The 72,089-nt window shown below is 35.8% G+C and overlaps 1 protein-coding gene and 1 long non-coding RNA gene across 6 annotated transcripts; one reads left to right on the plus strand and one right to left on the minus strand.

Moving 5' to 3' along the window:
• Positions 1-16,657: 16,657 nt before the first annotated feature.
• Positions 16,658-26,553, minus strand: LOC149773581 (uncharacterized). 4 transcript variants are annotated; one of them, XR_016417346.1, is made up of 3 exons: positions 22,586-23,271; positions 22,250-22,406; positions 16,658-16,793 (listed from the first exon to the last, which is right to left on the minus strand). It is a non-coding gene; the product is annotated as an uncharacterized LOC149773581 (long non-coding RNA). The 4 variants fall into 4 exon arrangements; XR_016417348.1 differs by lacking the exon at positions 16,658-16,793 and adding an exon at positions 26,432-26,553 and having other exon boundaries at positions 20,657-22,406; positions 22,586-22,713; XR_016417347.1 differs by lacking the exon at positions 16,658-16,793 and adding an exon at positions 26,311-26,442 and having other exon boundaries at positions 20,657-22,406; positions 22,586-22,713.
• LOC149773582 (baculoviral IAP repeat-containing protein 7-like) lies at positions 16,789-46,413 on the plus strand. 2 transcript variants are annotated; one of them, XM_089946278.1, is made up of 5 exons: positions 16,789-18,239; positions 42,191-42,371; positions 43,222-43,373; positions 45,458-45,533; positions 46,175-46,413. In XM_089946278.1, exons 2-5 carry the CDS (start codon positions 42,206-42,208, stop codon positions 46,276-46,278), a joined length of 498 nt encoding a protein of 165 aa, XP_089802404.1. In that variant the 5' UTR covers positions 16,789-18,239; positions 42,191-42,205; the 3' UTR covers positions 46,279-46,413. The 2 variants fall into 2 exon arrangements, with proteins under 2 accessions (XP_089802404.1, XP_089802405.1); XM_089946279.1 differs by lacking the exon at positions 16,789-18,239 and adding an exon at positions 28,680-28,830.
• The last annotated feature ends 25,676 nt before the right edge of the window (positions 46,414-72,089 follow it).

Consider the following 72,089-nt stretch of genomic DNA (forward strand, 5'->3'; position numbering starts at 1 on the left):
TCGCAACATGGTCAACGCAGAATAAAACTATTAAATATACCGCAACAACCACTGGCGTGTACAGGCTGTCTGTGTTTAGTGCTGCAAAATTTGAAATATTTACAACGTTTCCATGGCGTCATTCCACAGACAGGTTTTCCGGGGTTGTATCTGTTGTATTAAATATCGGAGCCGAGGAAATATTTATGCTGGAAGCAGCTGATAAGAAATTAACCGCAACATCTTACTGGTGGTGTTTGGAATTTGTAGCTGAAACACCTCAATTGGTTACTGTATAAAAATATATATGGACGGTGCACAATACAGATACAATCAAGCGCGTGAATGGCAGGCTGCGCTAAAAGATCAAGTCGATCAATATACAGTAAAAGTAAAAAAATATCGACGACGATTGGTTATCGTTGATGTGATTGTTTATTCAGTATCCGCTGTTGTTGCTGGAACCGGTGTAATATTATCAGCGTTGACAACGATGGCACCAGTAGCTGTAACTGTTTGTATTTCAGCAGCAACAACTATTGCAGGTGTGCTTGGTATCATCACAAAAAAAATATGTACTTGTACGAACGAAAAGTTATCCGATTACAAAATAAAATTACATACAGCGACGGTAGCATACTCGAAATTATCCTCGTTGTTATCAGCGAGTCTCAGTGATGGAATTATATCTGATTTCGAATTTTCAATGATGACCAAAATATACGATGAAGGTATTAAAGATACAAGTATTAATAATGACAGAATTACTCCAGCAGATCGTGACCAACACAACTCCACCAAAGATAACGATGATCTCGGTAAGTTCAATTAATCCTGAATTTAGTGTTAATTTTCCTACTGCAATTCCAGTACAAGAAATAGCACTAGCTCAATTACGGGTATATTACAGCTGGCCCAATATCAGATCAAAATCGTTTCATGGTACACCAGCAAATAATTCGCTTGTATTTACTAACAAGAACAAATCCGATGGAACACCTGACTGGGTTGTTGTTGAAATACCAACTGGCAGTTACCAGATTGAAGAGATCAGTGAGGAATTTGCGCGTAGAATAAAATCAATAACGGGAAAGGAATCAAAAATATCAATTAATGTTCATGAGCCGACGTTGTCCTCGACGGTTGAAATAAACTCGCCTGATTATGCCGTTGATATTTATCAATCTTCAATCAGATCCGTGCTAGGATGGCCGGATGTTCCCCCGGTGCATGAAAGACCACCAGAACCGAAAAAGTCTGATTATGTCACGGATAGACAATCATATCATGAAATTTATCCATCATACGGGGAAAAACTACGTGATTTTAAAAATAAATTAATATTTAGCCATTTTATCTTTCATACCCCCGTGGAGGCATGGACTTTTCTAAGTCGGGAGGGGGAAACAGGACATGTTTTGGGTTTTGATCGGAGTGATATTATTATATATTTTCAGGAAATCAATCAAAAATGTAAAAAACAACTAGATCAACTGAATCAATATTTTAACGAACAAATGTTTGACATATCAGCGTCATCGCGTGAAAAAATCATCACGCGTGTGGAAATATTAAATCAGCTTATATCAGATATGGAATATTTTAATAACCGAATAGTTCAAGCGATGGTTAGTTTAGGGCCATCATTTAAAAAATTTGAAGCATATAAATGGTTAGAAAAATATAGATTAACAGAAGCCGATGTACCGAATTATAAATTCCCCGGGTATAGTGTAACCGAGTTAAGAAAATCTGTCAGTGATGTCATTGATGAGTTTTTTCCTAAAATACTCGATGCGTGGAAAAAACTAGCACCATTAGCAGTTGTTCTCAGATATGATAATGATCCACATGGCGGCGGAAGACACGTATCCCCGCGGATCGTTAATATAACATCGACGGTCGCGGTCAATCTGGTTTGTGACGTAATCGATGGCAGCTATCAAATAGATCTCGGAAGATCAAATCAGGCTCAACAAGGATACATCCTATACACGTTCACACCACAAGTTCCCCCTGGAAATTTAATCGTGCAAGAACCAACTAATCCCGTGTATTTGCGGTGTCACAATAATATGTTAACACGAATCAATTTTAAACTCACAGACCACCTTAATCGCTTGATTGACATACGTGAAGAAGAGCTTGTAATAAATCTGTATGTAAAGTCGTAAGGACTTTTGTCGTAAGACTTTATCGTAGATCTTCATGTGGAGGAGGGTTTTACACGCGAGGATTTCTTAACAGTTAGAAGAACATTTGTAACAGAGATCAGAATCAAATTCGATCAACTTAAAAAAAATAATATTTATTAATTTTACTGAAATTGTACAAATTACTTGATTTTGACTACCAACTACCCCGTCAGAAACATAAAAATGCACGAACTACTTGATTTTGACTACCAACTACCCCATCAAAATCAAGAAAGTTCTAACCTTGTCAAATTGTTCCTAACAAATTTTATTTATTATAAATTAATTTTATTTATTAATAATATTATTTTTACTGAGATTTTTATTTTTTTTTAACGAAATTGCTCAATTTTCCTGATTTTGACTACCAACTACCCCGTCAGAAATCAAGTAATTCGTGCATTTTTCTTTGATTTTGACTACCAACTACCCCGTCAGAATCAAGTAATTTGTGCATTTTTCTTGATTTTAGTAAAAAAAAAAAAAATCCTCAGTAAAAATAAAATTTATAATAAATAAAATTTATAATAAATAAAATTTATTAGGAACAATTTGACAAGGTTAGAACTACTTGATTTTGACTACCAATACACGTGGTCAGCGTTGACATGGACCCCAGTTACCAAAACTTTCATTTTCATTAGTAACGAAGTTACCTTGGATCGTTTCATCAGTAACGAAGTTACCTTGGATCGTTTCATCAGTAACGAAGTTACCTTGGATCGTTTCATCAGTAACGAAGTTACCTTGGATCGTTTCATCAGTAACGAAGTTACCTTGGATCGTTTCACGATCTGACATTATTTTTCTTAATAGTCTTATACGGGTACTAATCGTTTTCTTTGCCTCATACTCGTGGGATAATAACGACTTAATTCTTTCTACGGCGGTAGAAAGGGGAACGAACTCCTTCACATGATCATCTTCTACGGTAGCTAGCGACTGAAACATTGCCGATTGAATCCGTTTCATGAGACTGTATTCAGATGATAGTGTGTGTGTCCCCATGGTTTTACGTTCTTGTAAAATCTCAAAGTCAGAAACTATTTTTTCAGGATTAAGTTCATCAGATATATTAATTCCATCTTTTTTTAATTTTTTAATAGCGACAATTACATCATTGATATTTTCATGGTTCATTATATAATATATAAATCTTTAAAATAAAAAAAATATCCCTAGAACACCTATCGAGTGTATTAGCGAGTTCGTCGGGATGTTTCAGGGACAGCACAGCCAAGAACTTGTAGCTTGCCACCGCAATCTACCAAGTTCATTAGGCAAATATTCCCTCTACGAGAGCCCCTAACCCGCCAAACAACGGTCTAGAGGCCCAAGAGGGAGGACAGCACAACCCTCATTAAACTCGTAGCTTGCCACCGCAATCTACAAAGTTTAGAGGATATACACATAACATATAACTAACTAAGGACAGCACAGTCCTCATTAAACTTGTAGCTTGCCACCGCAATCTACCAAGTTTATCGGACATACATACAATGAAATGGTTATATGAGCCCCTATCGAGTGTATTAGCGAGCTCAGATTATGAATGAAACGGCACTAACTAAGGACAGCACAGTCCTCATTAAACTCGTAGCTTGCCACCGCAATCTACCAAGCTTAGAGGACATACATACAATGAAATGGATATATACAATGAAATGGTTATATACAATGAATGAAGAGCCCCTATCGAGTGTATTAGCGAGCTCAGATTATGAATACGGCACTAACTAAGGACAATACAAACATATACGCTCAGCAAAATCACACCCACAATAATTAATCCAGTGGGTGATACGAAAATATGTATCAACCACAAGTCAATATTGTGGTTGTGAATTTGCTGAGCGGAGGGGTTCTTGCGGTTCCCCCCCACTATTATAAAAATCGCAATTATGCGCACCACCGACAAATTGTCAGCCATGGGGATTCGATCCTGGACCGCGAGCGCCACAGTCCAATACCATACTGATCGAGCTATCAAACATTGTTACGAACATATGTTTCGGAAGTTAATATATAGCTAAGGAACCAATATTTACAGTAAACAGCGGTTTCTGAATAATAACAGTTTCTGTATTTGTAGCGGTTTCTGTATTTAACAGTTTCTGTATTTATAACAGTTTCTGTATTTGTAGCGGTTTCTGAATAATAACAGTTTCTGTATTTATAACAGTTTCTGAATAATAGTTTCTGTATTTATAACAGTTTCTGTATTTGTAGCAGACCGAAAATCAATAATAATAGTGGCATTAATGCACCAGTCAAAGAACTTTCCAGAGTGTAAGTTCAGTGAACACACAACTGCAGGTCAATTACAATGAGTAACGGTTTCTGTTTCACACACAGCTTCCTACGGATCATGTGTTGTATGATGGGAAAATATTTAAAAACCATAAATAATACTTATGAGTCTGTTCGTCGGCACTATACGATGTAATTAGTTAAACTGACTAATTACGATCATAAAAAACCAACCATCTACGAAGAAAACTATATATTACAAAGTAATCTCCCCTTAAATCAAAAATTCAGTAGTGTATGGAGGACCTACTGTGACATAAATTAAAAAATTAATTCAATGTGGTGATGATAGTTAATAATGTGGTGATGATAGTTATTGATACTGAAATGTAATTTTCTGCTTATATTTTTTCGAGAAAGTAGATCTGGTTATATTATCTGCGACGTATTTTACCACACGCGAGTCAATATCAAAATATGTCGCAGCAGCGTTCATAGACTGAAACATAATTTCTTCACCGGTTTCTATGTTTGTAGAAATTACCGCCCTCTTTCCGATTGTCTTACATCTTCCTGTATTACCACATGCAGAGTTCACGCTTCGAGTGACAACACGAAGGTTGTGTAGGGAGTTATTTTGAGTGTCCCCGTCAATATGATCAATAACAAGACCGTCTTTGATCAAACCCTTGTGACACTCGTATGTGAAACGATGACAATGATAATTTTTCTTTCCAACTACAAATCTAAGATAGCCAGTATTAGAAACATAACCAACTGGTTTTTTTAACTTGCAGTGTCTGATGATACCATTAATATTTGATTCATAGTTTGTTATGACAGGATGTGGGACAAATATATTTTGCTCCATTATAATAATATTATATGTTTAAATCATTGTTTGTCTGAAATCTTGATATATAATCCTCCACGGATTTTATAGCGTTTTCACCGCTATTATTTTTTTTGTCATAATATCTTTTGAGCTCTCTGAACCGTTTCCCGCCGCACTTTCCACATAATTCTGTCTTTCCACGTACTCCAATACCACACCGTAGACATGGTATTGGTCCTAGACTTCCTCGTCGTATGTTTTGTGAGTGCATCCAACAAAATTCCTTTCTACAGGATTTGTTGCATCGATTTACTGAGCCGATCATCAACCATCTACATTGGGACATTGTATATATATATAATTTTCTTTATTTAAATATTTGTTTTAATTATATGAACGAGTTTGAGAGATTATCCCAAACTAGGCCTGTTAAGTATAAATTCAACCTTGACAGATTATCTTCTGACTTGCCAGTACGAGATCTGGTTGATCCGAAAAATAAAAGTTTGATCTCGAAAATTCATGACGCTAAGAAAGAATTTTACGCGGATGGTGCATCTCATACATGGTCAACGTTCAAGATTATACGCACTGACTCCGTCAAGGACGCCACAATGAATGACAAGCGAGCGGCAACTATCATTAACTACATCGCTGAATACGAGGGCAATCAAAAATATTTCTTCAGAGTAAAATTTATTGTATTAACAGAAACAGATAGTTGGATTATCCGTGACAAATATGATCCTGTCCTTGGTAATAATAAAACTATCATATTAAGTAAAAATTCCAGACCGGGTCTATTGACTGGTATTGATAAACCGTATTATGAACGAGCGTATCCTGTAACAGCGGTTATTTATGGAATTTATGAGATAAATAAAAAACCTAACGTTGATAAACTAGCGCCGATGAAATTATCATCCTTGACCTTGTCAAGGCTAAATTGTGTAGCTGAACGAGTAATAGAACACTTTACAAACGCGATGCGTGGAAATGGATTAACTGATTTAAGGCGTGAAAAAATAAACTCGTGGGCTGATTCAGTTAAGGATACTGGTGCTACAATAAAAGATGTTGCTGAGTTAGGAAAAATATTAAAATTTCCAATAACCGTAGCAACAATAACAGGAGAAGTACTGTACCAGTCGAAATATAAATCGAAAGGAGCTCCAATAAATATTATCGATCATAACGCGCACGCATGGACTAACGCAGTAACAATATTTCCACGTGATCGAACTGTTAGATTTTACCCCACAGACAATTCTGGGGCAGATATGAGTATGTTTGATTTTATCAACGAAATAAGTAAAACCGATCCTGTATCGGTATGGTTATTCAAAAGTAATGAGGAGGGTGAATTTGATCAGTTTGTCAAACCGAACGGTGAAATATATCGCACAGAATCCCTCCATGACGAGATGAAAAATCTTGCGACGTTTTTACAGTGCAAGCACGCGGAAAATACTGACAAATTACTAACTAATTGTTTTACCGTTCCATCTGTTGCGGCTCATTTCGCCAGAGAACGAAATTCATGGAAACCAACACGATTTGATTTACTCTAGGACGTACGTGCAAGTTGCGTCGAATATGGACATGGCGGATTATGGAATACCAAATACAATTACAATGATGTTATTTCGGTTGATATGGTTGCATGTTATCCAGGAAGTTTTCTGGGATACGGAGATTGTTCTACGTACTTTGAAAGATTTGGTCACCCTACAAACGAGATGACGCGAGTGGCAATTAATGGACCATTACCTGATTTTGATCTGACTGGATTCGCCTGTATTGAGTCATTCGAGTTTAACGAAAATCTTCACAAGATTTGTTATGTTTGGTTTGGCAGACATTTTTGTGAAAAACGTTGGGCACCTATAGTTCTGTTGCGATATATGCTAGATTGTATGATACTGACATCGTTGGTGGTCAGTGAGGCAATTATATCATATCATGCACAGACCAAAGTTTGGTTGCCCATGTCAGATTCTGAAGTTATCAGCGAGTTTAAGGATGATATTCCTAATAAACTCAAAACCGCAAAAGATCTCGGTAGAAAAATTATAGGTAAATTTACTCAAGGTGGTGCATATGATTATAAAAGACATCACGCACGATTAATTTTAGATGATGCCGAGTACGATTTTATAATCGCTGATACAACGGCGAAAAATACATTTGTAAATCGAGAGAGTGTTTATTTATCCGACGGAACAAAATTAGGTACGATCGTTAGTTACATAAATGACGTATCCCCGCAATATACTCATCTAAGATCTTCCATGTTGGCTTATGTTTCTATAAATTTATTATCGATGATTAATAGATTTCCTGAGACCGCAGTCAGAGTCGCAACAGATTCGTTTTATATTTCAAGTAAATATTTAGAACCTGTTATGAAATTTACAAGTAATGATGAACGATGGGGTTCGTGGAGAATAAAAAAGGAACTATTACACAATTACACAGAATCAGCAGATGTTCCAGTGAGAGATGTTTATCGTGAGGGTAATAAAATATCAGAAATGTCGAAAGCACCATCGTTGAGTGATCCAATAACCAGATATAAGACAGTATATCTCAATGGACCTGGTGGATGCGGCAAAACAACTCGAACGATTAATGTTTTTAGAAATTCAGATATAATCGTGCTGACACCCACACATAGACTCGCACGTGAGATGAAACAGCGGCAAGTACAATCGTGCACGTATCATAGTTTCTTCCGATGGCGCGGGGATACATGGACTCCTCAACGGATGGGGGAAAAATATATACCTAAAATAATTATTTGGGATGAGATATGCACGGTGTCATTAGATACATTAAAAACGTTTCTTGATTGGTTGTTGACGAAAAATACCGCCATAATAATGTGTGGCGATCATGGTCAACCTCCGCCCTTTGTTGGACCATCTCCACATGATTGGTTAAAAAATTTCGTTGATTATTACGAAGAAATAGATGATGATCATAGAGCTCTTGATGCAAATTTGAAAGAGTTTAAAAAATTAATCAGATTACAATCAAACAAAATTCAGTGTGAAATAATACGTGGAGTGATCTCAGAGACATCAATGAGTGATTTTTTGAACTCATGGAGACCCAACGATTTGATCGTAGCAAGTAGAAAGATAATCAGAGACGCTTTACAACAACAGTTATTTCAGCTACATAAAGAACAATATTCAGAACTACCCGTACCGTTGTGTTATAGACCATCAGATACACGAAAACAGAATATTAATGTTGATATTCCAGGACAGACAGAGTCAAGGAAACAGAATCTCGTATTAAATGATATTGTCGCCGTTGATATCAGTGTGGTCGAAGATGCATTACGCGCTGACAAATCTCCATGGGTGTTAGGATACGCTATGACGATCCACTCGTCTCAGGGATTAACTATTTCTGATACACGAGTCTGGATTGTAGACGATCGAATCGAGTGGTCAAATTTAGTTTATTTAGCGGTATCGAGGGTCAGAAATATATCTCAATTACGTAGAATCATAATTCCTGAAATCGTTGATAAATTTAACATCATCGATGATGATATAATAAGAAAAAAATTAATCGGATACAAACAATCTGACAAAAAAAATAAACGTGACTTTGATCTTGATGTTGAATTTATTACCGAGTTAAAACAGCAGCAGAACAATCATTGCGCATGTTGTAATTGTATAATGTTATGGCGGTATTCGAGTAATGATTCAAGACAATTTACCGTAGATAGAAAAGATAATAGTCGCGGTCATACACGAGAAAATACCATGCTGACCTGTCTCGAATGTAATCGACGTAGAGGCGCTGGCACCCTTAGCGCTAGTGCTAGTTAAGTGATCGAAATCACCGGAGTGATTTTGGTGGTAGCTGTGTATCCGCGGGAATTATTTGTAGTTGTTCACGTGTAAATCCACGTTGAGGAGCAGCAGAGTCTAATCTGTAGATTGCAGGTCTGGAAACGCCTACATTTCTTCCAGTGGATCTTGTCACGGTAGATATTTTGTGTGTGGTAACACTCCAAATAGGATCAGTTGCTCTCGCGCTACCACCTTCAAGTTCACCAGGCTCATATAAATATCTGACTTTGACATCACCTAATATTTTTTGTTTTGCAGCATCTTTTCGTTGTGTTGGTATATTTTTTTTTGTGACCGCGCTAATGGGTTTCATGTTGGTTGTTCGTGTGATCTCATTATTTAATGCAGCTATCACGATTGGTAATCTTGCAACCCATTCGCGAGATCTCTTATCCTGAATAAATTCCCTCGCGTATTGATATCCAAATAACCGTTCAGCAAGTGTTCGATTAAATCGCTCAACAATTGCTTGATCACGGTGAATTGCAGTATGACCTCGTCGTATTTTGGTATTATGTTGTTTCATCAACGATGATACTGGACCAAGAAATTCCTTGCCAGGATCAACCTGTAGTAGCTGTGGCCATCGTAGACCACCTTGTGGTCCACCACCTCGTTGATAAATTCGTTCAAACGAATCAGCTACTTCAGATGATGTTTTCGCCGATAGCGGCTCTGCTTCTTTATATCTACTTGCAACATCAACTACGGTTAGCGCGTACTTGTACGTTTTTCCACGTACAGTATCATGCGGTAAAAACAGAATATCAGCTTGATGAACTTCATTAGGAACACTGACATCGAAATACGAGTACTGAATTTGTTTAGGACGTGGTAGATAAATTTGCCATATTGCTTGTTTAGATAACCACGTTTTAGCAGTAGAATGTTTAACCGATGCTGCATCAGCGAGTTTACCAATTGCTGCTTTGCCTCTCCAGTATCCTCTCGGTGAATAATAAATTGATTCCATTATTAATTACCAGCCCCAATCGCTAATTTACCTTTCATCGAGGATCTTACTAACCAATTAGCTAATGATTCTCTAATATTTTTATTTTTTATAGAATTTAATGAATGAATTAATTTTACATCTGCAATATGCCTATCTTGTAGATTTTGACTTTTATAAGCTACATCATGAGCATGACAAGCTCGATCAATAGCATTTATTGGTTCCTCGCCTGGTTTTGGTTGATCTTGATTATCGAGCCTGATATCAAGTCTGGTACCAGGACCGCAATAATTATATCCTGGTAGATGTTTTTCCCCACTGTATTTAGCCCATGGAGCACCTGGAAACTTTGACATCAGATTAGCAATATCACCACCGCGCTTATTAGGTAAAAACGAAAATTTCTTTCTACAGCATACAGAACATTTTCCACCGTACGCTATTTTTTTATTTTTTGTTGTAACCGTAGCTAAATCAATAGTTGGAGTTTTAACTTTACAGCGTAAACAATATAAATTCATGTTATAATATATATGGATATAATTGATTTCTCAGCAACTCGGCAGCGAGAGCCAGTTAAGCATCATCCTGCGCTACCGAACTCCATCAGAATGATTATCATAGGACCATCTGGATCGGGTAAGACGCAATTATTACTTAATCTGATAATGAGATGGTTGAAATGGGATAAGTTGTATTTAGTAGCACCATCCGTTGATGATCAACGATGTTATGATGTACTTAAAGATTTCAATGAAAACGCGCGATTACTGGATGAAGATAATGATGTTATAGAGTTTATAACCGATATTGATGAAGCACCATCCGTAGATTCCATAGACGGATTTATTAATAATTTAGTTGTATACGACGATGTGATGCTAGATAAACAATCAAATCCAGCCAGAATATTTTCCCGAGGGAGACATAAAAATACAGACGTGATCTATGTTACTCAACGATATACACAAATACCAAAAGTGATCAGAGACAACTGCAACATTTTAGTTGTGTTTAATGGCGTAGACACACACACGTTGCGAAATATTCATCAAACCTGGTGTGGTGGTGACATGGATATAATTAAATTCAAAAATTTCTTCTCACGAGCGCAAGCTACCCCGCATGGATTTATAACAATAAATTTACATGATCCAAGAACAAGATATCGTGTGGGTATTGATGAAATATTTGGGTAACAGGGGGAGCAGCAGAGAGGGTACCTACCAACGTTGGTCGTCAAAAAAATAAACAAGAAATAAATAAACACGTAGAGTACTTTATTTTTTCAGCTACTATTTCGAACTGAGGTTTTATTAGCACAATCGGTCATTGCAAAAATAAACATCTCAAGGAAAGTTCATTTGTAAAATCTGGACCTTTCTACGAGATGATTTATTTGTTTGTTTTATTTGTTTTGTCGGAATTCTATGGTCTGTTCACCCTCTCTGCTGCTGGTGTTTATTCATTGCACCTTAAAGCAATATTGAACATGGACTATCGTTGACCTTAAGATTATAACGCTATTATGTGTGTATTGTCGTTTAAAGGGGAAATACTCTTGATAATTTGCATTAATATTTAGTCGAATCCAAATTCCATCACCGTAATAGTGATACATTTGTAACTAAACACTAGTGCAAGCGCCGACAGCCAAACAAAATATTTATAACAACGTTAGTTCGACGTACAGTTTGACCCTTCCTCCCGCCTCTCTATAATTATCCAGTGCCATAAGTCAGACCTCGATAGCTTAAATGAATGCCAAACTACTCAGAATTACGCAAGTTGTAACTACGAGAACACTTGAACTGGAAATGATTCTCGAATAAAAATAGATGTTGAAATACGTGGGGTTTTCCGATCTCAATACCTGTAAATAGCATCGCAGCTCACCTCGTCACTATGTAAATGGGTATGGGGAGAAAAGCTGTCCGTCTACAAATAAAAGTGCAGAATCTTGTACGATAAACAAAGCGATATCTTTAATAGCCTTTCTTCCTCATTAACATTCAACTAAGTTAATGCATTGATTACTCTAGTTGGTGTCACATTAAAAATATTATCTCTGTATAAACATAAAAATCGAGAAATAAATAAGGAAAGAAAAAAACAAATTAAACACGTTAAAAAAACTTACGTGTAGAAGTCTTAGTATTAATAATGACACTGAGATGATTGATGTTTGACGATTCAACACGCCAAACTGACTGTTGATAAGTGTTTGACGATACTTCTTGTTAAGATCGTATAGTGAAGATGCAAATGGCGTAAGGGTAAGGAGAGATTTTATATATACTTTTGTAATGTTTCTTGATACGGACCCTGTATCTGTTTCCTCTAACCACTCCCGCTAAGTGTTCGATATTTACAGTTATGTAACGTACGTTTATGGGGTGGTAGGTCTGAGAACATCCGCTTTTGCTGTTGTTGTTGTTGTTGTAGGGTTAACGCCATTTTTCAGCACACGATAGGCTATACATGGCGGCCAGTATTAATGGTGGAGGAAGAACCCGGGAAAACCCCGGAAAGAACCACCGACCCACGAGAAACTACTGGCAAGCTTTCTCACATACCCACATTGGCCGAATCAGAGACTTGAACCCACGCAGACAGAGGTGAGATGGCAATGATCCGTAACGGAGAGCGCTTTAGACCACTCGGCCACCCTAGGCCCCTCATCCGCTTTTAAAAAGTTAAACCGCGCAGTGATTTTTCAAATTTTTATAATAGCAGACTTTCAAGTGTTTGCCCAGTTTTTAGAGAACGTAATTTCATTGCGACAGCACTGGAAATACCGGTACGGGCGCGGACAGAAGTTCATTGAGCTTGTAGGTCAAGTAGGTCAGATGTAATTGTATTATTTGGCAGCCAATCAGAAACGTCTGGACGATCTCAAAGATCAAGGCTACACTGTAACCGATGGAGAACGACGTTGAATCTAATTCTCACGCATTTTGCTGACGATTGAACATTTTTCAGTTACATGCAGTAATTAATTTACAGTAGCTGATAATCAAGTTAGTATGCGGCGCATAACACAACGAAAGTCAGCAGCTCTCAATAGGTTTTTCACATCTTATTTTATTGGCATGATAGCAAAATAAAAATTGTCAGCCAGCCATTTTGAAACAAAGTTAGATCCACCCACCCACGTTTGGCCGCTGGTCGACCTTTAATTACTGATAGTATTCGATCGCTTCATCGTCTTTTTCATATCGTTGATTTATTGCTTGAGATTCGGGTCAGACGCCCGTGTGTGTGTGTGTGTGTGAGAGAGAGAGAGAGAGAGAGAGAGAGAGAAAGAGAGAGAACTAAAGTAGTTATGAAGAGAAACGGTCTTTTGGGAGTTGCTTGAGAATAATGTTTCAGGAGGTGTGTTTATAATTGCATAATTTTAATACACGTGTTTATCAAAACAAACCCGGTATGATTGCAAACCAAATTTAATAAAAGTTCTTAGCATATAAATCCGTCCTCGTGTATAAATATGAAAAGTTTAGTCTTATCAATACAACATAACTTTCTATTTCCAAAGTCTATCATGATTTTTTAGTACCCCTCCCCATTTCTCTTCAAGATGATCATTTTTCAGAGCAAATATTTAATGAAATCATGGCCTGTCATCGTGGCCGCACATCATTGTGTATATACCAGTCTAAAGATGATGACAAGATGCCACTGCAACACACTATGGCACCATCTCGAGCTGTATACTGGATAAAGCTTCCATTATTCCGCAGAACAGTCATACTCACATATTTGAGGTACATCGAACCTCTCAAAAATCCATTTGATCATCTTTTCTGATTTCCACTCCACTCTTAAAATTCTTGCAAAGCCTTAAATGGTACAATCTGTTAATACCCAAAATCCTGCTGAAACTCCTAATACTAATAAATTGCTTATATATATATATATATATATATATATATATATATATATATATATATATATATATATATATATATATATATATATATATATATATAAAGGTATCCTGTTCTGTTGGCAGCCAGGTTCTATTGGAATAAATGGTAATGAGAGAGCGGATAAAGCGGATATTGCTGTACTCCAGTCACGGTGACTTTAGATATTGTATAATCGGCACCATGTATGTTCTTTGAAAAATAATTGAATATAAAACTTGAAAAAACATAGTTCGAAATATTAAATCCATAGTGAAGAGCGGTGTCTATCCCCTTACGGAACGAACCATGGAGGTCAGATGGAAATGTGCTGGTCACGTCTGGAGCACATATATCTGACACGTGCACACCTCCTGAAGGGTTGACCTAGACCAGACTGCATATCCCGTCATTGTCCACTGAGAATGGAACACAACTGTGCCGAGTGTATCGACTTTCATCCTGTTCAACAGATGTATTGTGAGGTCTATGAAGCGCCGTAGCGGACAAGAGCTGGTCCAGTGAGAAAGTTGCGGTTGAAATTTCGATGTCGTATGTTGAGAAATCCAAAATCACGTGTTGGATTAAGTTGCATGTCCTTAAAGTTCAATTTTCTAGAACGAGATTTTAGATCTTATATGTTGAATTATACAGTCGTGGCTTAAAGTTCTATTTCCGTTATCGACGTTTCACAGTGTATATTTGAATTACACAGCGGTGGTTAAAATTTCATTATCATACGTCGAGAATCCGAAATGTACATGATGAATGTAGCTGTGTGTGATGAAAGGTCCATTTCATATGGCGAGTATTTAGGTTTAATATGTTGAATTTCACAACAACGAGAAGCAGCTTCCTTGTTTAAAAATAACGCAGTCAGTTCACTAGAGCGACCTCTAGCGAAGAAATTCATAATAATTCTCGAGATGTGAATGGTAACTTTCAAACTGTAAAATGCATGAAATATAATGGCGCCCATAATTGAATACAAGAATGATGTATCTTAATAATCGATATTATTTGGAACTGTTAAAGTGGACATTGCGTAATGTTACTTTTAACACCAACACATCATTTCACCATATAAAATTAGCAATTCTGACAAACACAATATGTCCAACCACCGCTCTATAATTCAACAGATACAATCAAAAATTCAACATACGAAATGGAACTTTCAGCACAATCAATGCGATTCAACATGTTAAATTGAAACTCTCGAACATGACATTAAAATTTCAATAACAACCGTGTATTTCAGAAGATACACTCTAAAAATTCCACATTGGACATCGAATTTTCAGCCAGCGCTGTGTAATTCAACAGATGAAATCTAAATACTCAACATATGAAATGGAACTTGCAACAAGTCTTTGAACCAATACGTAAATTAGGAATTTTTTTGACATATGACATTGAAATTTCAACCACCGCCGTGTAATTCAAACGACACAGTCTTAAACATCGGCATTGAAAATATAACTTTCAACCACTACTGTTTAATTCGACAGATACGATCTAAAATCTCGACCTAAAAAATGGAACTTTAAGGTCAAACATGTTTGATACAATACATGAAAATGGAATTCTGGACATATGACATTAAAATTTCAACTACAACGTTATGACTGGACAAGCTTTTGTCCGCTACGCCGCCTCATATATGTCGACTCAAAGTTTCTTGCTTTTCAGTAGTGTAGTGCTGTATAAAGAAGTGATTGGAAAATCAAGAAGTGCGGGGGACAACTACGAGCGCCAAAAAGTAAGTGAACGCCGTTTCCATGCATTCTCGTAGCACTGCACCCCTGTTGATTATGTACCGTTGGAGATCATTAGTTTCTAAAATAATCAGGCTTGTATAATAAATCTGAACTCAGTATTATAAAGACCTTTCTTTTCGTCTATTTATTTCATTTTGTATATCTTTTAAAATTGCTACCTTGTGTTTGGTTGGACTATCTTATAAAAACTTGTATTTGGAAGGATTTATCTTTCAAGATTGTGCGTTTTTCACCTTCATATTTTTCGAACATTAATTTAATCGTGACTATATAGCTAGGATTGTGCTTAAGTGCAGTTAAATAATATACATACATACTGTTCATCCGTTTGTCAATATACAAGGTGGTTTCAGCAACAGAAGTTTAGCTTCACGTGGGCTTTTTCAGTCAAACCTCACGTGGCTTGCGCACAACCAGGGAAAGAAATTAAAAAGCTTATCGTTTTTGGAATGTGTATATATATATATGTATGTGTGTGTGTGTGTGTGTGTGTGTGTGTGTGTGTGTGTGTGTGCTTACGGTCACTATAGTTGCATATGGGATTTTCCTTTATGTATGATAAATCAAGTTTTATAGGCCTCATTTTAGGTAAATGTCACTTTAATCGACAATTTTGTGGGGGGGGGGGATGATTGGCGGGGGGCTGAGTTAATTATATTTTCTGGATTATATTTTCATGAATCTTCATGAGTAGTCTAAAGTGATGCAGTTACATCTCCCAATCAATTACCAAGCCCAGATATTAAAACTCAATGTAATAGGTGCTAAAATGGTAATTGAGGGTTCCGCATGATAACTCTACTTTCGCATATTTTCCACACCCAATTTTTTATCAACTTCAAAGTCGCAATACGTTTGAGACAAAGCAGCCCCCTTCCCCTCATTGAATCTGCGATCGACAGGTAAAGGAATGGATCACTGGACGTGAAACTTGCCAAACTGTTAAAATTTACATTTGTAATAGCTGCTGTCGATCCAGGGAATCCGTAATTCTTCTGATGGCTATAAACATTACCTGTAAAAGAAAAAAAATGCACAGGGCATAATTTTAGTAACGTTACTGTAAAAAGAGAGAAAAAAAAATAATTTCTGCATATATTGCTGCATGGTTATGCAGGATAAATAAACAGAGCAGAGATTATTACAACAATTACCTCAACCAAGATGATTATGCAAAGAAAAATGAACAGATGGAATTGTAACAAATACTATGACACGACTGGATAAATATTCTGTTTATCTGAGGTTTCAGTCAACTGAATGCAGACACTTCAAACTCTAATGCATTATATAGAACGCCATCACAGTCTCATGTGGAAAAACTGCTGCATATAATAAGCAAACCGTATCACACAACGATAGGTCACCGCATGTAAATAACAATATCCCCCATAAGACCGTCGTGACATTTTGCATTCCACAGCTTTAGATCTGTATAGTACTATATTAGACCCCAAAACCGATACATGTTAAGTGTAAAAATAGATTGGTGGAAACAAGGGGGAATTTACAATGCTTTCATCTATAAATAGCATGCTGGGATTTTTGAACATGAATGACACAAAAATATTGTTTCAAAGTAATCGCGGTCGAATTTACTATATTATAACAAGTTGTAGATCTCAGTAACCCTAGCACTGGAAATAATCAGTGCTCATGCATTAAGAAAAACGGATTTCAGCGTGTAAGTAGGTTCAAATGCTTGCATAAAGTATCGCTTTGCGGATCAATTCTACATTGTTACGCTTATAGCCATCTGTTTGATAAGAGACAAAGTCTAGCGGAATTGTTCACAATACTATGTTTTTGGCTTACACGTAGACAGCATTTAATGTCATTAAGAAAGTCTGGCTACTAATTGCCTGTTCGTGGGGACACATTTTAGTTTTCCTTCTGTACTCTCTTTGGATATAATTAAAGGTTTCCATAGATCTCGCTCATAGGTAAAGGTTGTCGTCTAGGGGGGTTGACATTGAATGGGAAATAGCCAATCGACGACTTAATGAGCCAGCCGTTGCTCTTTATAACTCCGTTTTCAGCCGTAAAATAAACGGACTTAAAAATATATAGTATTTTAAAAGAGAGGAACAAGGGTAGGCACAGCCGAACTTTATTTGTTAGAATTTAAGGAAACTCGTACTTTACTATGGCGCTTGCGTGAATTCATTCGTTTACAGTCTCTCATCCATCAAGCAACTCGAACAATGATTGGCGTGGTTTGACTTATTCAATATGATTGGCTGATAGCTACTCCAATAGTTGACATCTACTCCCGCCAAATACGGAGTTAAACGCAAAGACGACATGAGTCGACACTTAATGCATAATTGTAAACTTTGAGTATTTATTCGATTGTTATTCATCTTCGATTCATTATATAGAATACCAAGGACCGTAAATTATAAATATATGGAATATTATTATTTCATTCCACGAGAATATTAGGCATACTTTATGAAAGGTAGGTTGATGAAACTGTAATTTCTTGTTTACTAATGACTCTAATTTTGAGTATACCTTTATAGCACAAATTCCTTAATTATTCTCATTTCGTTTGTAAAGTAATATTTGTTTTAAAAAAATTACGACGAACTTGGATATATTCTTTATTCACACTTTGTGATGCTTGATCAAAGTATATAATTTCTGGAGTACATTAATGCAATGAAAATTGTACTTGGACTTGCGCAGTCATTACGTGCAATTTTTAGTTCCACAGTCAATACTATCCGCACTTCAAGACCTTTAAAACTTTTACAGTTTAATTCAAGAGTTTATTCTCATAAGCATGTACATACTTACTGAATACATGCTACACATATTGCGCGTTTATCTTATGATATGCATATCACTCGGAAAAGGTAATCAACAATGGCTCGAAGTAGAGGATGGATAAATATAACAAATGCACAACAAAATTACTGCAATAATAATAATAATAATAATAATAATAATAATAATCATCTACCTCTTAGTTACAAGGTTTCTTAAACATGTGAAGCTAACGCACATATCGTTTTCTTATTACTAGGATATAACATGTTAATTGTTATATACATGTAATTTGTATTGCGTGGTTTACCTTTGTTCACGATTGAGGGTGGGAGTTGGGTTTGCCTGACTAATGTCATTTTTAGTGAACATGTTTACTTAGATCTGAGTTCAAAATATTGGTTTTCCACTTCAAAAGTTCTGGTTTAGCTGATGTGTATCATGGTTTTTTATATAATTTTTAAGTAAAAGAGCTGACCTAATAGAGCTTTTCACTGTTCTGGAAATGAATTTTGACCCTCATCCTGGTCTTTTTATTGTGTCTTAGGTTTTATATTAAGATTGTTTACATCATTATTACTCATTTCTATCTTAATATCTGTAGTGGAATCAGTCTTTCAGTTGTGTTCAGTTATAATTTGAGACGATTTATATGAAATATTCATTGAAATTACAAAATTCTCATTTACTTTACGACCAAACAACTATTTTTCTTACTATTGTGAATTCATCCAAGGACATTCTGGATTATGTCATTGTGATACATGAGTATTTTAAGGATATCAGCACATTTAAGACTATTGGCACCTTAGCACATTCAAGATTGAATTTATTCGGCAAACCACTGAAATACATTCGGAACCTCCATGACTTTTGGACTTGTAATAGAGCTTTTAGGACTATTTGATAGTTAACTCACAACACTGTAAGTCCTTTTAAATTTTCACTTTTGTATTCCAGGTAGATAAATTATTTGTTGAATTGTTCTATTTTTGTTGGTTTTCACTTTTTTCTGTTACTTAGTTTAAGACCATTAGTTGTAACATACACATATACTGTATGATTTTTGTTCCCAGAAGTATTTTGTAATTAAGTTTTCACGTAAATTAGTGTATACTGGAAACACTACAAGAAAAAATACAATGGTTGTTCCATTGCATACAGTAAATTTAATTTCTGTCGATTCTATTGCTTTAGCTCGTTTTTCTTTTATGTTCGTTTTCCTGTTGTTGATTAGCCAAAAGTATGTTTCACTATCTTATTATTCCCAAATTATCTTTTTTCAGCATTTTTAAAATTTCAGTTGCAAGTATCTGCACAGGTTATACAAATACCCTTTGATTTACGATCATATCCATTTTACATAAAAAATTATCCGCTAATTACCTTATCGCGCGTTTATTTAGGACGTTTGTTTGAAAGTCTGCCCATGGCTAGAAATATAATTTCATTCACTTCATTCTGTGTTGCAATCGGTCAATGTCGCGCAGCGACAATACCTACCGGAAGTGCTTCTAGAGCAACCTCCATACACTAAAGAGTTCGGAAAGAAAGGGTGATCGAAATGGGATATATCCCAGTTTCAATTCTTAGATTATGACAAGACACTCTGAATTTCGTCAGAGCTTAAATATATTTATGATTACACAAGAATTTCAAAGAATCTTCGAAGCAGAAGTCAATTTCGATATGTTTATATAGACAAGTTTTATGAGAAATGTTTTAATGGATTTTTTCTGTTTGACGGACAAAAACATACCTGTAACCGTTTCGTTCAAAACTTGGAATAAAACTGAAGCAATTTATAGAATCAGGAAACATCCAAACTTCAACCAAACACACATATGTTTAAATTATATTTTAGAGGTGTAACCCATTTAATAATATTATTTGATTCACCTTCCGTAAATGACTGGTAATATGGTGTGCTCAGTATAATATTTTCATAACTTTACCTTCTAAAAAGAAATATTGTAACGTGCCAAGGGTCAAGGTCAAATAAAATGGACTAGATGGACAGCTCACGCCTTTTTCAGTGTCAAGAAATCTGTGTTCACTACAAAAGTTCTTATATAGGTCATAAAAGCACAAAACATAACAAATATAAATAGTCAACACATTTTATTATATGTCTTCTAGGGTTGAATGTGTTTTCTCACAAAATCTAGTGCTCAGAATAGTGAATTATATGAGTTGCCAATTTCCAGAACAGATGTTTCATAAAGCATGTTGAAATGACAACAATAATTTCAGTGTTACATTGCATGTGAAAATCAGCATAAATGTTCCATTTGTCCTAATTCACATCATCTCTAACTCAGATAATCCCAATTCCCAAACGAATCTTATACAGAAAAAGAAGCTAATTATCTCAAAGTTTGTTCATATAACGTACCGAAGTGGTAATGATTTTGTGCACCCAATCAAGGTTCGGAACCAGACCCGGGTTTGTGTTTTAGAGTGCAATGGTAAATATGTTAGAGGCACAGTCTGGAACCGGATGTTAATAGTGTGTCGCGTTTGTTGGCTGAGACACAGTGTGTCGTTTTGAGCGACACAATCTGAAACCGGATGTCGATAGTGTGTCGCTTGAGTTGAATGCAACAATGTGTGTCGTTTTGAGCGACACAGTGTGTCGTTGTGTCGGGTATATTATTTCGACAACTAAATGACACAACCACTACAAAATGGATGGAAATTTGTGATTTCAAAAAGTTACATGAGATTGAATAGGGAATGCGATAATGCTAATCGGAATATTAAATTTCCAATGGCTAGCAGACGGCTGTGTTCATGACGACACAGTGACAATGTCGTCAGCTAAATCCCTCTGTGGGAGTTTTTATCTGATATAACGAGGAAATAAACGTTGAAACAATTTCAGAGAAACTTTATAGTAGTCATTATGAGTACTAAATTTAATGTGTCGGTAGTAACTAGTCTACCTTGCTTTTAAGGCTTGAAATTATCAGTTGAGACTTTTTGCATGGTCTTGAAACCTTTACAGGAATCCAGTAGAACCACAACTGCCAAAACGGCGGATCTCACCCCTATTTATAGGCTTTGGGGATACACTCGGGAAATTCATGACAAAGTTTTCACGAATATGACTAAATATGGAAGAAATCGGAAAGATTAACCTGAGCGCCTCCTAGTGGAAAGCCGAGCGCCCAATACACACAGTAGTAAAAAGGGCGCCCGATTTCAAACGACAAAAATAGCAATTATTTCACAATAAATTATACAAAGATTCAGCATTGATGATGAACGGTTTCATCACACTGGTGACGAAAAATTATGAACTTACATGAGTCTTACCTTAATCCTGGAGAAAAATGGATACAATTGCCTATTTCTCTCGTAAAATAGAAGGTAAGTGATAAAAGTTTACAATCCTGTCATGTACACATTGAGCTTCAAAAATCTTTACCCTGATGATAAATATTTAAACAAATCATTGTTATATGATTTACGTGTTGTATCAAATCACCTTTTCTTTGTCCAAGCGTCATATTACAAAAACTGATACTACAGTTACTATTATTTGCATTGGAAACAGAGGTACGACTTTCTAACATGAAGGGAATGTAAACAATATATGGAGATTATTATCTCCAACATTAATGATATGTGCAAATGCACTTTATAAAAATACAAGTTGACAGGTAGTCAGGATTGTCTCAATATATCTAAACTAACCGTAGCTATTTACGTTGAATTTTTCCAAGTTCACCATTCACAGCGACATTAGAACTAAATCGTTTTACGTGTAGTAAATATTTGTAAAACGTTCCTTGTACACGTTGGACAACATCAGCCTAGAGAAAACCCAGTACCTCTGCCGCGTAATGCAAAACTGAAAAAGAATACACAAAAAGTTCAAAATATTAATTATAATTTAAGTAAAGAAAACTTAAATTCACAAATAATCAAATCATTGCTTTTAAAGACTTGTAGAGCATTACATAACATTATATCTGTCGAGAAAACACAACCAAATAAGTTAAAACTTTCAACCATTTGTGTATTCCATACCTGGTCTTATTTCAATGAACTGCCTTTATAAGAACCATAACGTTCGTTTTATCAGGATTACTATTCGATTCCATTTACTGCACGAATGGTTGAAATTTTCAATGAGTTGACGTAACCCTAGATGTTTCCTGAAAATAAAACTACATGTACATCGTCAGCAAACAGTAAAGAAAATTAAGCCATCTCGTGTAACTTATACAAAAATCTCATGTAGCTTATAACGATAATGCCCGATTTCCAATAAATAACGAAATTAGTATTGATGACACAAACGTCACCTTGCATCAAACCTGCTCATATTCAAAAGGGTACTTTGAGTCTCCCCACTATGAAACACATATTTTAATTACACTGTGCATATAATGAAGAACATTTAACATTTGTGCATCTACACCTTACCTACAATCTATGTATGTACATGGTATGCAATATATTTTAAAATCAACATAAACTACCTAGAACCCTTTACCTTAACTTAAATATGTATTAATTAAAAATGTAAGACAAGAGTAGCGTCAGTGTACCCTGTCTTTTCTTGAATCCAAGTTATGCATTCGACAGTTTGTCATTATTCTTCATTTAACAGCGTCCATTTAAAATGCTGGTAAATAATTCTTTGAAACAACTTAGCTGAATAATACATCTACCATAGTATAAGGACCATCAGATTTAAACATAACTACAGTTACGCCCACCCCGCCCCACCCCCATTGCGTAAGAAAATGTGACCGTTGTTACCTTCAATTAAAAGTGCTTATTAAACAGCTTCTTAACAGTATATGTTCAATAGAATTTTATTTAATTTGACAGGAAGCATTCTGACATAAAGAACTCAATTATTTATAAATTAAACTGATCCACTACCCAATTCCAATAGACTTCTTAATGTTACTATTGATATCTAAGATTACATAAAATGTCTTTTATTGAGTCATTGTATTTCTTCAAGTCCACAAACTTCGCTTCTGCTTAGAAGATCTGCATTTACCTATCTATTCGGAATTAGGTTGTACAAAGCCGATAATTCAGAAAATCATTTTATCAGAGAGGGGAAAAAATACGAAAAAAAACCCACTTAACCTACATGTCGGGTAGTTTTGAATCTGAAAGCACGAACTTACACTCTGAAATCCGTGCGCACATAGTGCATGTTGTTCAATCGCAGCGAGTTGTTTCAAAATACGATTATTTAGAGACCATCGCACTTAGGCTATCTATATGCAATTTTTGCACTGTAACGTATCTTAATTATCTCACTTGGCCTCTTCGTGTCTTATACTTGCCCGTGCTACGTCAGCAGACATTATTGCACCGTGCATGAAGCAAAGTAAAAGGTTTCGCTTTCTATGTTTACGTACATATTCTGCAAGCTAGGATATACATCTGAAGAATTGAGCATGTCTATATATAGGTTCCTATACATAATTTTGTAAAATAATATTTACTGAAGTCGATCGCTGATATGTTCAGAAGACTGAATTTTGGTGACGAGGAATACAGAAAAACTGTCTACAGCCAGCGAAATATTAAGTTGACAATCAGAATTCGACTGGGACTATTCAGTCATTTTGGGGTTTGTTCTATCTATGAATATGATAAGACTACATTCATATCGTTCCTTTTGTATTTTGCCTATGGCTGGATACGACCACCAACTGATATCACATCTGGAAACTTTCTATCAATTAATAATATCCAACCAACTAAATTTTCAGCCACTGAATATAGAAATGTAATGAATCAGCACTTCAATAGTGTGTTAAGGCTTGCTAACCTCGGGCACTTGCAAAAGCTCAGTACATAGAGGGAAAGGGTGAAAGACAGACACTTGTCTTGTAGATGTACGATTCTTTCATAGAAAAAGGCTTAAATATAAACAGCTTACATATTCATGAAATTTTAAAGCACATAAAATCAGAGAGAATCGATACTGAATCCGCAGCATGTTCTGCCAGTAGGAACACAAGGCGAAACTAAATAAGCAGCAACAACACAATCCCCAATTATTATTACGAAATGTAAATCCAACGCTGATACTCAGACCAAACATACTAATATATACAACAACAAGGGGCACAATATACCTTCCAGATTTAATATAGCTAGTAAACAAAGAACCATAGCGATAAAAGACCAGTCGCAAACATCAAGATCCAAGGCAATGGAAGTCGAGTCGAAGCAGAACAGCAAACTCTAGCAAAACAGCAAAACGCTACAACAGCACGAAGAAAGAAAGAGTGTAACACAGAATGAAGAAGGAGTAAAGAAGAAAACGGACATCGACTTTCAAATTGCCAGTTTATATGAGGTTCTTCCTTTGGCTATTGAAGACCTCTTTCGATAAAAGCTCTATCCCCACAACCCTAACTCGATCCTTTGTATACCAAAATCAAAAGTGAAAACCGAAAGTAAACACAGCGTGACCCAAACATGTATAGGATGCCTGATACCCAGCTGATTGACAACATTTCGGAACATCAAAAGTACACCATGTACACCAAATTTCAACTTTAATTAAAAATAGTAATGAAATTACACAACTCAAAGGATTAGGAAAATTACACGAGTGGCTTACATACCATTGGAATAGATTTCTGTCTACTAGTACAACTTGATTTGATCTTACGCGCTTTGCCGTTTCTGGGCCCACAGCTCTCCTGTGGCGTTTCGCGTCCTGCGGGTCCCTTGCCTCCTTACCTCGGCCGGACATCTTCACGAATTAAAAAGTGCTACATTCGCACATAAATGCGGGATTGTAGTGGCTCCTTTTCTACAGTCCCGATCAATTGAAAATCTCGACCTTCGAGACTTAACCAGTCGCGAAAGCAATAGTTGCGTTGGCGACTTAAATCCTTTAATAGATATATAGATAGATAGGAATCTTTCTTCTGAGTCCTCTCCACGCTCATAGTATCTGAATTAGGCAGAAAAGCCCAATATAAATGAACATAACGTCACTCGGGGTATTATCGGTCAACGGGTATTATCGGACAAACCAATAAAAATAATTAAAACTATTTACCGCAAAGTAGAAACCTATAAATATATGATCATACGTAACATCCGACCACCATTTTGAAATACGACGATCATCCGATCAAGGAAAAGGTGCATATTTTAGTTTATACTATAACGAGTGATTCCTGCAGCACTTCCGGTATGCAAATAGTTAATTCCAAAACCGCATTATTGCATTCCCAGATAAATAAAATAAGTATGACACTGTTTATGAATCCGAAATGGCATTGACAAATTCTTGTTCTATTTTGACTGAATGTTAAAACTGTGGCCTGCATTGAACTTAGTTTGATTGGTTGATAAATATTTAGGGGTACACTCAAGGGGTATTATCGGACTGCTGAAATACATGTAGCAGGTTATTATGTACAAAAGATTGGTTAATGTTTCAAATAAATTAAGGATGTAATGAAGGTAATTAATTATAAAATATAGATGGGTAAGATCGGATAATTTGCACGCTTTAAACTTTCATGTGTTTAATATCTCTTCACAGTTAGCACATTTTTGCTTTTAAAAATTCTGTTAAGCCCTGGAAGAAGATAGAAGAGGTATATTTTGGTTAAACCTTTAGAATATTTATTAATCTAAGTGGAATAAATATAATCAATTTAAAATATATCTTAGCTGGAAAATCCACAGGATTGAACAAGGTTTGTTATGAGAGAGAGAGAGAGAGAGAGAGAGAGAGAGAGATGACCAATTACAAATTTTGTCACGATGAAAACCAATTATACGAGAATCAGCTTTATACATCTTGTTACAGAAGGTGCACCTATTCCCTATTCATCCATCGTTTAGGAACATGGCCGCGAAGATCGTATATACCTCTTGCTTTCAACTGGTATTCCATAGTTCTATTGACGCATGTGTTCCTCGTAGTAATATCAGTTCAAACATTTCTACTTCATATTGATTATAATTGAATGGCAGCACCGCACCTTTCGAAAATAATCAGAAGAGTTCAAAATAACATTTTTAAGCAACAAATAAAGAACCTGGGTTTTCCACTATAGCTGTAGCTATAAATAGAACCTTCAATCTAGATCTAACAACGGCCTTCAACTACATGAACATGCTATTGTTGCTTGTTTTGGTTTCACATGCTGTTGCATTTACAACGTAGCACACCATGAATTAAGCAGTGATCTTTCAATGTAAAAGTACAGTCAAACCTGCCATTAAGTAGTTACTGATATAAAAAAAATATATGTTGACGTTTTAACGGGTATATATATATATATATATATATATATATATATATATATATACACACACACACAGTATCATATTCACATTTGTTTGGAAATATTTATCTTAAAACAATTATACAATATGTTTAACTTTATTGTTTTAGAAATTCACTTACCCGGTAGTATATGACGTGCCATTAAGCCCGCCCGTCTATCAATTCATGCACTGACATTGCATACTTCTGTATATAAAGTACAGTTATATATTTGAAACACTTAATTATTTTTTTATACTGCCTTAAGGTCAGTCATTTTAAGTCTCTCTGGGCTGGAAAACGAAATTTCTGTTGAAACTGTATAAAATCAGTCATTTTCTTTTATATTTGTACACAATTCTGGACGAATTAAATACAGTTTTAGCTGCCCAGTAAATTTCGCCTTTTCATAGACAAAGAATGTTTGTTTTCGTGCCCCCAAGGGTACGCTTCATTAAATATGTAATGTTAGAGTGTAAACGGAAGGAAACGGCACGACTGCCATCGAGGACTAATCAACACCACCACCCTCATCAGAGATTTGGCTAGGGATGTAGAATAAGCCTGGTACACGCTATTGCTTGTCGCAAAAGATGACTAATGGAGCTAGGAGCCGCGGTGGCTCAGTGATTAGCATGCTGTACTATCAACCGAACAAATGTAATTTCTAATTCTCCAGTGTCATCCCGCTTCGGTTACTATGATGATTCAGCACTGTATGTGGCCTTACTCTAGACCGATAGGGCCCGAGTTAGTCTGCACTAAATGTGACTGTATTCTAGACCGATAGGGTTTGAGTTAGTCTGCGCTGTATGTGGCCTTACTCTAGACCGATAGGGCCCGAGTTAGTCTGCACTAAATGTGGCCGTATTCTAGACCGAAAGGGTCTGAGTTAGTCTGCACTGTATGTGGCCTTAATCTAGACCGATAGGGCTTGAGTTATTCTGCAGTGTATGTGGCCTTTCTCTAGACCGACAGGGCTTGAGTTAGTTTGCACTGTATGTGGCCTTACTCTAGACCGAAAGGGCTTGAGTTAGTCTGCACTGTATGTGGTCTTACTCTAGACCGAAAGGGCTTGAGTTAGTCTGCACTGTATGTGTCTTACTCTAGACCGATAGGGCCCGAGTTAGTCTGTACTGTATGTGGCCTTACTCTAGACCGACAGGGCCCGAGTTATTCTGCACTGTATGTGGCCTTACTCTAGACTGATAGGGCGCGAGTTAGTCTGCAGTGTGTGTGTGGCCTTAATCTAGACCGAAAGGATCCTAGTTAGTCTGCACTGTATGTGGCCTTACTCAGATGTGGCTAAAATACTACCCGTATGCCAGATCTGGCCTGCTTTATCCGACCTGGCGACCTGGTTTTTCCGACAGTTTACATTATTGGGTGTGGATTTAAAAACACCTATATCGACGGCGCCATTGACGAAGTTGCCTATGCCTAATTTAGATAATTGCAAGCGCTGTCTACAGCTGTATAATATCTAAGGGCACAAAGAAGGGGGGAGGCATGGCTGCCATAGATGGCCTCTACTTTAAAAGGTTTTGGCCGGCTCTATCTGTTTAAAATCAGTCTCCACTGTCCTATGTGAATGTCAGAATGTGGACATCCGATTTTAACTATAGTTGCCATGCAGAGGGTCTAACCGAAATGACAATGTTTTGCATGACTACAGTTTTGTCATGGTGCTATTTCAAGGCATTTGTTGTTTACTGCTTAGTGACGTTCAAGTGACTTGTTTCTATTTTTGACTCATATTTACAGAGAAGAAATTATACTGCAGAGAAGAAATATGTTTGCTATTTTCATCCAGTATATTAGGAAACGTGTACTTTAGGTTACTAGTGCATTAGCTGGGACAGGGAAATATTATCGCATAAGCAATATTAGATGGTTGACCGCTAGTTTCCGCCAGTATAAACAACGTGGTTTGCACGTTCACGAAAGACGTTGTTTGGATATAAAGTAGAACACCAAGACCTGCTTCATTATTATACAAGTATGTTTGTTCCTTTTTAAATGTATATAATCATTTTCTCTTATATTATGTATTATTTTGTATTTTTAACCAACTTAGACTTCTTGTTTGTAATCAGGAATGTTGAATAATCCGGCTTGACTAGTTGTTGAGTCACACTGAATAATCGTTTAAAGCTGTAACATGTAATGGGTTTTATTACACAATGAAATATTTAGTACATAAAGCATCATGCTTGTAACTTTTTATGGCTTTAGACACTTTATTAATTTCATGTAATTTCAAGGCATATATTGCATTCATGACGTCAGATATATAATCTGTTGCATGTTATATGTAGGTATATGATTACAGTTTGCATGTTTTTATTGTCATGCAGTCACAGTGCTCAAGTCTAGGATATTTCATAATGCGGAAGGAAGGTATTACTGATTTATAGCGTATTTAATTGGGATATTTCATAATGCTGAAGGAAAGTATTACTGGTTTATAGCGTATTTAACTGGGATATTTCATAATGCGGAAGGAAAGTATCACTGATTTATAGCGTATTTAATTGGGATATTTATGCACAAGAGATGAAGATAAAGCTATAGTGAATGATGAAATGCAATATGTTTAAAAGTCTGAAAGATGGAATATAGAATATTTGAATACATAAAACAGACGTTTTGATAATCATCGCATTTTGATGATGCGGTGAAGGAACTTATATATAATTTATTTTCTTGCGTTTACTTTTCGTTGCTTAACCCCTAAAAGGAAGACCCAAAAAGCGATGTTTTGACAGCGTGTTTATATTAGGATTAAAACGTCTATTATTATGTACTGGACTGTTATGTAAGGTAGTTGCTTTTCTTTTATTCGTGTACCGAAAATCGTTCTGGAATAAAAATAGACATTGAAATACATGGGAGTTTCCGAATCTTTACTTAAAACTATTTCAGATCATTTCTTCGCTCTATATAAATCTTAATAGGTTGTAAACGGAATATGAAGATAAAAATGTCGGTTAACCAGCAAAACAAAACAAAAAACATAACAAAACAGTCGAGGAATCGTATGTTATACACAGTGGGATTTCTTTAACATTACTTTATCTCTACTAAAATTGAAAAAAATTACGTCATAGTTTGTTTTAGTTGGTATCACGTAAACGCTACTATCTCTGTATAAAAATAAAATCGAGAATTAAATAATGAAAGAAAGGAAGAAAACAAAAGAAATATTACATGCTTATAACCTATTATATTGTTGAGGTGGCAGGAAAGAGTGTGTCCACTAGTGAAAAGGTTAAAAGTGCACAGTGTCGAAATTTTCATATTATCTGATTCTGGGCGTTTTGTCCACTTCTTCGTGAATGTCGTTTGATGGCTACAGTTCTGGAATGTCCCTTAAGTTGAAGATACAAATTCATAGGGCCTCCAAACAGTAGGTTAATTGTAATAATAGTGTTAGGTCGACAAACAGAAACGTCTGGACGATCTCAAAGGTTAAGGCTACACTGGAACAGATAACAGCATTAATTCTAATTCTCACTCGGATTGCTGTTGGCTTAAAACATTTTTCAGCTATAGCCCATTTAATTGAGAGTACTTGATAATCCAATTAGCATGCGGTGTAAGATCAAAGACGTCATTTCATCCTTTTACGGGGGTGAGGGGCAAAACTTGATGGGCTTGTTAAATTTCGTATATAGGCAACAGCAGTTTTACATTTTACAGCACATGCAAATGGGGGTGGGGGTGGGCAAATACCCCCTGCCACCCCACCAAGACATTTCACACCTTATTTTACTGGCATGATAGCAAAATAAAAACTGTCAGCCAATCATTCTGAAGTAAAACGTCCGTCCACCCATATTTTGGGTACTGGGTACGATGCCCATTTGCAACGCTCTTTTCTATAGTTTCTATATCCGGCTATTAGGCTACTTAAAAAAGTTAACACAGCAAAACCTTTCTGTCGGTCAAGAACATATCACAAATCTAAATTTTCAATTGAGGTATGTTTTCGAATGTGATGACAAGTATTCATACTGTGTCATGATGAGTCATATATATATATATATATATATATATATATATATATATATATATATATATATATATATATATATATATCTGATACGTGAGATGGTCAAGAAGTAATCTTACATATACGAGAGAGAGAGAGAGAGAGAAGAAGAAGAAGAAGAAACTGGAAGAACTTAGTTATAAAGTGAAACACTATCTTTAGCAAGTTGTTTGAGAACAATGTGTTCCGGAAAATGTGCTTAGTATTGCAGAATTGTTTAATACATTTGTGTATCACGCATACAAGGGTCCAAATAACGAATAGGATGCGTTTAGCAAAAATCCTTTATGCTACTTTCTGCCAGGTCAATCTTTTGGCACCTCTCTCGTTCCCCAATCTTCAACTGCTGTCTCTCAGCCGATGTATCTCTCGATTCATTATAGCATACACTCTCTGTGCTGTCATTGTTTTCTGACAATTTCTATTTCACTGCATTGGTAATTAAATATCGACACAAAAATATGAGGGTTTTCTTGTGTCTGTTCCTGCTTCTTTCTCCATTTAACAAGTAAACTAGGCAAGGCTCACAAATGTTCTTTATATGTATATAATGCTAAGGCATTTTCTAACTTTAGTCTCCCACCCAAAGTTAAACTTCACCTTCGATATTGGAAATTCTCCTTTGATGAATGGCGATACTATGTTAAGTAGTAGTCTAAACATTAGAGCCGCAATATATACCATTGTTGGTGTAAAAATAGATCAGAGAAAACAAGGGAATTTCCAATGCTTGTATCTGTAAATAGCAACTGGGATTGTCGAACAGGAAGAAAGCAAATAGCTTGTTTTAAGGACACACCATTCGATGTTAGTGTATTCAGAGCAGTTTGTAGATGTCAGTAATCACAACAAGGGAAGTAATAAGTGCGTGTACATAAAAGAAACAGACGTAAACGTTAAAATAGGCATACATGCATAAATAGCGTTACATTTATCGCTTAAGTTATCAATTCTACATTGCTATGCTTATTACTATACCTTCTTGGCAATAAAATTTGTTTAAATAATAATAATAATAATAATAATAATAATAATAATAATAATAAACAAGAAACCAAATTTAGGAGAATTATTCCTATTTACATCAGAGTCGGTTTATATATAGACAGAAATTATTTTCATAAAGAAAAACTGACGATAGAGTTGATTTCCGGTTCATGGTAACATATTTTTCCCTGTTCTTATTTTCTTTAGATATAATTTGACACGTTTGTTGAAAAGTGGTTTCAAAAAAGGTAAAGTATAATGTCTTACAGACCGGGACAATGAGTGGGAAATATCCAGCCGTAGAATCAACGGTTGTTACGTTGTAACGAGCTAGTTATTGCTCTTTAGAGCGTCGTTTTCAGTTGTGAAATAAACACGTGTACTTCAAAAATCTATAGGATATTACAAGAAAGAATCAAGGATGCAAACAGCCGAAATTACATATAGGCGTTTAAAGACACAATTTTAATGGAGAATAGTAACACAATAAATGGAGTGTAATACAAACGTTACACTAGCTCCCTCGATTCATCGTGTAGAAATGAATGCAACTCTTACCGTAGGAGTACGCATGTGTGAACACAATAGTTAACGTTTCTGACCCATAAAACAAACTGAATAATGTGACTGTCCTATCACTGACTCCACCCACTCAGTTGATGCTCTCGCCAAATTCAGCTTAAGACGTTATGACGACGGGAGTCGACACTTAATTTATCATTCTAAATTTTGAGTATTTCCTTATGAAATTTAAATTATTATTCATCTTCGATTCATTATTGGGAATAACAAGGACTGTAAATTCTTAATATATCCAATATTATTATTTAATTCCAGGGGAATATTGGGTATATTTTGTGTAAGGAGTTGATGAAACTGTACTTTCTTGCTTACAAATGCATTGAAATTTGAATTTACTTGTACCGCACAAATTCAATGTTTTACTTATTCCTTCTCATTTCTTGTTTTAAAGCGAATGCGTTTCGTGCGCAAACAGTTAAAAAATTGAGACAGCTCATCGAACTCTTTGCAAATCATGCCATGTAGCTTTTAGTGATATTTAAAGGTCTCCAGTAAATACCGAAAATAATTATAGTAAAAATGAGTTCACATTGCCTCAAAACTACTCATACACATACACAGAGGCATTTTGAGTCCCCCCCATGAACATGTGATTGTACAACAATGTACATAGAACGACTAACAGATCATACATTTTCATTGACCCCGTCTACAAACTGTTAACCACAAACAATTTATGTAAACACCATGAAATATATTTTAAAATCAACACAAACTGCATGCTGCCCTTTACCTTAGCTCCGACATTTACTCATTGAAAATGAAAAAGCACTCTTTTCTTGAAGACAAATTATACATCGGACAATTTGTCTTTCTATTTCGCCAAATTTCGAATGTCTTTTACGTAAAATGCCTGAATTTATTTTTAAGAATAATTTAGTTGAGCAATACCACTATAATATGACAATGACAAACTAACTTAAATACAATAAACACCCTCCCTCACAAATCCTTACCCATTGCGTAAGAAAATGGCAACAAAAACCGTGTTGCTTTCAAATTGGGCGCTGTTTCCTTAGATTAAATAGAAAAATGAACAACTCCGAGGGACGTTTTTTTTTTTTATACATAACCTGTTCGTATGAATTGGATAAAATTCGACAAGTATTTTGGCATAACGAGCTCGACAATTATGCCGATTCGCTGTCCAATTTAGCTACCATTACCGAAAGGAAAAAACTTTCTATTTCCAAACGACTTCTTTTCAGCCTCTACCTAGAGACAAATCATCACATTTGACAGTCAACATCCTGTCATAAAACCGTTAAAATGTATGTAAAGAATATAAATCTGCTGCAAAAAAAGCTGCTGTTAGTATCAACACCATACGACGACAAACACCGCGGAACAGAATTTTAATTAGCAACTAGAAAGGTAATGCAATAATGACAGCTTTCTATTTTCGTACATATCATGCTGATTTGTTTTTCATTAGAGTGACATATTCTAAAATTAACAACAACTTATATACCTTTATTTATAAAAAAAACACGTGACAAACCTTTTACTAAATATAAAGAATCCTACCATATGAAGTATGGCCTATGTCACTTACTGTAGTGGCTGAAAATTGCAACTTGGTACTCAAGGCTGCTAACCTCGAGCGCTTGCAAACGAGAGAGAGAGAGAGAGAGAGAGAGAGAGAGAGAGAGAGAATCCAGTTGCGAATAAAGTATTGAGTAAAGAATATGTTTCTGGAGTCTTTCGTTCGATGAGTCACATCATATCATGAAAAATGCAATATTTTCAGCCTCATGAGCTCATATACTACAGTATGTATTACATTAATCATGACCTTAAAATTATTTTATCTGAAAAGCAACAAAACAACAGAACAAAATGTTTTTTTTAATTAAAAATTAATAAATAAAATGCTCAACAAAATTAAAACTATATTGACTAAAAGCATCATGTCTTACAGACTGGACGCAACCTCAGATTAATACACGCCAATCAAAATCACTATATAATTTCTTTTCTGTCTTTAATTATGATACGACTATTTCATACCGTTCATTTGTATGATGCCCGTGGCTGGATACGACCTCAAATGAATACATCATTTGGAAACTTCCCGTCAATCAATAGTCTTAAATGTTTCTTTTGCGCTGCACCCACCGTCGTAGTGTCTGAATCAGGAAGAAAGGCACAGTAGAAATGCATATAATTATACAATATAGCTTGGTAATATGTAGGTAATCACGAACGGTAAACTGGCATGTGTGAATCATTGATATATTCGTACTTGTTCGCTGTTGTGCTAAAAACACTGGAAGAAAATCGTAAGGGTCATGCAGTTTGATGATTATTTTACGAGAGAGAGAGAGAGAGAGAGTTACGAACACAACCTGTTACGATGGAAATCAGTTGTGTGAGAACCAGTATTATTAAACTTGTTACAGAAGGCGTACCGATTACTATAACATTGTGCATCAATCCAAAACGTTGAGGAATATTTTAGTTGTGAACCCTAATAAGCTTGTCCAATAGCAATATAGACTAACATTCCATCAACCCGTCCATTCATTCACAAAAACATCACGTCCACGTGTGTATAAGGAAGTTAAATATCTGAACCATTTGTGGGTAATTTATAATATTTCAATCTGTATACGAAGGCCGCCTGATTAAAAAATGTCAGTTGTCCAGGTCCGTCTGCGATACAAAAACCTCAAAATGGTTTACTTGCCAGGTATCGAATTTTGTGACATTTTAAACAAATAACAATTTTCCATTTCATATTCGAAGGAAATTTGCAAAGTTCTGGTGGAGAGATTACGTTTCCTTCTGTGCCGTAAATGTATAAACTGACAGTTAAAATTGTAAGTGACGATACGAGCCCTGTGTTCACTACTATTGCATCGGCGCTAAATAACCTTCCAGTGTTTCTGTGCCGTAAAACACCAAACCACCCAAACCAAATAGATCCAAGGTCCTCTGCATTATCTTTAGGAAAACATATCAACATACTAAAATGAAGCGAGATAGTTCTTGATGTTGTAGGGTTAACGCCATTTTGCAGCACAAGATAGGCTATATATGGCGGCCAGTATAATTGGTGGGCGAAGAACCCTGGAAAACCCCGGGAAGAACCACCGAGCTACGAGAAGCTACTGGCAACCAAGTTAGTCTACACTGTATGTGGTCTTACATACGCTAGACCGACATTCTCCCACTTCTTTTACCCTATGGTGCTCCCCAGAATCTCAGACGACCCAGACACATCCAGCAAGCATTCGAAACACTCTAGGTTAATCCCAGTACTGTTCGATAGCTGTACAGAAGCACAGACCAAAAGAAAGAGGCAGGCCGGCTGCCTTCTAGGACCACTATTATAAAACCTGGCCCGCTAGGTTGATCAGTAAGTGGTTTTGTTTGCTTACATACTTTTGGCCCTCTAATTGTTGGAAAGATAAAAATAAAAATAAAACAAATAACACGCATTCTTATAATTGGTTGTAGTACGAATTGAGAGCCCTTTTACTTTTGTCCTTTTTCATGTAATTACGAGACAATATGTGCATGATACGCTAGCGAATGTGTCCCGGTGTCATAATATGCCATTACATGTGTATTTTTTTATTTAAATTTTGGCGCTGTGAACAGAAAGTTGTTCAATCATTTTTGTTCGGATCTGTTTGTATCCTTGATTATGTTGAATCGAAAGGGATTCATCTTTAAAATGCAGCTCAACTAAGGTTATCAAAAGATTGGTGATTTAGTCTATTCTTTATTATACTAGAACTGCTGCCTGTGCACACTACACATATATTTTTGATTGTATACTGCTATTTTATCTTATGTGGCTTAAAAGTTAACACTTAAAAAGGACCTATAAAAATTATTCACGCAACCGGATGTAATATAAGCCTATTCGCTTTCATTGCAAGTATTTTGAAAGTTCCAACCAAAACTGAAATCAATGTTAATATTTGATGTAATTTATCTTTTGAATAAGAACATTCTACCTAAACTAGAGAAAAAGATACTACTAATATTACTACTACTACAACTACTATAAGCATAATAATGAAATAGATGATTGGCATATGCTCTAAATATGACGGCTGTCATTATGCAGCGTGGTTGGCAGAAAGAAAGGTGGGAGATAGTCAAAGCAAGCGTCATACATTTGCTGTTATTTATGTGAAATTTTCGAATTGCCATATGCATGCAACTTTTCTCGCGTTATTTAATTATCAAGAAATTAATCGTTTTGAAAAATTCCTTGTTATTGACTTTCGATATTGATATTCCTGTTTTTCCGTGAATTCACTGCATTACTTTTCTAACCTAGGGCTCTGTAGTTGAACTGGGTTTATAGAACATGATAGATACGTAATTTCCAGAAGAGCAATACTTGATACCTTTAAGGAATAAATATAGAAATGAAAGCACGTGGGGTTTTCCGGTCTCAATCGCTATTCTTAGTATCTCGTTTTGGGGGCAGGGGCCAGTTTTTATGTACAAATTTAATGCGGCAATCAGTCAGCGACATAGTTTTTAAAAAAATCATAAAAAATTAAATACACAAGTAAGGTAAAAAAATGTCCATATTTTTGGATATCTATATTAAAACAAAGCATAGGAATATTATCCACTTGACCAGAGAAGTCAATGGCAGTTCGTAGCAGAAGAAGTTTATGCACCCAACCCCAAATTTATACTTGTTGTTTTTTTTCTTCTTCATGTCAGAAGGTTATTTTTGAGACCATGTGATGCTCACAGTGCAAACACAAACCCTTTTCCTTGATGACAATTCTGCAAAACATTGTGTACTAAACAGGCTGATGGAATTAAAAATAGTTTTCATCCAAGCCGTTTTTGAGATATTCTACCTGCCCCAAACCCATGTGTTTACTGCTATGGGAGGCTAGCTCTTCTTCCTAACCGACTATTGGTATTTCACTATCAACATACGGCATAGTAACTATGAAAGGTGCACATGCCTGACATCAATTTCAAGAACAACACAAGCCCGAAACACCTAGTTCAAAAATATATCCATATCTTTAAATAGTAAACAATAATAGCTGAAAAAGTCGCACCAAAGCCTTAAGTTACGAAACTGGACCCTGCCACCGTAGACCCTCTCAGCAAGTTTGCTATTAATAGAGTCTGCGTTGCTTGTTGATTAACTTAGCTTGTTACTAGATTCCCGTTATTGAATAAATGCATTTGACATGAAAAGAAAAGTAAAAATTGCATTTTATATTTAGCAAATATCAGATTCAGATTCGTTATTCATCGGTATGCATTACATGATTATTGAACACTACACAAAATTTATCGTGAATATGAAAGAAATATATAAATAATATTCTCAATAATGATACTTAAGTTCATACACAACAGTATGAAGACTTCTGGGTTAGGATGGGATCTGATCACATAATTCGCTTTCGGATTTCAAATGCTAAATACACAGATTTTGCTAAACTGCATGCATAATTTTTACTTTCGTATATAAAGTTAAATGGGTTAGCGTGCCTGACAGACAGACAGACAAATTAAGTCGATCATAATCCCCGAGAGTTGTTGTTGTTCTTGTTTGTTAATAGTGTGCGGAATAAATAAAGCTAAGAGGTTAGTAGGATTGCCTTTAATACATGGCGACTTTCATACATTTACATATGGATGTCGATCACACACCTGCGTAATACGATTTGATAAGTTGTCGCTGTGTAACGATTATATATGCATACATAGAAAATAGATATGCATCTAATTGAAATAAAAACTAAAGGAAGGAGTAAATAAATAACTAAAATGACAATATCAACGATTTGAGGCAGGGGAGTAGAGTGTTCCCGTTTAAGGAATGGTTTCTTTCCATCTTGTTTTTCTTGCCTTCTTGCTTTGACGACGGTTTTATTAAATATTTTTTTAAAATAATTTTATAACGTATCCAATAAAATATCGATTATTGTTGTTCCAGTTGCTGGTAACTATTTTTCTTAAGAACAGTTGTAAATTATTGGGGGAGTAAAGGTCAGACAATTATCCGATTTCTGTTCAGTAAATCGTATGCAGGTTAGTGGGATCTGTGGGCGGTTATTCTTAGATTCAAAACATTAGGTCACCGCTTGTTTTATTCTTCAAAGAGGGTCAATCAGACATGACGAGAACGTTTTCTTTTTATGTACCATTAGACGTCTTACTAGCTAAACCTGTGCATTCATTTCATGTTTACAGGTATCAGTTCATGCATTTCGCAAATAGTGTAAACCCCTAACCACTTTGTATAATTTCTCTCTCTCTCTCTCTCTCTCTCTCTCTCTCGGTTTGGGTAGACTTACCACAAGAGCACTTTTTTATATATTGGCCATCCTTATGTTTCTCTGTTTGTCGATTAGTCTGCTGCCTGACCAACAACACAGTGAAAGAGAAAGAGATTGGGATGGGGGAGTGACCTTCGGACACATTAATATTTAATAATATTCTGTTTTAAAACCTTATTATAGGATTTAAAGAAACAACACTCTCCCCCCCCCAAAGAAAATAAAAAAATTAATAAAAAACCCCCAAAAAACAAACAAATACAAACCACAAAAAAACCCACAAAAATCAAAAAGAAAAGGAACCTCCAAACAAAGCATTACAATAGATTATAGTATGCGTGTGCCTCGTAGACAAGAAATTTACCGTAGTCTTGATAGGCTATGGCTATTTTGTATCATGTGAACTCTAGATAGACAGATTCCATGGAAAGTGTACACATACGGTTCTTGTAGGTCACTTGGTACAGGTTCAGTTTCAAGGGTTCCTTTTTCTTCTCTCATTCCGCATATTTCCACGCATTTTGTCCGTTATGCATGAGAGAGAGAGAGAGAGAGAGAGAGAGAGAAGTAAGTTTTCAATTAAATTACGTAATCTGTCTAATTCAGGTAGAAAGAATGGACTACTAATATTTACTCGTTCTTTATGTCGTTAATGATTAATCAGTGGAAATTCATTATTGATATATAGAGTATATAAGTGATAGTCTACTATATGTGTATTAAGGTACAGTGGGCGGATCATAATTTGATATACCTACAGAAACTGGTGTACCAATGTGCTTTAGACCAACGTTAAAATCAATACGGGCCTTACTTTTTATACTGCCATTTATCTTATCAAGAAACATAAGGCTGCACAAATGCTATAATATATATTTATTTCATGGGGGGGGGGGCTGGCGATGCTGTTAATATCCATTCCCTTTTAAATCAGGTTTAATATTTTCACTTGGTTATTGGTCCTTCTCTTGTTTTCACTCATAAGGAGTCAGTCTAATCAACTGTTTTGAATTCTATCATTCCTTTTCGAAAATTCGTAAGACACGAGATACAACAAATAAATGACAGCATCATAAAAAAAGATTTACTTAAAAATACACTGGGTCGAAAAGATTATTGATTAAGGACGGAAACGTCGGTTGATAATATTCTTACATGTTAGAAATCAAAGTTTATATGGAGGCTTTATTTTGAATTCTGATGCAAATAATATTATTTCTAACTGACAAACGATGTGTATGACTTAAATGTGGATATTATTTCATATAACATGCCTCAGTCCATGAACAGTCACTAAAAGAGGTGCACTGGTATCAAATAAAGACGATTCATACAGTTGTCTTTCTGAAGTATGCAGTTCCTTATTTGAAACATACGTATTTTGGCACATAAATACATATATGACACGAGACATACAGTTGTGTATTTGACAGATGAAACACTTTAACTAAACGGGCAATACTTAATTTATTATAAACAGCTATCTTTTGTGTTTTGATTTATCTCTAGAACAGTTGTTCATTTGTTTCATATTCTAGAAATGAATATATGTGGCATTTACATTTTTATGGAATAGGGAATTTGTTGGATAAGTAATATGACTAGAGAAGGTAAAGATCTTAGGCCATGAATACGTTTTAATAGAGAGGTCAGTTGTAATTAAATAATTACCTGATGGATGGATGAATGAATGACATAGACTGAGATTAATTAGTCCCAGTATTGTACTTATTTGGTTATAGTCAACAGATATGCCACAGTCTAATCAGGTTTTGAAACATTCATGGATTAAAAGACAGTTCGTTTAAATGGAATTCTGTTCAAATGATTTGCTAAGTGCAGAAACTTATCTCATTTAGAAAAAGAACGAACGTACAAAACATTTAAACGTGAGAGCAGACCCTCGTAAGGCTATGTTTAATATATCCGTGTAATATTTCCAGATATAAGCAGTTGCTTGCTTCATTTGTTCACATTCATTATTAAAATTATATTTTACCTAACATACATTGTCTGTGCCTTTTGTGTTACTGTTGTATTGACAATAATGTATTGTATTGTAATTTTTTGTGTTACAGTTGTATTGACAATAATGTATTGTATTGTAATTTTTTGTGTTATAGTTGTATTGACAATAATGTATTGTATTGTAATTTTTTGTGTTACAGTTTTATTGACAATAATGTATTGTATTGTATATTTTTTGTCGAAATTTATTATTTGGCTTACTCTTTACAGATTAATTGATACGAAAACTATAAAATGTTGAGAAAAAACACGATTAATAACTTTCAGTGGTACGGTGTAGCATACAACTTCCAAGTAAAATGTTAATGCACTACCAAAAACCACTTATATTGCAGGCTTTGACTATTCAGTAGTCAATATAGTTGTATTCAAGCAGATTGATTTAATTAAATAGTGTCAAAAACAACAAGAGACTATTGATGAAGTAATGTTTAAACCTCATTCGACCACGACTCAGTTCCTCGAAATGCTACACTGAATAACCTTGTGGAGAATATGCTTATGACAGATTTCATAATGAAGAAACACAAGTGGCCATGTACAAGCGCGACGAGCCGTACTGATTAAACACGTACTATTTTTGTCTGTAGTGGTGACTATAATTTTTGGAATAATCACGCGATAATAATGGTTTTTGCTAAATTCCATATATAACTAATCAGACGTGTCATATTATTGCCTGTTTGAATTTACTAACAACGTGGTTTTCACGCTAAGGAAATAAATGGCTTGTCTTTGCACACCAACATGGTTTGTTTCTTGTATGTACGAGTATTTTTGTTAAATGTAGATTATCCGAAATTTGTCTTATTAGGTAGCATTTCATCTTTTGCTCGAATGTTTGTGTGAAAACACATAAAATGGAATATTTTTATGCATTTTTAGAGTAATATTTTATATTTTATTCATGAGTATATTCATGCTATATGTTTAGTCAAACAGTTCACAGAGTATTATGCCTTTTAAACGCTGCTATATTCTGCGTATAAAGTAATACGCTTTGAGCCATTATTACTCTAAACACTAGATGAATTTCACGCATTTTCAAGGGACAGATGACTTTTGTACCATTATAGGTAAGTATATCATGCTGTCGGGAGAAGATAGATGCCTGTAACAGGATTATTTATATTAGCATGCACATGTCTATTAGTATTGAACTGGTAGTTGCCTTTATTAATGCTATTGCTGATAACATGACAATTGTTATTATTAGATATTGTGTTGTTATATTATGTGAGTCTTTCACCTTGTATATTCTTCATATCTGCAAGTTCCACAGTTGCAAAAAGTACTAAGTTTTAGCCTTATCTCTTTTGTATTAGCGACTCCAGTAACGCTTCAAGAGGTTTGTATCTTTAATGTTAACATTCCATTTTGGATTTTATATTAATCGTATGAAATAAATATCATTTTAATCATTCTAGAAAGGAGTGTGAGCCATGCCAAGAATCAAAGAGACCAGACGAAACGCAGACAAAAGACGCAGGTTGGAAGGAACCGGAGATCTGCGTTCCGGTAGCGACAATGAACGTCTAGAGAGCTTCCGATGCTGGACAGGACAGCTTGACCCGAAATGGCTAGTTGATGCTGGATTTTCATACACAGGTATATCAGTTATTAACTTGATGCAAAAGTATGATGATAAAAGGCGTGAAGAAGACTTTTTAAGGCAGAGACTTGTATAAATTTCACTCCGATGATATAAGATTCAACAAGGTCGACTTCGTTGAGTATCATCTTGCGTTTGAATCTTAACTCTAGGTTAAGTTTATGCCCCATTTTACACCTACCTTCGTGTAGTACCTTTTATAAATGGTAGATATCCAGTATTAATGGTACGTTGCATTTTGTCGTTTTATTTTCCTGCAGAATTATTTTTAAATGATCAAATGGTTTAGTATAAAGCATTTCTTATCGTCTCTTAAGCTTCTCGATGGCATAATAGTACGAATTTACCTTTCGAAGTCAATGTTTCTCTGCCACTTCCATTTTTATGCCGAAAGTGAGAATGCAGCAGTGGTATCTTGATTTAAGCCGATCTGTTTAATGTGTACGTTTGCCTGTCCGTCCCAGCTAGCCCATTGCTTAAAAGAAACCCGCTTTCCATGGGCAAAATATTTTTTGTTGTTGTTAGGAATGATTTTATTTTTTATGTTGATAATCTTCTTCGATTTTATTCCTTTATAATAAAAATTTGTTTGCACTTTTTATACTATTAAAGCTCAATTCTACAGAAATCGTAACGAGAGGGAGACAATTTCACTGGGCATACAAAATAAAATAGTATGCGGCGATATATCCGGGTTTAAGTTGTCAATATAATACTTCAGTTTCTTGATCTGTTAGGCAATGCTTTTCTTTTTAGTACTCAAATATTGCTTGAAATTACAAATTGTTCGACAATGTGTATCGAGATAAATTCATCAAATGCTGAGAATGTTTTCTTTTTAATCAGGAGAGGCAGATGCGGTAAGATGCTTTTCTTGTAATGTGGTAATCCATAATTGGACTAAGGACATGGATCCTCTTCTGGTCCACATTGCACGTGCACCCAACTGTAGACATCTGCTTCGTTTGATCCCAGTTGATCTTTTTGCTGAAATAAAGGTGAGAAATATTACAAAGCTCAGTGTCCTCGTTTTAAAAGTTATAACATTAGTTTTAGGTCAGGTGTGCGTACGGCCAAGTGAGATTATGGTATGGTCCTGCAACCGTCATGATTCGTCCATCGTTCGGGGTCCATCGTCTGTCCGTCAACGATTTAGTATTATCACTCTAGATAGCTTACTTTTTTATTAATGAGTTTTTCTTGCATGTTATTGGCTGGTCTTGTTACCACTCTGGAAGCTATAATTATTATCTGATTTTCATCAAACTTAGAATATGGCTTATATCTTTAAAATGGTGGATTATTTCGACAATAAGCAAGATACATGTATGCAAATGAGGTGATCTGATTGACTGAGCAAGTTACACTTTGGAAGCAATATTCTTGATCTGATTTTGATCAAATTTCGAATATAGGTTTATAAGATCGCGCACGGGTTCGGCAATGCACGGGATCTGTGCATATTAATGATGTGGTATTGCGTGTGATTGTTGACCTTCTTACCCTTCTAAATATTGAATTTCTATTACATTTTTTTGCCAAACTTTGTAAATTGGCTTAAATCATCAAAATATTGGACAAGTACAGTTAAATTCAAGATCCATGCATTTTAATGAGGCAATTTTGTACCTATTTTTTCCAAACTTGGTCAACAGGCTAGGCAAAATATACAGTATGTTGTATTTAAAGCAAGATCTATGTATATTAGTGAGATGATCTTGCATGCGATTGGATTAGCTTCTTACCACTTGATAAATTGCATTTTTCATTTGATTTTAATCAGACTTAATAAATAGGCTAATATCGTCAAGATGTTAGGTTATTTTTAGGATGAGTGGATCTATACATATATATGAGGCGATCTTTAATCCAATCGACCAGAACTTTTTATTACCCTCGAGACCGTATTTTTGATAGGATTTAGGCCAATCTCTGAAATAAACCATATCATCACGATCATGATCGAGTATAATAAAGAATGAAATTCATGCATATTAATTACACAATCTTGCATCAGTTTGGCTGAGTTTCTTAACAATCTAGCAACATATTTCGATCAAACTTGTTAACTAGGCCTATTTTACCTATCAATCTGGATGAATCTGATTATGAGCAAGACTACGCATATTAATTAAGTAGTCTTGTTACCACCCTTCGGCCGAATTTCAAAAGGATATTTCTCCATCTTGCTAAATAAACTTATATAATCATTGTTGTTGAAAGGTTCTATGATAAATGACATATGAACATATTAACAAGATACCATGCATATTACTGCATGGCCTTGTTACCTCCAATGAATGAGCTAGAGAGCATAGTTCGCATCCAATTTCTGTAAAATTTGGTATCACGGGTTTATATCATCAAAACCGTGAACGACTTCAATTATGAGAAAGTCAATGCTTATTAATTACGTCTTTATCATTTGAAAGAATGTTTTTCAGGATATGGTAAAATAAGTAAACTCGATATGGTATAAATGTGGAGAGATAGTTTACTTAGGTTGTGTTCTTGCAATACTACGCGAATTTGCTTAGTAAAATAGTAAACTGTTAGGTTAAATGTAAGAAAGGTGAGCATCATCCGACCCACATGAGTCTCTTGTTTTTTGTATTTCATATTAGTTGTCAGTCCGAAATTTCTTGACGAAAACGTAGCCATTAATTCTTGCAGAACTATTGTCTACTTTCTATTTGTACTTCAACTGTTGATACTGATAAGGGTGTTTCATTAAAAAATACAAGAATGTCCTGCCCATTTAATTGTTTTAGCGAAATATTAAATGGCCTGGTTCACTCGAAAATAGGTATTGGTTTTAAGCATGCGTCTTGGATACGTGACACGAAGGTATTATCTTGTTTACATCAATCATGCAGAATGCATGCAGCCACCATTATACCTATTCTCAAGTGGACTAGGCAGTAATAAATATGCTGATGAAAGGTCAACAGACAAGTGATTACATTTACTGGACAAAATTTTTCATAATCAGTTTAATCATGGGCGCAGCGCAATGTTGTTGGATTTTATTCATTCTGCCATAAACATGTATTTGAGTATTTGTTTTCTTTTTTTTTTTAAGGATCAGATTTTTGATAACAAGAAAATGAGAGTTCCATTCGAAGGTGATATCAAATGGCCATGCAATAATTTCACAGGTAAAATGCAGCTGTAGATTTAATATTCGAACTCGACAAAAATCGTTTTTCTTAAGGAAACAGTCTCAAATCAATCGATTAAGTACATAAAAAAGACAGGGCATCTAACAAACCAATCAAATGCTTGTCGATAACAGGGCATCTAACCAACCAATCAAACGTTATGTTCTCTTCTAGTCAGAGATAATTACAAACCTGAACTAATTTTTAAAAAAACAAAAACACAATTCCTTTTACTTGAGGCAGATTTTGATCATTTATTTTTATGGCACTACTACTGTGGTTTTAGGACGATAAATACGTATAATATTTATCAAGTGTATAATTACACCTCCTGACTTCACAGATGACACATTGATATGTAAAGTGAAAGCATAATGTCAGAGGCGCTCAAATATTATTAAAAGTTGGCTAAAAGTTGGTTCACTTGACTATTTTGTAAATTCTTCCTTGATTTATTAATAGGTTAAATGGTTTCTTGCGAATTAATTCGAGATGAAATTATAGGGCATGCGTACACTAACTTATTGCCAAGATCAGTTTTCTAGATGGTGTTATGTACATTTTTTTAAAGTAATTCTTGGTGATGAAGGCAACATGCACGTTAAAAATGTCATTTATTACACGTTTGTTCTCTGTAGGTGAAATAGTTGAAGAGCATGATTCTTTCCATGGCCAACCTCATCACCCATCTGCTGGACAAAATGAGCATCAACCTCATCACCCATCTGCTTGGACAAAATGAGCATCAGCCTCATCACCCATCTGCTGGACAAAATGAGCATCATCCTGGCCATGGAGAGTCAAACACAGAAACTATGCAATCAGATGTCTCAGAAGGTCACGAGGTCATAGGAAGAATGGATATTCAAGAAGGGGGAGCAGATGTAAGGACTATATCAGCACGATCAAAAAGTGTTAATCTCCTTTATTTTAATCTAAATGAAATTACTTAATGTACATTATGTTAGAGGCATATTCTTTCTATATCACACTTGCGATCAACCAACAGTCTGTAAGGTCTCATAAGGTCCGTCATGAATTCGATGTATAATTTCTCAGAGCGGAATATGTTTATTTTAGTATTTCATTACAACATACACGCAGATTCATGATATTAACTTCAAACAATAAGTTTTACACATTGAAATTTTAAATCAAGAGAAATAAACGGAGTGATACATTTTATTTGTTAGTAGCTAAAAGTATAATTATAAATGAAGACAAATCAAGACATGAATATATGTTTAGAATATCTGGTTTGTTTAATTTTCTTGAAAGTGAAAATTTAATTTATCATTCTGTAGTACCACTCGAATGCGAGAGTGTTTCCTAATGCTGACTGTAACACTATACATGCATGTATTTACAAAGAGATTTTAAAATCAGTTTCAAATCTGAGAGTAAAGTTAATATCAATTAGACCTTCGATAGAAATTGTATCTCTCTCTCTCTTGACGAAGAATACGTCTAAATATACGGACTTAAGACAACATTAGGTGCTGACATTTTGACCATAAATCACGTACTATATATTTACTGTCCAAATACGAAGATGCATATGGTCTGAGAATATCAGATCTGTAACAAAACCGAATGGTCGTCTAAAATGATTCCGCATTATTTCCTTTCTTCACACACATAAAGCTGCACGCAAATCACTCTTCATACAAAATGCAAGCTTTATGAGTTTGGTTCATGTTCTCGCCATGAAAGGTTTTTCTCTCTCTTCAGTATACATCATGGATAAAGAAGGTAACTGTGTTGTGGGGGTGGTGGGAGAGACAATAATAGATGCACTGCACCATATCAGTAATTTTATATATGTAATACATAAAAATGGATCGTGTAAGATATTTTACGTAACTTTACAGTATTTTTTAAAAAAGTCGAAAAAACTGTTGAAATCAAAATAATTTTTTTCTCCATTCCACCCACCTCTCGTTATAAAGTATACATAAAGCAGACACAAATGTAAAGTTTTGGAACGAACGTAAGACACAGAGTACTGAAGCAAGTAGCTTTGACCGTCACTTGTTGATATTAGAATATCCTCCACCCACAGGTATATCGTGACGTACAACTTCCTGTAGAAAACGTTACAATCAGGGGAGAGTTGAATGCCGAAATTCTTGCAGCAAACGGAGGTAATTGTTCACGTTTATGATATTGCGCAGCACCAGTTGTGTAACATTCCTTAATTTTTATTACTCAGAAATTTTTGTTCTTTCTCTTTCTCTCTCTACTCACACAATCTCTCTCTCACACACACACACACAACATTCTTGTTCCCTTTTGTGACATCATTGAATTAAAAACATGAAACTTTTATGTAATTTTGACAAATAGTTTTATGGATGTCTTTATGAATATAATTTTCTCCTCCTAGATGTTGACATGGACGATGTGCTAAACAGTGTTGCTGCGCAAAGTGTACTGCAGACAGGTTATGGTACGGAAGATCAAGTAAAAAGTGCCATAATCGATCTCCGCCGAAATGGTAAAAGTCTCTACAGTTTCACAAAAATGCACTTGTATTGCAAAAAAAAAAAAGTTATAAATTTCTTCTATTTACACATGTTACCAATACAATGCTTGGAAACTAAAAAAAAAATTTATTTGTCAAAATCTGTAAATTACAATGGAAAATTTGCTAGTATCAATCTCTCTATTTTGATTTGAATTTTGTCCTTTCATCCAGTTTTTAGATTTGATAGCATGCATCTACGGATGTGAAAACTGAGACGTTTAATCCTGAAAACAGTTGTAAGCAGGCCCAAGGGGGTGGAGGTGACATTCGGCCCGGGTCTTAACCCTAAACGGGTCTCGAAAATGAACAGTTCTGAGATTAATAAATATACTTCGTTGTGTACTTAGTTGTCTTTTAAATTTGTACATGGCATATTATATGGGCATGTTTTGGCATCCCTATTTCAATATAAACAAGGCCTAGGGGCCTCAAACACTTGAAGTGGCCTAGGTCTCTCCCACCTTCTGAAGGGGCCTGGTTGTAATTGAAAGAAAATGTAAAAGTAGAACCACAACACTAAATGAAGTGGGAAGTACTTGCTATTTTGCAGGAAAGCAAATCTTTAATGGTAGTGATATACTGGAGACGATTTTAGAAACAGAGCGCCAGGTACGCCAGAATTAGGGAGCAGAGGTTATTGTACTCAGCTGGTAAGTTAAGCAAAAACTCTGAGCTTGAAGGTTTTTCATTCGATGAATAAATGAGCTTTAACTGAATGCACATTTCATGAAATTGTGGGAATTTGTAACACTTAGAAAGAGATGGTTCTTCGAATAACTTTGAGTATTACATTTCACTACTTTAAACAACTGATTTATTTATGATATCAACCCGTAATTTTCTTTATACTGGGGTTGTATCAATAACTTTTCTTCAGCTTCGATTACATTCATCACTTTACTCACATCTGTCCTTTCAAGTAAAAGCTAAAACATTCCCAGCTCGAAACTGAATAAAATGAATATTATTATAATACGTCATAAAAATATTAACTTTTAATTGCATAAAAAATGATTAATAACTATCATTTATGATTGGATTGTGTAACAAGGAAAAGAACATTGATTTTTTCTTTCTTTCATTCATTTTGACAATCATTTGGATTAATGTCTTTGTTAAATAATTATATCTAAATTGATCTAAATATAACGCTGTGTATTTCTTTGTTTCCTTGCAGGGAAAATTGTCACTGAAGACTTTGACTGCACTAGCCGGATTCCTTGATATTTGGATCTACGTTTTATAATTAATTTTTCTGCTTTCTTGCGCTAATTTTCGGGCTAAATATTTACTATTGCATAGATGTAGTGTATTATTTTGTATAGAATACAATTTTTTTTTATATAAAAAGGACTAATATAATGCAAAGACCGAGTTGAAAGTTGAAAAAAAAAACAACAACCAGGGGTTACATTACTATTTTTGTATGTAGGGCTCGACAGTTCCCGTGATGTCGAGAAAAACTCCTACGTGTTAGGTGTATAGTTATGTGCGATTTCACATCATATAATTAAGCAAATACAACCAGAATTCCCTGGGAATTTTGGTCAGGTTAATTTGGATAAATAACGTACTCAACGTGACAAAGAGGTTTTATACTAACCCATACAGCATTGTAAACAACGCCACTGCTTGTATAGACCATGAGACCGAAAGGTCAGTATGGTTTTGAGTTGTCACTTTTTGTGATATTCAAGTTAATTATTGCAGAAAAGCAGTATTGCAGTGTCCATCAGGCAGCCTAACCAAGGACAAATCGGACGTGGATGTTTATGTAGCTGTTAAAAGGGAGTTTTATTTTGGAGATGCCGTTATCAGGAGCGGCGGGGGGGGGGGCTGAGTCGTGAGTCGCACCTAATCTACGGAGATATTAAAAGTTCAGGTCCAGTGGGACATTGTAGAAAAGATATAAAGATAGCAATATCAATGCTAAGTTTAATGACCTAAACTTTGCTATATTTACCCTTATTTTCTGAAAATTTCTTGAAAAATGAAGTACTGACAAGAGCAGACATTTCTGCAAGAAAGTTGCACAAATCAACTTTTGGTGGCCATGGCGTTTCTAGATACTTCGGAACCCATTTGGGAGCAGTTGGAAAATACCAAATGGCCTCGGACAGTCGTCATTTTCTAAATTGACTGCCTCGTTCCTATATATCAAGTGTGATTTTTGTAACGATAATGCTTGGGGAAGTCTGAATACCACTCCTGAAAAAATATTGTGAGGACATGTTGTTCAGACAGTGGATCTAAATTAACAATTTGGTTGAATTTTGAAGGCAAGTGGTTTTAGAATTCAGAGAACAAGTCTTATTTCAGTTTATTATTGATTTAAAGTGCATTCGAATCTTTAAATGTGCTTACTGCATATCTGAAATTAAGATATTAATTAAATTAAAAGCCTGAAGAGGATCATGAAATATTTTTCATGTATTATGCTGTAAAAAAGATTTGAGACATTATTGAAAAGATAGAAATTATATTGGGATATAAAAGGCATCACAGTTGATTTCAATACAAGGCCAGACCTTTTTCATTAAATTAATGGTTTTGAATAGCTTTCATATTTATGCCAATTTTCCATCGCAGGTAGAATACTTCATCAACTTTAGGCCTAGCTCCATTTATGATTCTCGATAATATTGGGTTTCGTAAACATTTGTGTTTAAAAAAGATTATTGTTCCCAATACAGTATGTATTTTAGAAAAACTAAAACAATCAAATGAATATAATAGCATCTGTTGATGTATGGAGCTCTTTTCTTGTGTCTCATTAAATGCACCTTGAAATCTGAAGGACTGATTTATATAAGTACATATCTAATGTACTACGTATTTGTAGGTTTGTATAGTATTTGCTTGAATCTTCGTGTGGTATTCAGTTATTTGTTTAAACCAACGACTTGATCAGTTCTTCCTACGTGCATTACTTCTACTTACATAGTTTTGAAATAATGACATGTATATAGTATATAATCATTACTCCATTTTCTTATATATGCCATCATCAGGAAAGCTGAATGTGAAAACTAACTTTTTTTTCCTGTTCTGTCTAAAAGAAGTAACGTTTAGGTTCATTGCTGAATTCGTTTTCATTCTTCGCTCATAATCTTATAACACCATTTAATTGACAACTATTTAGTTGTTGATCAAAAATATAAACAGTAGGGGTTGTAACATATAATGCGCTTACGATGAACTATTTTACAACAGCAACTAATGCATATAAATGATTATTGAATTCTGACTAGTGAAACCATTTTAATCTAAAGATGATAAGTTTGGAATGGTACATATTGAATATTATAATTAGCCGTATCCTCGACCCTTATTTAAAATTGTAATCCACTTTATATTTGTGGTCACATTGACAACATGATGTAGGTTGCATCGGGGTCGGACAGGGTATGTCTTTTGGATGTATATATTTATACAATTCTCTACAGAGGTATTAAGAATATTGGTGGTAATTAAAATATCAGAATGTATTAATTATGCAAACTATGAATTATTATATTGACATATTAAAAAGGCATCTACCAGGACATCTTAATCATCATAAGGTAGAAATCAAAATGAAAATCTAAAATGTCCGATAATTGTATATTTTTCAATATCTATGTTACATGTTCATCAACATAAGTTAAGTTATGAAAATGTGATTATTGAATTGGGTGTAAGTTTTTTTCAAGCATAGAAACATGAATTTACACGTCACTCAAATTTAAATATATTTCAACACCTCCTGGTGAATACATTGAAAGTCTAGTCTGATTCATCCAGAGAGATGTTATGCATGGAGCTTAACCTCAAATGCTTACCTCCGTAGAGTAGGGGCCATACAACAGTTGGCAGTTTTTATTTCCTTTTTTATCAAATATATATTGTACATCTTGTCCTCACTTAGACTAAATTTTCCCCTTTTGACCTCATTACTGATAATAAGGAATACACCACATATTTAGTGAATACAATGTAGCGAGAACTTCTAACGATTTAGTTGGTTTCCGAATGGGATAGAAATAGAATAGAAAATCGAACCTCTAGTTTTGACTCCTTAAGGATCTTCACAATTTTATTTTCCCATGGATAGAGTAGAAACGATAATTATTCGCTTAAACTACAAACGCAAAATCGAGCTGATTGCTCCTGATCAATGGATTGTTAGGAAGGATCAAAGACACATAAACATAGTATAGTATTTTCTTGCACCTTTTTATATTACTGAATGGCAGTTTTTTCGTCTGTTCTTTACCTTGTCCTAACTTCTGGTAACAAATGGATAGGTTATACTTTTAGTTTATTCGATAATAAACCGATACCAAGCAAGATATTCAATTAGTGATATGAGAGAGAGAGAGAGAGAGAGAGAGAGAGAGAGAGAGAATGTGTCAAACATAATAAATCAAAATAAAATAAAGCAGATATTGAAAACTGATACCGTATTTCGTTTCATCCTCTATCCCTTTTTCTCTCTCTCTCTCTCTCTCTCTCTCTCTCTCTCTCTCTATATATATATATATATATATATATATATATATATATATATATATATATGGACCTGATAGGGATAAAACCACTGACGTCAACACTGGCGCATAAAAAGAGGAAACACCATACTTCCTCACTAAGCTCCTCCCTGGAGGGGTGTTGAGCTTAGATGATTTTGGCCAAAATAAAACACAACATACAGTAATGCCACCAGTACGGACGACAATCGAAACCAGAAAAACAAAGAAAAACAAATAAACAAATGACATGGAAAAGGAAAAAGACGAGACTAACAATGGACATGACATGGAAATAGACGAGACAAACGATGAAAATGACACGGGAATGGATCAGGGCATAAATCAAGAAACGGACAATGAAGAGTGAAACGACAAAACAAAAATGAAACAAATATAGATGATGAATCAGACATTGAACAGGAAATACAAAGTGTAGACCCAAAAATGGAAGAAATAAACTTCCGAATTGCGACAATAAATAACAATGGGATAGACAAAGAAAAAGAAGACAAACTATCCAAAAGAAATAAACGCTGATGTGCTTTTGCTACAAGAAACACATAATGGTATTATACTATAACTGAAATCTCTATTAGAAAACAAATTCTATTCCATAGTTATCTGCAATGATTATATAAATTAAGATACTAGAGGTGGAGTAGCAACAATCATACAAAAGAAACAGGGCTTAAGATGGGAACGTTTCGAGAAGGGGACTTTATTTAAAGGGCGATTATTACACATCAAAATTTACAAGTGGCATATGCTTAGCGTATATATGTAGCAGCAAATAGGAGTCGAGAACAAATATTTATCGAAAATCTTTTTAAATATCTACAGGAATACTCAGTTGAGAACTTAATTTTAGGGGGATATTTTAACTGGGTAGGGGATGAAATTGACAGAACAACTGAATTGACAGCGAATGATAAACTTTTTAAAATGGAAAGCTCAAATTCAATAAATAAGCACAAGCTAAGTGATATATATATATATATATATATATATATATATATATATATATATATATATATATATATATATATGAAACTAAATTTAATAAGACGGGATTACACTTTTGAATAAAAACAGGGACAAGCTAGCAGGATTGATAAGTTTTATGGAAAAAAAATTTAATCCAGTGATATATAAAAATGTAGAAATAACTAATTTTAAGTTGTCGGATTATAAAATGGTTGTAGTTGAACTAAAAATCCAAAGTAGATGTAAATGGGGAACCGGACAGTGGAAAATAAATAACAAAATTTTAAATAAAGTTGAATTTATAAATATAGTTAAAAATGAGATAATTTACTGAAATATACCAAAAAGCGCAAGGTGGGGATAAAATTCCAGAATTTTTTTTAAGTAAATAACGTTATTTATACAGAAAAATCGGAAAATTTAAGCAGCATTTATTCATATTATAGAGATTTATACACTTCAAAATGTATTGAGTATAATACAATAGACAACAACCTAAACAATATAGATTGTGAGATGATAAAAGCAGAACACAGAGAAGTGTGATGATGTTATCTCAGACGAAGAAATAACGAACAATATTGCTACACTTACAAAAATGAAATCACCAAGGAAAGACGGACTTACCGTGGAGTTCATCCAGAAATTCCAGGTAGAGTTAAATCCGATACTAAATGCCTTGTATAATAATATCTTTATAAGCAAATATATATATCAGAATCAATGAGGCAGGGGATAATTGCAATAAATTATAAAGGTAAAGAGGACAAGGATGACATAAAAAACTGGAGACCAATATCTTTGTTGAATAACGACTATAAAATCTTAAGTAGGATATTAACAAATAGAATAAAGAGTAGCTTAGGTAAAATAATTAATATAAATCAAACTTGTGGGGGCAAAAGGGAGGGATATTTAAAGTAATATTTTAAATACAAAAACTGTAATAGACTATATTAATGAAACAGGTACTCTTCGACCAACAAAAGCCTTTGACCGATTAGAACACAACTATATATAAAAAGTGTTATAAACATTTGGTTTCAGAGAAAACTTCGAAAATGGACTGAAATCCTATCCACAGGAATAACCTCATGTGTACAGGTAAATGGGAAATGTACAGAAGAATTTGATATAAAACAATCTGTGAGGCACGGTTGCCCACTACCAATGCTATTATACGTAATAGCAGTTGAAATTCTAAGCCACAAAATAAGAAAAAAAAAAAAAACAGGAATACAAGGCATACAAATTCTAAACCTAAAAGAGGCATTTAAAATGCTCCAGCATGCTGATGATTGTACGAACTTTATAAGAGATGCTAAATGTTTTACACACTTAGAGAAAGAATTTTGAAAATTTCGGGAAAGTGTCAGGCTCAAAAATAAATCATGATAAGACCGAAATTCTCAAAAAACGGAAACTGGAGAGGGAACCATCTTGGGGTAACTCCCCACCTACTAAGAGATACAGAGAAAGCTCGCGGGGTATTCTTTGGAAAAAAAGACATCGTAGAAAGCTACAAACACACAATCCAAAAAATCCGAAAATGCACACATCTGGGCCCTAACGCTACTGTGTATAATGGAGCGGGCCCAAGTGGCTAAAATTTATTTGTATTCTTACATAAATTACATAATTAGATCAATTGATGTGAAAAACAAAATTTTAAATAAGTTAGATAATGAAATTATTGACTATATATGGAATTACAAAACCCATTATATAATAAAAGATACTGTATAGAGCAAAACGTAGAGGGGGATTGGGACTGCCAAGCCCCCTACTGCTAAAATTATCAAACGTAATAAATAGAATGGAAAAAGTGCAACCCTGTACAGGGACAGCATGGGAGGCACCATATTTCTACTGTTCATGAAGAACCGACATGAGATATATAGAAATAATAAACATCTGAAGAAACTTGAAGTACCAGAAAATTTAGAAATATAAAGGAAATACTTCTAAAATATAGAGATAAAACAGAGCTATGGCAACTAGATATAGGAAATATGTATGTGTGGTTAAGAGAAGATGTGACAAAAAGAATAAGATGTAGAGTAGAACAGAACAACTGGGGGATAAACTGGGAGAAAAAAAACTTGGAAAAACTGGGAAAAAATAAGATCTGTCAAAATTCAAAGTATACATTTTAAATATCTGCACAACGCCTGGCTCACAGGCGAAGAAGCTGTTAGACGTCGTATGATTAGAATAACACCGAAATGTCCTTTATGTAAAGCAGCAAATTTACAAAACTCCTTACGATTGCCCAATGTGACAAAACAAAACATAATAGACTTAAGTTGATAATGGAAATATGTAAGAAGTATAAATATCACAGAAATAATATTTTATATATAGATGTAAATTTCGAAAATAAGGTAGTTTTAAAAATAATTGATTATATTACCACAGTTATGCTATCCTGTGGCCAGGTAATAAGAATTAAAAAAATAAATATGGGTTTTTAATGGTTCTTACAGATGTCTTTAAACATTAAATAATTAATTTAATTCTCTATATAACACCAAACCGGGGGGGGGGGATATGGGGAGGAGGCTCCGGTTTACCACCTACGTAGGGGTGTGTACCGTTGTAGCAGGCCCAGTTTAAACCCGGGTATAGTTTGGCCCAGGCCAGAGTACGCACCGGGGGATAAAGTGTCCTAGGCTAAACTATCCCCTGGGGTGTAATATATATATATATATATATATATATATATATATATATATATATATATATATATATATATATATATATATATATATATATATATATATATATATATATATATATATATATATATATATATATATATATATATATATATATATATATATATAATCTTATCTTGTATGTATATACCTTGACAGACTACGAGTACGACTCAACCATGTCACTTAACTTACCTGACAAAGCTGCATCTTCAATAAAATGTTGAAAAATTAAGTAATTCTTGTGTATATCGCTCAACACTATTGATATCATGGGGGTATCATTTGGCCTGAGGGTTATGAATTGGCCTAGGCCATTATAAATTGGTCCAGGCCATAATATACCCGGGTGTAATCTAGCCTAGGCCGCTTTAACCCCATGTATACTCCGGACTGGGGGTATACTATTGCCTGTTACACCGTCACGCACGGGCTGGAACCTCAAATTCATCTCTCACCTCATGGAAGTTACACAAAATTAAACTAAATATTTTTTATCACAAAATAATGTGTTTTAAATACTTAGACAAACAACATATTAGAACAATGTCATTGAACCTCAAATTAATTTAAAGAATTAGTATAATGCAAAATTAAGGATAACATTTGACTTTAAATTCACTTGCTTTTTATCTCAGCAGCAACACATTTCATAGCTTGAGTCATTGTAATCGGGATTAATATCATCCAGTTAAGCTAGGTTTCTTCTATTTTGTTTGTTACCACTCTCATAGTGCTCTCTTAGTTACAACTCGACTCCCTCAAAACGCTTGATTTTTAATTACTTGAAACATTGATGATGGATGCACCATATGACCTCTTTTTAGCGGCAAACTAAAGGCTGAAATAATATTGACAGCATGTGTGAATGGCTGTTTAAGGGCAACAATTTAAGTGAAAATGACAATTGGTCAAGTTTAAAAGGTACAAAACTAAATTTAATAAAGTCTAAGAAGAGATTAAATTTTTACGGACTTAAACGAAAAGTAATTTATTTCTGACATTTTAATATATATATATATATATATATATATATATATATATATATATATATATATATATATATATATATATATATATATATATATATATATATATATATATATATATATATATATATATATCGTGTAAGAGCTTAATAAATTCAAAATAAGCCAAACTTCTTTCACAACATGATTATACTTATGTAGTAGATTTCTACACTGTTTGTTTTTCTGATTTTTTTGTGTGCTCCATTACATGAAATGGGATCAGTTCGTAGCCTCAACCACAACAAATCAAACAAAGAGTCCCAATTGTTCAACTTCCACCATAATAGACCCACGTGTCATGGGTATCAGAAATTAAATACCAAAGTGTCAACAACTGGTCCTCACAATGACTCAAAGGTCTGATTAATTTTAGATAATTATTTGTTTATATATGAGGCCACTAACTAGCGGCATGCCTCAGTTGTAAAACTCAAAATTTAGGGTAAATATATATCACCTTCATTTAAAAATATGGAAATATTTTCTGAAAATTTGAGTCATAGAATGAAGAAATTAAAATAGGACAAAAAGATACAAGTGCGAGTTTTGCACACTTTGTTCATATTTCAGCATGATTTTTGGTAGAAATTAGCATTGGTCCCACAATTACGTATCCTAGAATAAACCCTTTGGCCCAGCTGGTCTGGACCTGTTAGTCATGTGTTATGTGATGCTGACTGCAAAAAAGACGAAACGTGTTCGAAACCCAATATCGACAGTTAGACTATATGTCCCTTCAAAACAAGTTTTCTTAAAGACAACCTGCCATATCTTCCTTGTGCGCTATGTATGTTTATGTTGTAATATTTTTGTACCAGGATTACACCCTTTTCCCCGGGGAAAGAATCAGCCCTGTATACGAAAACGTGCAAAATCATACTGGACTAAGTACAGTTGCGTCATGTGTGAGTCGTGTGGACTCCATCACTGAGTAATGGAGAAAGGTAGCTGTTATGTATATTTAACGTGTGTTGTTTGTTGACTTTTCTCCATGATCATATGTTACGTATATCTGTATTTTGTAACTGATCTTTGTCCACAAATCAAGTTTATGGGCTACCTGACCAGTGAAATTTATTTTGTAAACAACATAATACATAACTAATATTTCTGTACAATAAAATGATCATGTCGTTCTTATTGGAAGTAAATATGTTTTTCTTGTATCCGGGTGTAGGATATGAGTTTTTCTCTTAGAAATTCCTGAACATGTTGACACATTTGATTGTTTTAGAAAGGAAACTGATCTACGTCATTACTCTATTATTGTATCTGAGCTATTTGTAGCTTGTTTGCTTCAGAATTACTCATTCTTACCCTAAGAGCCGAAAAGGAACGAGGCTTAGTGTTGTGTTTATTTTTAATTTGGGTGGATTTATTCATTACATTATTCACTGGAATTACAAAGTGTTTAGTAATTTTTCTTGGACTAAATCACAAATTTGGAATTATAATGAATTCTCTCAAAGACATGTGGGATTATATTATTGTAATACATCAATAGACTGTTAATACATCGCCACGCTATAGGCCATTGACACACATACACATTCGAGACTACAGGCACAGCAGATCACATTCAGTACTGGAATTTATTTGGAACACCTCTCTAATTCAATTGGAACCCTATACATTTGAATTTGTGATAGCATTTTTAGGACTATTCGGGATGTAATTCGCAGTACTTCAAGTTCTTTATAGATTTTTACTATGTATTCTAGTTAAATACATTATTTATTGAAGTTTACAAAACGTGTATGTTTTCGCTCTTTTCTGTTATTTAATTTAAAGACCATAGAGTCGTAAGAGTAGCGCACATCCTCTTGGGAAAACTAACTCTGCTGTTTCTAAACGTGTCAAGGACATCTTATACACATCTTCTTACGTCCTTGCAGTATTTGGCATATAACGGAATCACTTACATACACATTTTTATCTTTGCATCACTTGTTATACATGCAGGTAGAGTGGGAAAATAAGAAATTAATTGACTTGAAATTTTAAGCAAGCATTTATCTGTAAAATTATAAACGTTATAATTTAGTTATTTGTGGATTCAAGCTTATGTTGATTCTACAACAATCTGATTATCACCAAGCATTATTTGGAAATAAGCTTGGCAGAACTCGTAGACAAAGGTATGAACTGACTATTCTTTACTTGTTCTTCATTCGCTTTGATTTTGCCATTGAGTACGATTTCGTTGTATGTTGCACATCCAATAAAAGGTATTAGTCCGTTGCAGCAGTCCATCTTTGCATTTTCTTCTTACAGAAGCTTGCATTGTACAAATCAGAAACTGTCCTTGATTATGAAAAGACGAAGCCAAGCTGCTAATACTGATGATGAACCAATTAAGATAATGCAAATAGACCAACACATATGGTACTGGAAGTGGCGTGATAATAAACTTAAGACTTAAAGACATTCCAATAGAATCAAGTTATTGCATTATACGTAACGCAATGAAAGTTACATATAGCAGTCTGGGACATGCTACAATGATTAGAGTATGGCAGACACTTAAATCATTTTCTGTCACGAGCTTTATGACAATAATTGTTCTTGTGCTTATACTTTACCGAACTGATTAAAATCACGTAATATAAAGGATCAAGGATTAGGGGTATTTGTAGGTCCATCCATATGCACATCCATGACTCTATTTCCTCTTAATCCACTTGGTAAAAGTTGATACTTACGCTGCAAAAGACGTAGGATTTGTCTGAGCCCTTCTCTTACATCCATGGGGAAAAGTTAGAATTTTCGAGCGATTACCCTGGACTTACCAGAAGAAGAAAAAATTAATTGCTTGTTCTAGTGTCAGTTGGTTAAATATTTTAGCCTTATTGCGTTTACAATAATGTAATCAAGGTAACAATGTCAGTTGCAATTATAATGTATAGTTTCTGCTGTGCTCGTTTGAAGCCACGTGTCCAAAATACATGGTATCAAGACCAAACTGGGCGATGCAACATGGACTACAGAGATAGCCCGTATGTGAATAAGTGCAGGCAATTGTTCCAGTTACGAAGGCAAATCAAGTAAATACTCTTTTGTTTTTCTTCAGAAATTACAGAAAAACTATTTACGTTCTAAAATATCTAAAATATCTAAAACATTGCCCCATTAAGACTGCCACTCTGCTCTTTATACAAATTAATCAAGTCCCACATGCATATTTGTCTGTCACTTGCCTATACTATTGAAAACAAAAGGAGTAATTGTTTCAGACTAGCTAAAAGACATAAAGACTATTTGCAATCTATCATCGTCTACCTCTTAGTTACCATGCTATTGATTTGTCCACTTTATATTGTGCCCGACATATTAAGCTGTAGCTTGCATACCTTTTCTCAATGAAAAGTGACATGTTTCTGTCAATATCAACCAGAATCAATCTCTGTTAGTGTCCAGTATTAGTTAACGGTGGTGCGTTACTCACAGTTTTAGGTTATTGTAGTTTTGGTGGTAATAACGTATAAACCTTAAAGCCAGTTATTTTAATAAAAGTCATATTTATTGTCTTAAATCCCGCTGACAAGGGGAACAATAATTATATCGATGTTCATGTTAGGGTCATCTGACACCTTACTTTAGAGGGATATCAAGGCGTACTTTTCTTCTTTTAAGATTAAGAAAGTAACCATACAAGATTGGTACTTCATTGATGTTTTAGTTATGAGAATTTATTATTCAATGATTGAAAAAGACAGTCTAGAGTTGTGGACATTCTAAGTCTGCAAAACAACATTTGCATTGCAAATTTTGAAGGGTTGTTTTATCGTGCTTTTGTTTTAAAAAAGTCAATTCGACATATGTTTTGCAGAATTTCAAATTTTTAAAGAAAATGAAACAATGAGACAATATTCACTCCCCAAAATGATGTCAATATGATTTAGTTTCAACATCCTGCATATAAGACCTCACAACATCTTAAACATTGATTTAATCTGTTCCTAACAGTCCTTATCTCTGCAAACTTATTGCGAACACGGATAAGACAGAATCATTTAGCAAGTAATGTACTTTTAATAAATATGATTTGGCTTAATATAAATTATGTTACACTGCATGTCACTTACAATTGAAAAAAAGTAAGTATTCCAGTGAGTTGTTTGCGCGACATGCTAATATCTTCCTTTTTAAACTACCAAGTCTGTTATATATTAACAAATAATTTAATTGAAAGATGATAAAAAAATAATTGCAATATAATAACTTACATTTATCATGAATCAGAAGTTTCTTTTCAAAACGAATCAGAGGTAATATAGATAACTGTAAATATTTAAGTAATTGCACGTTATCGTTAGTGTTACCTTAATGCATTCGGACATATATCAAACTTCACCTCATTCTCATACAATAATAATATATAAAACAGTGCATTTCAAGAGATTATGCAAATTTGAAACTGTTTAAAGCTAACTCTTTAAACTACTTTCTTCGTCTGAGCCGCTAATGTCTGCTTTGTGTTTGTCCAAACCAATTTTAGGGTGGAAAATAAGGTCTTATATGTGTAGCATGGCATACATTATGCAAGTGTTTCTGTGAAAAACAAAATTTCCTATTGCTTAAAATATCCTCCATTTCTGAAAACAATGATTTAGTTTTATCGAGATTGACCATTACACCATTTTTGTCACAGAAACGTTCAATGACTATAACTATAAATAGTACAAAAAGTCATTTTTATTGTCTTAAACTCTTCACGACTAATGTAAACATTAGAACAGGCTGTAAACGGAACGTGAGAAGAACTGACCGTCAACGAATATAAATTTGAAAAAAAGATCGCAGAATCTATTGTGATTCATAATGCGATCTCTTTAAGATCCTTTTATCGTATTAATATTGGCAAAAGTTGTTAACTTTAGTAGGTGCCATTAAAGTCATTACTACCGTAAATGCATTTATCGGCATAAAGCCGACAAACAAATAATCAAGGAAAGAAATAAAGAATGGGAAAAAATAAATCATATGTAGAAGTCTTAGTAAGGTAATATTACCCTTAATGGAAATGAAGTGAGAGGATTCCAGCTAACTGACTGATTGACTAATTCGTCTAATGGAACACATTAAAGTTATATCGTGCCAAGGCAACTGGAATAAAGTGTTCCACGGCGGATGACCCTCTATTCTTCGTGCATGATTCAAACCTGCGCCCTTCTAGTAGCGAGTCCAGCGCGCAAACCAACAACTCAGTTTACGGAAATTTACGCGATGCATGTATTGTCCTTAGTAGAATTTTACATGGGTATATAGTACAATTTCGTCCGATTTGGAGGCTCGCTGGTATATAATAATAATAATGATAATAATAATAATAATAATAATCAAAGATTTAGTGGTCACTACACTTTATTTTACCTTCAAAGGAATAATAAACACTGACTATCTTTGCCAAGAGGTTAGAGAAATGTACCAAAGATAACCGTTGTGGAGTAAAATTTGAAATGTGAAACACGTGGTTTGTTCCATTCTTTTAAGTTATTCAAGCCTTTCCAAGAAGAGCGACGCAAAAGTGGGCACGCTAATGATATACGTATGGTTTAATATATTAGAAATGGATTGTGGACGACATGAAACAAAGTAGTTTAGCGAGAGTTATGTACACGTGCAATAGATAAGCAGACGGTAGCAACCAGTAGGTGTGTATACATGCAATTCACCTAACGGGCTCTTGTATATTTCCAATAATGGACTTGGAACGTTCGTTATAATTATTTATGTATAGTTAGTTACAAGGAGGCAGAAAATGCCTAGGATAAGATAAAGTATATATATATATATATATATATATATATATATATATATATATATATATATATATATATATATATATATATATATATATATATAAATTTTATAGGGGCCCCGAATGGCCGAGTGATCTAAAGCGCTCTCCGTTACGGATCACTGCTATCTCACCTCTGTCTGCGTGGGTTCGAGTCTCGGATTCAGCCAATGTGGGTATGTGAGCAAGCTTGCCAGTAGCTTCTCGTGGGTTGATGGTTCTTTCTGGGGTTTTTCCAGGGTTCTTCCTCCACCATTAATACTGGCCGCCATGTATAGCCTATCGTGTGCTGAAAATGGCGTTAAACCCTACAACAACAACAACAACTTTTCTAAAAGTCAGCTTGCCCTAAAATAGTCAGGTAGAAAATGGTTCGAAATAGCAAGTTTTGAGAGAGAGAGCGAGAGATTTTTTTAAAAAGCAACAGAGCTGCATGAATTTAATTTTAATCATGTTTTCATAGTAACATTATTCCTTATCTTAACAATTGAATTTCAAATAATCATGCTGATGTGATTAAGAATAATGAAAAATAATGAACTCTTTACTCTTTTTAATGTTTAATTTATACCCACAACTAAAAGATTTGTGAACAAGGTTTTTATCAATGTACTTGACAATTATTATCCATCATTGGCGACTCGGTCTCGAAAGACCATGCGAATAGCGCCCTTGGGGTGTTGCCTGTCTCTGTTGGCAACGTCTGCTGTGGCTGTGCAGGCCTATACGTGAGTGACAGTCCCTACTGCAGTTGGTGCAGACATACTGGGAAGTCTGCATTACTGTGGTTGCTGTTGCGTTCTTCTTTCTCTTACGTTTCTCTGCCACCAACTGGCCTCTCCTTGCATCAGCGACTGATATGCCATTGTTTACCATCAGTCTCCAGGTGCCTCGGTCCTCAGCCAGCTCTTCCCAGCCATCGGGTGAAATGTTGCATGCCTTCATGTCCCTCTTGCACACATCTTTGAAACGGAGTGAGGGGCGTCCGACTCTTCTCATGCCAGTGGCCAGCTGTCCATATAAGATGTCCTTTGGCAGCCTTCCATCCTCCATGCGTCGGACGTGACCCAGCCATCGAAGGCGGCGGTTAATTAGTAGGGAGTACATGCTGGGGGTTCTTGCACGCTGCAGGATCTCACTGTGTGGAACACGGTCTTGCCAGCTGATTTTCAGGATGCGTTTTAGGCACCGTATATGGAAGGAGTTGAGCCGGCGTTCTTGCCTCATGTAGGTACTCCACGTCTCACTTCCATATAGAAGGGTGCTGAGAACGCAGGCCTGGTAGACTTGGACCTTGGTGTGCTCTGTCAGCGCGTTGTTTTCCCAAACCCTCTTTGTTAATCGAGCCATGATGGTGTTTTCCTTTCCAAGCCTTCTGTCCAGCTCCATATCAATCGAGAGAATGTTGCTGATGGTTGACCCTAGGTAGGTAAAGTTGTTGACTGCTTCCAGGGTGACACCGTTGATTTTGATTGAAGGGGCAATGGTGGTATCTTGCACGCTGACATTTGTTTTTTCCAAGCTGATTGTGAGACCAAAGTGCGTGCAGGCAACAGCAAAACGGTCTCCCAGTCTCTGGAGGGCTTCCTCGGTGTGGGCCACAAGAGCTGCGTCATCTGCAAAAAGCATCTCCCTGATGAGCACAGCTCTCACTTTGGTCTTTGAGCGCAGTCGTGCCAGGTTGAACAGGCTCCCATCAGACCTGGTGTGTAGATATATGCCATCCGTGGACGTGTCGAAGGCGTAGGACAGGAGCAGGGAGAAGAAGATCCCAAAAAGTGTTGGTGCCAGCACGCAGCCCTGCTTCACACCACTGTTAATTGGGAAGGAAGTTGAGGATGATCCATCATACATGACTGTTCCCTTCATATCTGCATGGAAAGAGATTATCATGCTGAGGAGTTTTGGGGGGCAACCGATCTTACTCAGAAGTTCAAAAAGGCCCTTCCTGCTGACCAAGTCAAAGGCCTTGGTGAGGTCGATGAACATCATGTAGAGTGGTTGACCTTGCTCTCTGCTCTTCTCTTGGAGTTGTCGTAGGGAGAAGATCATGTCTGTCGTCGACCTGCCTGCTCTGAAGCCGCACTGTGATTCCGGGTACACACGGTCTGCCAGCAACTGCAGCCTGTTGAGTATGATGCGGGCGTACACTTTACCAACAATACTCAAGAGCAAGATCCCTCTGTAATTATTACAGTCACTGCGGTCGCCCTTGTTTTTGTAAAGGGTCACAATTGTGGCATCACGCATGTCTTGGGGGACTACTCCTTCCTCCCAGCAGCGGCAAAGAAGCTCGTGCAGTGGTTTAATCAATGCTGGTTTTCCACGTTTGATAGCTTCGGGTGGGATGCTGTCACTACCTGGTGCTTTGTCGTTTGGAAGGCAGTCGATTGCTTTGCTGAGCTCCTCTAAGGTTGGCACTTTGTCGAGCTCTTCCATGGTGGGCAGATTCTTTATGCTGCTGAGGGCTGCATCAGTGACTGACGTTTCTCGGGAGTATAGTTCTGAGTAGTGCTCCACCCATCTGGCCATCTGTTGCCCACGGTCTGTGATCTTCTCTCCCGTCAGGGATTTCAGGGGAGCGACCCCTTTCACTGTAGGGCCTAGAGCCTTCTTGATGCCACTGTACATGCCTTGGATGTGTCCGGACTCGGCACTTCGCTGGATCCCTTCACACAGTTGTTGCCAGTACTCGTTCGCACACTGTCTAGCAATGCGTTGGGTGTTACTTCGGGCACTTCTGAGAGCAGCAAGCGTCCGTTCATTAGGGCATTTTTTGTAAGCTATGAAGGCTTTTCGTTTCTCCTCGATTTGTGGTTCCATCCTTGATAGGTGTGCATTGAACCAGTCCTGGCTGGGTCGTTCCTTCTTGCCAAACGTTGACATAGCTGTACTGTAGATGGCACCCTTCATGGCGTTCCACTTGGCTGTAGCGTCATACTCAGGCAGGTCCTGGAGAGCCTTGTTCAGGGCAGACACATACTCCTCCACCTTGGCAGGGACTGACATCTGTGCAGTGTTTATGCGAGGACATCCTTTTGGTTTTGTGCGGTGTAGCACATGTGGCTGTAATCGCACTCTGCTGCTCACAAGGGCATGGTCGGAGTCACAGTCTGCACTGTGGTAGGTTCTGGTGGAGAGGACGCTGTTAAGGGCAGAGCGCCTGGTGATGACCAAGTCGAGTTGGTGCCAGTGATGAGATCTGGGGTGTTTCCATGACACTTTGTGTTGTGGCTTACACTTGAAGAAGGTGTTTGTGATGCACAGGCCATGGTAGGTGCATAGCTCCAGCAGTCTCTGGCCGTTTTCGTTGGTCTTTCCAGTGCCATGATATCCGAGGCAGGTAGACCAGGACTCGTGGTCCGCACCTACTCTGGCATTAAAGTCGCCGAGGAGGAATAGTGGTTCATTTTTGGGGCATCCTTTGATCTGTTCGTCCAGCTGCCCATAGAACTGATCCTTCACGTCTTCTGATGACGTGAGGGTTGGGGCGTAGACACTGATGATGTTGACAGGACCTGAAGTAGTGGTGAGGCGGATGGACAAGAGACGCTCAGTGCCCCCTGTTGGAGGTTCAACCGAGGCCAGGAGATTGTTTTTGATGGCAAAGCCCACTCCGTGCTGACGGGGCTCCTCAGGTTCTCGACCCTTCCAGAAGAAGGTGTAGTTTTCCTCTCTGAGGGAGCCACTAGAGGCGAGCCTGGTTTCCTGGAGGGCAGCTATGCTGATATTTAGTCTGGTGAGTTCTCTATCGATGATGGCCGTCTTTCTGGTGTCGTCCACTTCTCTGAGGTCGTCGGAGATGCCTGTACACATGGTGCGCACATTCCAGCTTGCAAATCGAAGAGCTGGAGTCTTCTTTATTGGTTTCTTGTTTCTTTTGTCTGGTGTGGAATTACCATCTGCTTGTCATGCTGAACAACACACTGAGCTCCAGACACCCACTGGAGCAGGCAGACGATGGCGGGTCAACACCTTATTGACCGGGGGCTGCCCGGCTTGAGGCGGGCGATAGTTGGCCAGTGGGACACGATGATCCCTCCCACCTTCAAAGCTGACCCGTGGCGCCCCTTCCCTACGCCAATCGGGTGGGACTTATAACCCGTAAACTGTCAGCTTCCGTGTTGTTTCCTCACTCAGTAGCGAGACTGGAGTGTCCTCTCCAGGGCGCAAGCCTGGGCGTGGAATATGGAGATCCTGGGCTGCCCAGACGTCAGGATCCCCCTCTCGTCCTTGCTGGTGGGGTCCAAAGGAATGCTGAGCATGACATTTGGCACCAGTTTGGATGCATGAGCTGCCGGAAGGAGGTCGTAGTCGACCCCCAGCCGCCTTAGGGGCTCCACTCCTGATTTTCTGTCTGGGTTTACTCCCGTAGCCTTTCCTTCTCCCGAAGATATCCACAAGGCAGTGGAGCCATAATCCAATGGATGGGACTTGGTTGGTTTTGAATCAGAGTTTCCTTCTCCTAGATGAACTGCCTGACAAGGCTAACGAGCTTCATCTGCCCGGGTTTGGGGTCAGAGTTTCCCTTCTCTTAGACTGGTTGCCTGCCAAGGCTAATGAGCCCAGTCTGCCCACCCAGTTATACCGCCGGGTACTCGGTCGCGCCACACAGCAGGCTCTGTTAAAACAGGGGGCACCGCGTGAAGGTGCTGCTGTGGACACAATAGTGTAGGAGAGGCCATATGCAAGTAACCTCCTGCCCCGCAGAGCGAGACAGTGGTCCTGCGGCGATCACTACACCTGGGAAGGAGAGGCTATGAGAGACGCTTCACTTTCCTTTGGCAAGCGGGACGTCAGGCCCAGGCCACGCACCCCCCAATTGTCCAAGCACTGATAAATAGTTGATAAATTATTATCCAGTCACCTTTATTTCACAGACTTATATCAAACTATTGGGCAAGGCCGATCTCTGATACTGAGTACTCAGAACACTTATTTTTATCCATTTAATTGTTTAACAAACAGTATTTACGTATCAGTCATCTGTTAATTACCACATAAACAACAAGTCATAAACAACGTATGTGAGTGTTACATTTCGAAGCAGGTCATTCCGCACCCAAGTCGTTCCGTGCCTAAGTTGTTTCGTACCCAAATGCGTCGTTTCGTACCCAATGCTATAGTCATTTCGTACCCAAAACTAGCGTCGTTTATTGCATACATTAAAGTACAAAGATAACCACCAAGATTACATAAACAATATATTTTCTGTAACTTAAATATTCGATTTCAGGCATTGTTTTGGTGACAGATGTATGCCGTATTATCTGGGGCGCATTATATATGTTTTATTGCTGGCAGATTTCAAGCATACGTTTATAAGGTTACTTAAAACATTAAATATATAGCTTTAAAATACAGAAATAAATATATGTAAAATGCAATGCCAAATTAAATTTACCCCACACATCACCCAACTATTTATCAGTGCTTGGACAATTTCTTGCCTGGATATGCTTTACTCATGGAGTTTTTATGGCAGGAACAGTTTATTAGACAAAAGAATGGGTTATAATTAGAGAGGGAGCGGTAAATGTGACAGTACCGTATATTTGACCGTGTACAATAAATAATGGGCACGAATTAACCATCACATTGGGTAAAAATAACCTCGGGTACGAAAGGACCATCACCTTGGGTACAAAAGGACCAATTTCTACTGCGTACGAAATCACTTGGGTACGGACTGACCATAAGCCTTACATTTTCGGTTCATCCATCATGCTTTGAATGAAATCCCGGTGGTTAATCGTTCGTGACGAGTGCGTTGTACTTCCATACACACCTGTCAATGTAATCTCACAAGCTATATTATTAACAGTTAACGCGTTACTTAAAGACGGCGACATGCATCAAATCAGTCTTTTGACTCTGCCAGCTAACAAACTGCATGAGGCTAGATTAAGGTATGGACCTGAAAGTCGGCTAATCTTTCATACGGACAAATATTACGATTAAAATGTAATTGATAAGTTAGAATATCAATATTTATTCTTATTTGTCACAATTGGCTTCAATTAGTAAATATTCACATTGTCACGCCTGTGCGAGAAAATGTGAGTGACCCTGACATTGACTACAAGATGGAAATATGTAATGTGGCATTACAAACTGAACACAAACGCTCCCCGACTCATTATTTCGACTAGTCCATGGGGAAGTAACTTGGACACTTGCACTTGCGCGAGCCGAATGTGAGCTTGTAAAGTGAGTATGATATTAACACGAAATGTGTCATTTCAAGTTGATAGTTATCAAAAAATTAACTGTGTTACCACCAGATCTTCTTTTGAGAGATTGTGATTTTATTATATGGGCCTTGTTCTAGTTTTCTCGCCATTTTCCACTTAGTATTAGACATTGTAATTATGTAATTTGTGTTGGGTCGCAAGTTTGATTTTTGGAACTGTAAATTTGATAGTTTTCTTGATTTTGGAGAGTAAGTCTTATTTGAGAACGAGGCTCTGACACAGGAAAACCACTGCATATTTAATACTGAAAGGTCGCTTACAGCCAATAAAAAGAGAAAAAAGCGGGCTATGAGTACTGAGCTGTACGATTAATTCAGAATTCGATCTCATGTCCTTCAAACTGCAATCCAGGTAAGACGCCCTTTTCCATTTCTCGCTACTCCATGCCTAAACGTAATAAATCAATTGGATAATATTACTACAAGTTGATTAAATCCAGAAACGTCACTTTGAATGAAACTCTTGCCATTTAAAATTTCTACCGTAGAAAGGATTATAAAGCGTTATTCAAACCATAGCTAAGAACGGCTACTTGGTGTTCGAGTAGCAAAGCACGTGCAAAAGGGAGTGAGAGAAAGTGTGTGTGTGTGGGTGTTAGAGACGGAAAAGGCACTGTATGAGTGAATTCATTTGTATCATAAATGTACTTGAACAAGTAAGTCCATAAAATCTTGAAATTAGTTTCAGGCTAGAAATAAGTAATTTGTTTCGTCTAAATAAATATGTTTAAAAGAATGTTTCTTCTTTTTGACGCCCTCCTCAATCATAACCCGATTTGGATTAAATTATAAAAGCGATATGTTGTTGCACTACTTTTTAACGTATGATGAATTGTTTGATTGTAAGGAATAATCAGACCGAAGACATATACCACAGATTAGCGAAGATATATTATTTGTATAAAATTTGTTTATTTTGGCAGCATAAAATGGACAAGTGGCTTCATCATTTAAGCTGCTTCTTCCCTCTATTTTCCACTATTTTACTCTTGCTTATGGGTCCACTGTGTCATTCCAACATGCAATTACATGTTTCTCTCGGCTTTTATGCTTAGTGGCATTTTTGTGTGTGAATGAAAATCATTTCTTATCCTGATGAAGAGCTTTATATTACTTCAAAATGATGACAAACTGTATGTTACTGCGCCGTTACCAAATTGTGTTAATACATACCACCATTTTCATTCCTTAACAAGCAGATCGTAAGTTTGGCGGTAATGTTGATGCAAAATTAGTTGATATTTAATAAATGTAACCCAAGGTTGTTAAAATAAGGAACAAACATAAAAAAAAACATCTTAAAATTGAGTAGGATTAAAATTTGTTTTTCCAAAGTAATATCATGGGCATAGATAACAAAATGACTGTAATCTGTTTAGACAGGAGCTAGAAAAACTGAATTATTGAATCAGTAACTCTAAGTGGCGAGTTTTCTAGACCTCGAACATCACAACAATGTGGATTAAAACTTTGTCAGTATTATGTATGCAATATTGTAAAGGAGAGAGAGAGTGCGCGCGCGCGCCCGCGCGCGCGCCCGCGCGCGTGTGTGTGTGTGTGTGTGTGTGTGAGAGAGAGAGAGAGAGAGAGAGAGAGAGATTTGTATTTTATCGTAGCTTTAACAAAAATTTTTTAGTCAAATCGCTATGATGTCTGCAGTGTGGCAATTTATAGTGATGTATAGCACTGGGGTATCATGCCGCAGACATATGGCTTCATGTCCAACTCAGTCACATTATCCTGACATCAGGCCGACCGTCCTAACCTAACACTAACCTTTTAATGCTGAGCGCCAAGCGAGGCAGCTGTTAGTACTATTTTTATAAGTCTTTGGTATGACTCTGCCGGAGTTCGAACCCGCAACCTCCCGCATCCGAGATCCACGTTCTAACCACTAAGGCCACCGGAACGGTCTGTAACGTAGAAGACTCTTGAATACATGTGAGAATTTTTATTCTAATTCAAATTCTATCTCTGTAATATTGGCAAGATACACTGGTCAACAGTGAAATCATTACTGACTTGAAAAGGCCCTAATCTGTAGTATTTTGGTGTGCCGAACACGAATATAACCGTGAAAAATTTGTATTGGCTCTCGTTTTGAAGATATTCATATACCTCATTTTCTATGTTTCACTGTGTAAATTTCTCCAGTAGGACTGCAGCAACATCCGGAATAATGATGTAACATTGCATAATACCATCATGCTCACATCATCCACAGTTGATTGCATCATTTTCTGATGCAATGCAATACTAATGCCATGCGGCTGCTGAAGTAAGTTGACGTCAGCAGTGTACTATACATGTGTAGGCCTATTATACTAATGCCAGGCGGCTGCTGAAGCTGACGTAAGCAGTGTACTATATAAAGCCCAATCAGATAGGTTCAGCATTTAAAATATTTTAGACGTTGTGCGAGACAGTTCAAGCTACTGTTACATAAAACTTATTATTTTATCCATTTACGTACAATAAAGAACAGTAATGCCTCGAAAGTGTGTTAATACCGCGGACAATTTTTGCTATATTTGTGGGGAAGTGACATTTGCCAACCAGAAGAAAAGTATCAATTCTCAAGTGAAGAAGGCATATCATCTTTACTTCGGATGCAAGGTTGGTGACCAAGACAAGCCTTGGGCTCCGCATATATGCTGTGCTACATGTACAACACAGCTTTCACAGTGGTTGAATTGCAAAAGGTCATCAATGCCGTTTGCAGTCCCAATG

The sequence above is a fragment of the Sinohyriopsis cumingii genome, unplaced genomic scaffold, assembly GCF_028554795.1.
Source record: "Sinohyriopsis cumingii isolate HCF-2022 unplaced genomic scaffold, ASM2855479v2 utg000624l, whole genome shotgun sequence".
NCBI lineage: Eukaryota > Metazoa > Mollusca > Bivalvia > Unionida > Unionidae > Sinohyriopsis > Sinohyriopsis cumingii.

Coding starts and splice junctions, on each gene's coding strand:
- LOC149773582 (XM_089946278.1), top strand. CDS start 42,206: ATGCCAAGAATCAAAGAGACCAGACGAAACGCAGACAAAAGACGCAGG. Junction 43,374..45,457: donor ATCTTTTTGCTGAAATAAAG/GTGAGAAATATT, acceptor TTTTTTTTTAAG/GATCAGATTTTTGATAACAA. Junction 45,534..46,174: donor GCCATGCAATAATTTCACAG/GTAAAATGCAGC, acceptor TGTTCTCTGTAG/GTGAAATAGTTGAAGAGCAT.